Source organism: Populus alba, chromosome 19, assembly GCF_005239225.2.
Source record: "Populus alba chromosome 19, ASM523922v2, whole genome shotgun sequence".
Classification (NCBI taxonomy): domain Eukaryota; kingdom Viridiplantae; phylum Streptophyta; class Magnoliopsida; order Malpighiales; family Salicaceae; genus Populus; species Populus alba.
Genome location: NC_133302.1, coordinates 10,952,712 through 11,016,429, shown reverse-complemented (window position 1 = coordinate 11,016,429; position 63,718 = coordinate 10,952,712). Strand labels below are relative to the sequence as shown.

At 30.9% G+C, this 63,718-nt stretch overlaps 4 protein-coding genes across 8 annotated transcripts; all 4 read left to right on the top strand.

Annotated features, from left to right (window-relative positions):
• Positions 1–16,893: 16,893 nt before the first annotated feature.
• LOC118027809 (uncharacterized) lies at positions 16,894–18,339 on the top strand. Its single transcript, XM_035031301.1, has 3 exons — positions 16,894–17,509; positions 17,951–18,079; positions 18,176–18,339. The coding sequence occupies exons 1-3, from the start codon at positions 16,894–16,896 to the stop codon at positions 18,337–18,339; spliced, it is 909 nt and encodes a 302-aa protein (XP_034887192.1).
• A 5,103-nt stretch (positions 18,340–23,442) lies between these two features.
• Positions 23,443–24,763, top strand: LOC118027783 (RING-H2 finger protein ATL52-like). The gene is given in 3 exon segments (XM_035031267.1): positions 23,443–24,336; positions 24,339–24,537; positions 24,540–24,763. Coding segments are annotated over 3 exon segments (963 nt in total). The 5' UTR covers positions 23,443–23,637; the 3' UTR covers positions 24,605–24,763.
• Positions 24,764–35,928: 11,165 nt separating this feature from the next.
• Positions 35,929–51,858, top strand: LOC118027784 (putative acyl-activating enzyme 19). 5 transcript variants are annotated; one of them, XM_035031268.2, is made up of 17 exons: positions 35,929–36,390; positions 36,498–36,947; positions 38,017–38,213; positions 39,286–39,489; positions 39,778–40,500; positions 41,737–42,428; positions 43,610–43,685; positions 43,780–43,866; positions 44,581–44,624; positions 46,166–46,274; positions 47,020–47,079; positions 47,327–47,411; positions 47,528–47,592; positions 48,546–48,605; positions 49,710–49,754; positions 50,914–51,023; positions 51,130–51,858. In XM_035031268.2, the coding sequence occupies exons 1-17, from the start codon at positions 36,036–36,038 to the stop codon at positions 51,356–51,358; spliced, it is 3,591 nt and encodes a 1,196-aa protein (XP_034887159.1). In that variant the 5' UTR covers positions 35,929–36,035; the 3' UTR covers positions 51,359–51,858. The 5 variants fall into 5 exon arrangements, 4 of the variants coding, with proteins under 4 accessions (XP_034887159.1, XP_073262921.1, XP_034887162.1 ...); XM_073406820.1 differs by lacking the exons at positions 50,914–51,023; positions 51,130–51,858 and adding an exon at positions 49,992–50,903; XM_035031273.2 differs by lacking the exons at positions 35,929–36,390; positions 36,498–36,947 and adding an exon at positions 37,828–37,890.
• Positions 51,859–62,385: 10,527 nt separating this feature from the next.
• Positions 62,386–62,892, top strand: LOC118027785 (uncharacterized). The gene has a single exon (XM_035031274.1). It carries the CDS (start codon positions 62,386–62,388, stop codon positions 62,890–62,892), a length of 507 nt encoding a protein of 168 aa, XP_034887165.1.
• Positions 62,893–63,718: the final 826 nt, after the last annotated feature.

The window sequence follows — 63,718 nt, the reverse complement described above, 5'->3', positions numbered from 1 at the left end:
GTTCTTATCTTTAAAAGTTTCATTGCACATTAATTCAACCATTTGCCTATTTTTAGGTGTTAACCCTTTATAAAATTGTGAAACCAATATCCATGTTTCAAAACCATGACGAGGAAAAGTATTAAACAAGTCTCGATACCTATCCCAACATTGGTAAAATATTTCACCTGGTTTTTTAAGTGAAAAGTAGTGATTTGTCTTTTGAAAAGAGTTTGTTTTGTGAGATAGAAAAAACTTCTTTAAAAATTATTGTTGTATTTCATCCTAAGCACGAATGGATCCTGACTGAAGATTTCATACTACAATTTAAGTCATTATAAGTGTTACAAACTTCTTCAAATTCTCTCAAATGCAAATATGATTTTTTTTAAAATCTAAAGCCATAAAAAGAAGGTAAAAAGTTGAATAATGTCTGACTTAAAATTAAAATGAGATGCATCAGGAGTAAAAACTATGCATGAAGGTGCAATTGTTCTTGTAGGATTCATGTAGTCTTTAAGTGTTTTAACACGGTTATTCTCATTATGAAGTGATTAGTTATCTTCTTTGACCATATTTTCTGAAAATAATAAGGATACCCTACAAAGTCTACCACTTAATTATACTCGACCAAACACTCATGCATGTGTTAGAAAAAGAATAAAAGGAAGAAGAAAACAAAACATTAGAAACAAAAGTTAGATATAAGAAAAGTGAAAAGAGAAAATAAAATAAATATTATAATTTATACACAAACAGGTAGTAGTAGTAGTAATATAATAATAATAATAATAATAATAATAATAATAATAGTAAAGAAAAAGAAGAAGAAGAAGAAGAAGAAATTGATGAGAATTTTGAGATGGAAGATCAATGTGAGAATTAAACAATGATAAAAACAAGTGTCAAGGTTACAGGATCCACTAATGGTATTTCAAACAAGTATAATATAAACTCTGATTACTTAACTGAAAACTACACACAAAAAAGGTTTCAATTGGATTATAAATTGTTAACATGATTACATTAGTTATCTTATTCGAATAGTGCTAATAGTTGTAAATATTATTAGGTATTCATGATTATAACTTGTATTAACAACAAATCAATTTCCTTTCATAGCAAAGGTGTAGGTTATATACTATACAGTTGGGCTATGAAAGTGTCAAACATTTATTGTACCAAGTGTTATACAACATAAATCTAAATTAATCATTTAACAAGCAAAGTATTAAGAGTGAACAAAATAACAAATACAAAACATGTTAGTATCAAACATTAAAGTCCATGTTGAGTTTACACTATACTTATTCATACACCATTAGTGTAATCTTTTCACCCTGATATAATAAACTTAGCTAAACATAATGAAAGAGAGAAACATAAATAAACAAGATAAGAAAATAAAAAATATACAAGTTAACTAAGTAAAGGAAATGAAATGAAAAGCATAAATAAGATATTAATGAAAGCAAAACTAAAGCATTACAAAAATATAAAGAGAGAGAGCAAGAGTAAGTTCTTTATCTGAACAACCAAGATCCTAAATGCATGGCAAATGCCTCCTTTTATAGGCTAAAATTTAAAACTATTGATTTGATGATTAATTGTTGAGTAGGTGGCCAACTCTTGACTTGGTGAAAATCCTTATCTTTTTATCTGAACAAAACATCATTGCTAACATCATAATTAGAACCAACTGTACTCATAAAAGTTCTGGAAAATTGTCTTATCTTTCCAGGGGAAAAAATTGAGGTCATTTGGACTTTTAGAACTTGAGATATGGGTTGAACACTGAATAGTGTCTGGGCTGCATGACAGATTCAGACTTCTCCATTGTTGCTATAATTTGGACTTGAAACGACCTTTTTAAATCTTGGACTCCTCTTGAAAGTTTTAGGCCTATGTCTTACCTTTCCATCCATATAAAGCAGACCTAAATCCAAGATTTACAGCTCCATATATGACCCAATTATCGAATAGTGTTCCAGTTTGGATTACACCAACATCTCTTTTCTAAGTTTGACCCTCTCTTTGTCCTTTCAATTTCAGTATTTAAACTCATCAATCAATCCTTTTACTTATGTGACAGGCCTGCATTTAAGATGAACATTTATCATAAATTAAATATATCTTATATTATTAGATATGTTATTATAAAACATGCTTTAATTAAGGAGTTATTGATACTTCAAGTACAAAATGATAATATAAAACCTTGATAAAAATGTATTTTTAAGTATTAATCACTACATAATTCTAGCTTCTATTTATATTACAGAGAATACAAAAGTTACATAGAAACTACCCTAATATAAATCTAAACAAATGTGGAGAGTGTTGTCCAAAAACAATAATTGTTGAAAATTATAGCCAACTGCTTATTATTGTAACTTCTCTTGATCAAAACACCTATCAAACCATCAAGCCAATCAATTGAACCCATTATACCAACTTAGTTGTGTTTATGCGCATCTAGGATAACTCACCATCCAAGTCTAAAGTCATGTCGAATATGAATTAGATGCTCATGCACACTTGTAATGCACTGTTATCTAATCTAAAGGTATTGTCATATGTCAAGATCCCAATAGTCCAGCATGCACTCGCACCTCATCAGTATTGATTATTAAATGATCTGTATCGAGTTTTTTCTTCTTTACTTTTTGTGACCTTGCAGTATCTTGGTTCAATACGCAAATTTAGTGACTTTGCTTTGGACAAGGTATTTTCATCCAGTCAAAATCTTTTGTTTTATGATTAAATTTTACATACAACAGTCAAGAAGAGGAAAAAAAATATGGAATGCTTGTTACTCCAACCGGCTCTAGTAAAGGCCATGGATCATGTATAGAATTACCCATGCATTTATCTCTATATAAAGTTAGCCAAAATTAATAAATTTCATATTGTATGGTTTTTCCTCGAGAGAAAATTTCTCAATCACGAAAAATATCCAAAACTAAAGAACTTGTTTATTTTTTGAAAACAAAAATAATAAATACATCAATATTATAACTATTTTTCATAAAAATAAACAAAATCATAATTTATAACAATCATCTTAATATTTTATATTTGTGTTGTAGAGTATTAATTTTATTTCATCAAGATTAAAAAGATTTAATTAAAAATATATATTTTTAACTCAAATTAAACATCTTCATATTAGATTTATCAAAAATTAAATTTATGAAAATAATTAAATATAAAAAAATAAGTTTTAATCTTTTGAATTGCTAGAAAGTACTTTTATAGAAGAGAAAAAAAATGTTTCGTTCATGTTTTTTCATCATTTGAAAAAACAATTATGAAAAATTTGTATTGAAAAACTATGAATAACCTTTTAAAATATATTTTTTAAACTTAGTATAAAGTTTGCAAACAAAAAAAAAAACTAGTTTTTTAAATAAATAAAAAATATTGTATTTGAACGGAGAAGTTTCATTTTTTTTACTCAAGTTTTTTAAACAGAATAAAATATTATTTTATTTATGACTAACCTAATCTCACTTTTGCGACAAAAGAAAGCCAAGCAATAAATGTTCATATAAATGGTTCGGCTAGAAAAAATTCTTAATGAAAAAGAAAGGACATCAACTCCTCTGTTACAAGATATATTTATATAAAATCCCCCACTTCCCCCTCTTCTTCGTTTCTTAACTTTGAAACAATTTTTCTTCCATGAAATCCTTCCCGAATTATAAGAAAACGAGGAAGAATGAGTTCCCTGATACTCTCAATGAAACGGTGTTGCCAGGCCTACCCGACCACCTTTTTCAAAACTGTCTCATGACTTCTCTCCCACCTTCCATTCTTTTCTCGGTATCCCATGCATGGCGGCGACTTCTCTATTCTTCATTATTCGCAACATTCTTCTCCCTTTACGCCCTTCGCTCTGCATCATCATCGTATCCTACCACAAAAGACAATCAAGTGGATTGAATCAGTTCACTTGAGCTCATGTCATTTGACCCTATATCATCATTATGGCGATCAGTCCCTAGTATTCCGAAAGATCCCCCACTCCACCTCCTCCACCGCCACCCATCCTTTTTATCAAGAACGCTCTCAGTACAATCCCTAACAGTCTCTAACCATGTTGTTCTTATATCTGGCACCACTCAGCAGTTTGTCCCAGCACTGTCTAGGCCATTAGTCTTCCATCCAGAGTCTAACAAGTGGTTCTTTGGTCCTCCGTTCACTAGCCCTCGGCGTTGGTGTGCCACTGGTTCTGTGCATGGAAGGGTTTATGTGGCGAGTGGGGTTAATTGGTCCACGGTACAGTGGAGAAGTAGCTAGATCAATGGAACAATGGGACTTCAGGCAACAAAGTAACCATTGGAGATGGGAAAACATGGCACCACTGAAAAGATGGTAGGTTTAGCAGGGAACCTATTGGGGCAATAGGATACAAAGGCAAGCTTTACATGGTCAACGTTAAAGGCAATGCACCGAAAGAAGGTTTGGTTTATGATGTAGAAGAAAACCAATGGAATGATATGCCTAGAGGGATGCTGGCTGGATGGAATCGACCAGCAGCTACAATGAATGAAGATGCTATCTATGTGGTGAATGAAGTAACAGGAGCTTTGAGCGAGTATGATTGTAAAAAAGATTGTTGGAAGAAGGTCATTGAATTGCCAGAGCTTAAACTCGCTGAGCAGATCGCCGCAGGAAGAGGGAGAGTTTGTGTGGTTTGCGCGAATGGGGAGACGATTGTTGTAGTGGATGTGGTGGCGAGGCCTGCACGGTTTTGGGTGGTGGAGCCACCGCAGGGACAGCAAGTAGCTGGACTGCATATATTGCCCAGGATGAGTAGCTAGCAGCTACTAGCGTGTTTATAAGCATTAATGACAAGCTTTGTAAGGTTGTCCACTTAGATGTTTGGTTGATTTTAAAGCATAGTTTCCCTGCAGGATGAAAACTCCATTTTAAATTTGCAGCTTCATAAGGAATTGTGATCATCTGAATGCTTCAAGGAATCAAAGAATGTTTGTCTTGCTAGGGAATGGCAGAAGAGCAGGAATGTTTTGTCTTGCCTGTGTATTTACTTCCTGTACAGTTCTTTCCTTCTGTGTGTAATCAACAGGGTAAGAATTATAGTCTCATACTAGCCTATGCTCTTAAAAAATATATAAAAAGGTATCAAAGAAAAATAGAAACCCTATAACCGAAATACCAAGGGTGTGTGTTTATTAACAGATCGAAAATTATTTTCCTTTTCTATTTTAATTTTTTTTATTTCCTAATTTTCTTTTTCAATTGAAAACGGGTTTCAGTTGTTCAAAATAAAAATGATTTTTCCAATGAAAAGAAATAAGAAAATACATTAAAATTATAACTATTTTCATATAAAAATTAAAACTATAATTTATAATATTCATATTAATATTTTTTATTTCTAACAATCCAATTGTAGAATATTTATTTCATTTTATTCAAATTAAAAATTATCATAAAAGACATTTGTTGCCAATTCAAAAAAAATCTTTATATTAGATTTATATATAATTAAAATTAAATTTATAACACTAACTAAATACGAAAAAATATATAAAAAAAATCATAAATTAAATGACTCCCTTCAATTGAAATCATGAAATCACGGTTCACTATCAAATTTAGTAGTTTTTGGTTTGTTAGTTTGTCTTTAATAAAAACAATTACCAATGATTTTACAAACGGATTATGCGTGTCAAAAAACAATTACCTGCTTCCCTCCATCAGTAATTTTGTCAGTGAGTTGCATTGATATTTGCAGTAATTCTTGTCCAACTCTCTAGAATAATTCGAAGGGCGTATTCCATCAATAATTTAATAGTTATAGTTACATTTTTAGTAATTTTTTTTCAACTTCCTGAAATATACCTACGAAATAATTTTGTCGGTGATTTAACAACTGTTGTGGTATTTGTAGTAATTCTTTTTACAACTCTCTAGAATATACCGATGAAATAAGTTCATTGGTAACCATGTCAGTAATAATTTAAATATATTTTTTAAAAAAAATCTATTGAACAGAAATAGAAAATAATTAAAAATATAAATTTGTATAAAAGTTATTAAGTATTTAAAAATCAATTATCTTAATATAAAAACCAAATATTTATTTCAAATTTATACATTCAAACACAATGAAATTAGAACAAAGACAACGCTAGAGAAGGAGGTTGGTCATCCCCTAGACCGTAAGGCTAATAAGATGTTGCACATTTACCACCCATATGTGATTTAATATTTATGACCATTTAGCGGAGTTCTTCATAATCCATAAAGAGTCATTCATATTTTTTTTTTATTGAGATGGGTCATATTTTCTTGCACTCCTTGATCCAACAAGACCATGAATTTCAGAGACTGAGTGCTTGGGATTGATTGCGAGCACTTAACGATTGAAACACTATAGGTCGTCCGCAAGTTCTTGGCTATAGTATTAGATAGTCCGTACACCTAATTTCTATCGGATCCGCCGGATGATCCGGCCTCCAACCAAAAATCCGAATTAAAATCTGGGTGAGTTAAAGGATCGTTTCTATATTTTTCCTTCAACCAATTGTTATATGTCTTCTGGAAATAAAAAATGAAATCATAAAATTCAAGAAAATAATAACTTAATAAAAAAATGGCTGGAAACCAATGTACCACAAAGCATTGAGTTCGGTTGTAGACAAATTGTCGCATTCTTTTTTTACAGTCATCACTTTGCATATGTGTTTCCATAAAAAAACTCTATTAGACTTGGTTCATGTTCAAAAGTCATAGCTTGTAAGATAAAAATATTGTCAATTAAATATATTTATAAATAACAACAAATTAAAATAAATATAATTAAAATAAATCTTACTATTTGGTTCGCATGCAAAAAGAACGGAATGGAGTCGCTGATATGGGTGGTAACCAAACCGTGAATTTGTCGGCTTCGGTTCCCTGCACCAAACTTTGACCATCTTGTGAAACACTCGGACATTACATGCTGAATGTATTCCAACCAAATAGTCTCTGGGATATATGGCGACCTAAAATTCTTCTAAACTATCACATCATTCTAGCCTGGTAGAGTGCTTTCTTTGGCATATGTTTTAGATTTCTTTTGCGCCTTATACCAAAAATCATGAAACCTATATGATACAAACATATTATCTTTAAGTAAAAAATTATTCTTTGGTAGCGTGATTCTTTCAAATCTTTATCGCAACATTATCATTTGCTCTATCCCACTCAGATTTAGAATTGCAGTAAAACTTTATAAAAATAAAATTTTCAATAATTTTAATAAAATAAACAAATTAACATAATAAATAGTAAAAAATTTAAGTTAATACTAATATTAAATCTTGAAAACCATGCATCAACATATGGTTTCATTTCAGGATGTTTGGAAACATGGCTTCATTGAAATAAAGAAATTTTCATCGATGATTTAATATTGATGTTATTATTTGGGCAACCTCAATGTTTATAAACCTGAAAATTAATAAATTTAATGAAATATTATTTATTCATAAATTGTTAAACATAAACCAACTCAAAGCACAACAAACTTCTATTGAAAGGTCATCCTTCTACTGTATCTTGTATTTACAAGTGAATGGATCCCATTATGAAGGGGCCTCCCCTGTACTACAGCATTAACACAAGAGAAGGTCCATTCTGATTTCACTTAAGACTAAGGGAGAGCTAAAAATTAATATCACATTAAATTATTTGTTAACGTTAACCAATGAAGGTCCATTCTTGTGTCAATGTGTAACGGTGTAACTTTCAATGTGTAACGATGAAATGGACCTTCTCATTTTCACCATTCCACATTGACATAAGAGACTTAAGTCTCCCTATCACATTGAATTCAACCCCATCATTTTCTTTACCAATGATAAAATGAGAAGGTCCATTTCAATTTCAATTGTTTGTCATCCCTTGGTCTTTTACTAGATAATTGTTTGTGATTTGCTATGAGTCATATAAAAAAAAAATATAAAATATATAAGTATTGTTAATGTGTTTTCTAGCAGCAAGAATAATTTTAATCGCGGATTCATAATTTGATGTATACATTTAATAAAATAAATTGAGAATTATATTTACCAATAAATATTCAAAAGATTGTTAATGTTAACCAAGGACTAAGTAGTCAAGTTGAGAAACATATACAAATTAAGATATTCAATCTTGGCCCATCACTTATTTTATTTAATTACATGAAATTATTTTTTTTATAAAAAAAAGTAATTATTTGAATTTCATTGAAACAAACAATTTTAATAGTAAACTTTTTCTTCTCTTATTGATATTTTTTAATTTCAACAAAAAAAAAATTTTTTGTTCCATGTCATTTATTTAATAAAAAAGCAATTAAAATACATACCCAAAAGTTTTTTATCAGTATATTAATTTTTTGGGCAACATCTTATTATTATCCTAAAAACAAGTCTGCCTTATAAAAAAACAACATTTTGATAATCTAGGTGTACACATTAAAAAACACAAGAAAAAAAATAACATTCACATGTTCTCGCAGGGAACTCTTTGATAATGTTATTAAACCTACCCTAACTATTAACTCGGAAATCGCTCAACGCAACTCCTTGTTTGGCCCCGAGTTTAATAAAAATTATATAGGAGTTGACCTCATGTAATTCAATTGACTTAATAGGTCTAAAGATAGCTTGGATGACTAGTGAAAACTCCATTTGACTTAAAACAAAATTTCATGATGCCATCTTTTTTTAATATTTAGACGATGACATCTTGGATCAATAATGGTCAACCTAGATTAATATGTCATACTTATGATCCAAGTCATAACCAGGATAGCCTAGCATGGTTAGGCCTTTAACAATAAGCTTGGGCTCGTGGGTCAACGCCTTTTTTCAAGTTAGGCTAACAATATTTAACAAAAAAAAACAAAGAAATAGATCACACGTTGTCTGCATGCCTAGTTACCCGATACTATAGTAATGGTTGAAAAATCAAGTTAGGTATTTTTATTTTATTTTTTACCTAAAACCCCAATTTTAACTATTTTTTACATAAAAACACATAAAAAACCCTTATAACCTTAAAAAAAAAATCCCCATTTGAAAAAACCCTAAATCAATTATAAAAAAAACACAAAATCAACTAAAAAAACCCTTGTCAACCCCCTCAAATTTGCTTTGTCAAGCAATATGGAAGCCATAAAACACTTAAATGACACTCCCCTTTATCAATAGTGACACTTTGACATCAGATTTGATTATTTTTTCAATGAAAACTGACCAATCGATCTCTTACTCTCCACAACTATTTTTAGGCGTCTAACTCTCTCATCTCAAACTCGGGGATTGAAATGTGAACAAAATAAGATTTTGGACTAAAACGTATAATTATCAAACTAAAATGACAAAATAGGAAATTGAAAAAATCTTAAGGCTAAATCTTTCTAAAAAAAGTGCAAACACTTTTGTCTTTTTTGAAGAACGAGTTACCATTTTTCTTTCTTTTCAATTCTAGTCCTTTAATTCTCAATCTCATGCAAACAATAAAGTTATATGTTTTTTTGTAAAATCAAGTATCAACTCAAACTCATAATATTTTTTTTTAATTATGATAAATTTATAGAAATTAAATTAAAACAAAGTATAAAATTTAATTTCAATAATATAACGTCAAAGGCTCACATCAAAGAAAAAATAAATGATAAAAAAATTAAAAGATAAAAACAAAGTCAAATTGCAAATCCATGATTTGTGTATGTATATATAAATAAAGATTTCATGAGCTACTTTAGATTACTTCTTAATTATTCATGAATTAGTAATTAATCTTAATTAATAATCCTAGTGTAATGAAAAGATACAATACAACAAGGAAAATAGCCTTAATGACCCACCCTTGGCTTTTATTAACAAACGCCCTTGTATCTCTCCTTTCTTTAGAATTTCAATCTAGTTTTTATTTTAAAAAAAAATTATGTTAAATTAATTTTTTAAAATAATTTTGATATGTTAATTTTTAAAAATAAAAAAAAATATTATTTTTAATGAAAAAAATATTATTAAAGAAAGTGTAATCTAAAGCAGCTCATGTTGGAAAACAAATCTCATGTTGGAATAAGAGATCCTCTTATACTTAAGTTAGCAAGTGTAAATGCAATTTAGTGTCTATATAAATAAATGCAAGAGAAATTTATGTATGAAGAGAAAACAATTTATGACCTATAACTTGAATGGTGTTTGTTGGCTTTTATACCATAGAATGGTATGGTTTGCTATGACAGGCTTTTATGACTTGTTTTCATAGCCTATAATATAAGTGTATGTTTCCAAGTTTTGTTTTCAATGGCTAAGTGGAGTTTTGACCAAGGATGGAATCCTCGTTTCTGTGTATTTATACACTCAAATTTTGAATTTTTTTTTATAGAAAAAAAAGAATGTATCATTGGTAGAGAAATTAGTGTATTGCCATTGGCTAGCCATGATGGTCATTGATAATTGCGTCATGTTATTATTGTTGTTCCATGCCTATTATTGATGGAAATGTTAGTGACGAGCATTTTTTTTAGTGTAGAAAATGGTGCCTACTCTACATAGAAACAATCTTGTATGTGTAGAAAAAGTTATGTGCATGGAAGTGTACGTCAGGGTAGGGTTAAATAGATCAAATCAGTATTGAGTGTTAGGCTGAAAATCATAGTCCTCTAAACTGGGATTTTGGGATGGAATTCCATTTGTTTGGGCCAAGCCTATGAGAGAGAGAGAGAGAGAGAGAGAGAGAGAGAGAGAGAGAGAGAGAGAGAGAGTTATTTTAATTTCTTGTTAGCATTTCTATAAAAGAGATGAGATCTTATCAAGTTCTAGTAAAGAACATTTTTTTTTATATAAAATATTTTTTTTTTGTAATCATAAAAACATTATGTAAGGAGAAATTATATAGAGATGTAGAGATTTTAATAGAGTTCTTGATGGAGATTTTACACGGAGTCATAAAGATTTTAATGGAGGCATGAAGGTCTTTTCATAAAGATTTTTCATGAAGATATGTTAGGAGATTTGAAGAATTTAATGAAGATATTGAGATTTCACTAAAGAGAATCTCATAAAAAAAAAAACTACTATTTTTATTGAAAAATCCAAAAGATGGAGGTACAATTTCTAAAGATAATCCAGTGATTATATGATCTCAGGTAACTTATCTTGGAATATGCAAACTTACTTCTTTTCTTGTTTTAGTTGTCTTTCTTTCTTTATAAAATGTTGAAGATATGCCCTGACATTTAATCTTTCTATTTCTTTTTTCAAGGCATGGCATTCATTGGTGTCATGCCTATAGTCATAGTAAAAGCGATAAAAAATTTTAGAGCTCTTTGTGTTTGAATCATTTTTTATGGGAGGTGGGTAATGCACAAAGTATTTTTCCTCGATGGAATTCAATATCTCATCATGTGTGGTGGTGAAATGAGTGGTCAAGAGCTTGAATAATGTTAGATGATCATAAATGTGCCCCTTTGTGTTTTTCTCTTATGCTCGAGTGAGAAACTGATAGCATTATAGAGATTCTGCTATTTAAAAATAAGGGTGTCCATATCTAGTGACACTTGCTTCTTCTACTCAAATATGATTCTTCATTACCTGTTTAAATTGAGAAAAACCCTTGTTGGGGAGTGTATATATATGTTCGTATAATGAGTAGTTATAAACTCCATTGATCAGGGTCTTAATAGTAATTGTTTCAAGTAGATATTTTATGTTCATCATTTTATCTTTGAATCTCTAAAGATAAAATTTGATGTTTTAGTCTTCTTGCTAGGTGATGGAAAAAGCTGAGTCATGCTATATTTACTTGAAATACTAGTGCTAAAATGAGATATTAGCTTAATATAAAAGTCATGAAGCCCAAGATGAAGTCAGGTTCAAGGTTGTGATAGCACACCGTAGTAAATCCATAAAAAAGTTGCGAGGACATTCTTACACATAAGATTACTCTTTTCTGTTAAGAGTTTTATGGTGAATTTAGCATTTTTTATTTTCTTCCTAGGATTTGTAAAATTATCTTAGTTGTTTAAATTGGCCTAAGAAGATGGGTGTGTAACACTCTATAATAAAAATAAAATATTTTTTCATCAAGGAGCATGCGAGAAAGAGTAAAACAAGGATTGACTGAGATAGTCATACCTATGGCTAAGACCTGTGGATGAGTTCTCTTCCCAATAAGAGTGACTCTTGCAAAAAAATAGGAGTATTATACATACTTTACGCATCATTTTATCATGTTTTTTTTATGGAAATGGAGTTGCCTTTATGTATCTTGTGCATGTAATGAAGTTATGTTGGATTTTTTATTGATGGAATGGAAGAGTGCAAAGTTATTTCTTGTATAGCTAGAACTTGCACCTGATGAGTAAGTTGATAGAGAACAAAAGCAGTTAGAGTTTCTATAGTGAGGAGATCAATTATTCTTCTTTGCCTTGGAGTTTTATTAAGAATGAAAAATAATTTTGATATGAAATGAAAGGAACTAGCCCTTTATTCTGATTCTCATAGATGACACCACTAATGAAATTAAAAAAAAAATATAGAAATAAGGTTTCCATGGTTACATCCTATGTTGTAGGTGTTGTTAGACTTGATCGTGAGTCTATAAGCTTTCTTGTATAACAAGTTTCTTGTTGGAACAAGAGACCCTCTGATGTTTAAGTAAATAAGTAACAGAAGTATAATATTTATGGAAGGAAAGGCAAGAGAAATAAATGTATGAAGAAAAATCGTTTAGGGCCTTTGGCATGGCCAATTCTTATATCTTATAATGGTAATGATGTGAACCTGGAGGTTAAGAGCTATAGAACTTACATTCAAGTTTGAGAACAACTTAAGAAAGGTAAAGGTAAAATCAAGTGAAAAATACTCGACCCAATAATTATCAGAACAAAAACAAGTGTAGTTATTAAATCAAAAATCTGACTCATTGATTATAACAAACCAATAATCAAAGTTATGAAGATTGGATAACAAAAAAAAAAATCTTTGATAGGTTCTGAATATTTCAATGAAAAACTAAGAGCAAGGGAAATCATCTTCAATATTATTTTTAAAAATCAATAAATTGCCCTAACTTACAAAACAAAGAAATTATTTATAGTTCAACAAAATAAAACCTACTAGCATGTTGGGCTAAAATTAAACCCAAATATAAACTAGTTTAAGAATAATTTTAAAATAAAATAAAAATGCCAAAGTCTTAATAAATAAAGCTCAATCTGCATAGAAATTTTTAGGTCATATTAAAAGGTCTTTTTAGTTTTTTATTGCTATATTATTTCAACCATATAAAAAATAAGGCCTTTAAAACCTTCTAAAGAAATTGTAGATCAAGCTAACAATTGGTAAAAATTATGACCATTAATATAAAGCTTTATAGTAAAGTTCTAGCACATATTAATGAACCTCGTCTCTTACTTGGATCACATTGATCAACTTGATCTTTTTTTAACTCAACTTTATGCTTGAATCACCTTAGAAGGAATTCTCAAAGCTTAATTAGTATAAATGTCATGAATTAGTCTATTAAATGCTCTTTTATTCTTTTTTATTGTCGCACTTGTAATTGGCCCAATGAGAACATATAATGGATCTTATGATGTTGCTTGTTGATTTTTATCATTCCTCCTCTTCTAAAAAGGATTTGATCTTCAATCTTTACTTGCATAAAAAGAAAAAGATATATATATATATATATATATATATATATATATATATATATATATATATATATTGAATATATCATTAACATTATACTCACCTAAAAGATATAACTTATATGCATCATTTTTAACCCATTCACTAATTTTAAATGGGTTGTCCCCTTTAAACTGCAACTTAGATCGCATATAAGGTGGAAATCTTTTCTTTTTTATATGCACTTAAACCCAATCACTAGGTTCAAATATAACATTACACTCTTTGTTAGCTTTAGATGTATATTGTTCGTTTTTCATTTTTATTTTCTATCAAACACTTTTATGGAGTTGCTTCACCATTTCTATATCTTTTTTCTCTAACATAGCCAAGAAAAACAACTTTATCCATGCAAAATGTATGCTTCTTTAAGTACACAACGCAAATGGTTAATACGATCATCTAAGATTTTGTTGTATACCAAGGTATCATTAAAATAAAATACAATAAATTTGCCTATAAATGCATGCAATATATGATTTATCAATATAATAAATATGCTTGGTGCATTAATACACATGCAATACATGATTTATCAATATAATAAATATGCTTGGCACATTAATACAACGAAACAACATAACTAACCAATAATACAAATTATACTTAGTTTTAAAATTAGTTTTCTATTCATCACCTTTTTTTCATTCTAATATGATGATGTTCATTTTTCAAATCAATCTTTGTAAAAACACAAGAACCATGTAATTCATCTAGTATGTCATCTAGCCTAGAAATTGAAAGTCTATACTTTACCATCAACTCCTTAACTTGCCCTTGAAGCTCTTCTGTCTTTTTAGGAATACTTGTATAAGCTAGATGGTTAGGAATTACAATTCTAGATATGAGATCAATTTGACGTTTTATTCCTCTTATTGGCAATAAACCACTAGAAAAATCTTTAGGAAACACATCCATAAATTCCTACAATAAATAAATGACAATACTAAGAATATAATAATCAATATTATTAGTATTAAAACATCTTTTTTATACAAAAGTATAAACATAATCTAGTTGGTATAAAAAAAAACACTCTTAACCTCACTCCCTTTTGTATAAAAACTCATTTGCCACTTTATTTTTCCCTCTAAACTCTCTTTTCATTTCTTCTCATATGGTCCCTTTTTGTCTCTCTCCTATTAGCCTCCTCTTTTTTTCCCACTCCTCTAGGCCATTTTTTCCTTTTCTCTCCTCTCAACCTTACTCTCTCTTTTTAATTTGTATTGTTCTTCATACACATGTTTTGGGGTTAATAGTATATGATTATGAAATTTCTACATTTACAAATGAATACCTATTCTAGAACCCATCATGGACAGTGGCGGAGTCATAGTGGGTCAAAAGGGAGCAATTGCCCCCTTAGTTTTTTTTTTTCTTTTTTTTTAAAAAAATATTAATAGATTAGTGGGTTTTTTTAAAAAAAATATTAACAGATTAGTGGGTGTGAAACTGTGAATTATTGCTACAGCCTACAGGTAAGGAAAGTTGTTATACAATAGTTATTGCTACAAGGAAAGTGTGTGTGTGTGTGTGTGTGTGTGTGTGTAATTACAGCTCCCCAATTTTCCCCATTTTCCCTTTTGTTTCTTTATCTTCCCATCTTTCCCTGTAGGGTTTTTTTTTCCAGCAGCCGTTCCTACCTCTCCTAGTCTCCTATATGCAAATTTATCATCAATTAAGTTGTTGCTTTACACTTTAGGTAAATTTTCTTAATCTTTTATATTTGTTTTATTGTTTAATTTTAGTTTTATTCTTTTATAATTAGTTATTAAAAATATTAGGGTTTATGATAATTTATGGGTTTTGTTATGAATATGTTCACCATAAATGTTTAAATCTAGTAATTTAATCAATTAAGTGTTTCTTTTCTTATTATAAAAAAATAAATTAATACTCATGCAAGACCATTATTCTTGACATCTCTTGCATTGATAGAGTAGTTTATTAAAATTTAATATTTTCACATGATTTATTTGTAAGTAAAATATCAAGTAGAAAGCACGTTTTTCAAGTATTGTTCCTCTTACACATACATTGAGCATTGTTCCTTAATTAAATGTCTAGAAATAATTAAGTATAATTTAATCAATATACTTATTATATGCATATAGATATGAATTGAAATAGGTTTTGATTTTGATAAATTGACATGTATTTTGCCATTAATTTCATATGGAAGATTTAGAATTATTGTGTAACTTAATTGACTTTTGTTTAATAATGAATTATTGTGTACTTGTGTTAATTATTATGTAGACACTAATGATGATAAAAAATCCAATAGGTTCATATTTAATTAACATGTCACTAGACAAGTATTTCAAGCGTAAATCCCTTGAGGATGAGGAGTCAATCAAAGCTTGAAGTCATGTAACTCAATCAAGTTCAAAGAAAAGTCATATTGAAATCAACCCCGACACTCTCCTTGCTGACCCTGGCTTAAGAAGACCAATTTATGAGTATCATATAAATGATAGGGATGCAATCCGAAGAGCTTATCTACAAAAAGGTCCTTATCAACCTTCACACTATGATTTTCCTCATAAACAATTTAGGAATATATCAACACTACGACGCTTTAATCCGGCTTGGTTTGGTGCATACCCAATATGGTTAGAGTACAGTATAGCCAAAGATGCTGCCTTTTGCTTGAATTGTTACCTTTTCAAGTCAAAAGGGGGTGTTGATTCGTTTGTGGGTGATGGGTTTTCAAATTAAAAAAAAAAAAAGGGAAAGATTTGATCTTCATATTGGAAAGTCTAATAGTAGTCACAATGCAGCTCGGATAAAATGTGAGAATTTGATGAATGAAAAACAAAGTATCATGACTTTGTTGTCTGAGCAGACAATAAAGAGTCAAAGTGATTATCGAACTTGATTGAATGCTTCAATAGAGTGTGCTCGTTTTTTGCTGCACCAAGGACTTCCATTTCGTGGCCATGATGAATGTGAATATTCAAGCAACCAAGGAAATTATCTAGAGCTCTTGCATTTCCTTTCCAAAAATAATAAAGCTATTAAAAGAGTTACTTTCAATGAAGCTCCTAAACATAACAAATTGACTTCTCCATATATTCAAAAAGTCATTACTCAAGCTGCTGCAGAGGAGATTACAAATGTGATTATCAAAGATCTAGGTGACTCTTTATTTCTAATTTTAATTGATAAGTCATGTGACATATCAATTAAGGAACAAATGGCAGTTGTTATACGATATGTAGACAACAATGGACATATAATTGAATGTTTTCTTGGCATTCAACATGTGTCAAATACAACTGCTAGTTCACTAAAGGCAGTTATTAAAGCTTTATTTTCTAAACATGGGCTAAGTATATCAAGATTGCGTGGTCAGGGATATGATGGAGCTAGTAACATGCGAGGTGAATTCAATGGCTTGAAAGCACTTATTCTAAATAACAATCCAAGTGCATATTATGTACATTGTTTTGCTCATAGACTTCAATTGACTCTTGTGGCTGTTACAAAGAAGCATAATGAAGTTAGAGATGTCTTTAATTTTATTTCTAGCATTATAAACATAGTTGGAGCATCATGTAATAGGATGGAGGTGATTAGAGAAAAACAATATGCTAGAATTATTGAAGGACTTGAAAATGGGGAAATTTCTAGTGGACAAGACTTGAATCAAGAAACTTCTCTTAGAAGGTATGGTGATACTCGTTGGGGCTCCCACTATATTACAATTATTCGTTTACTTGCAATGTTTTCATCAGTTCTTGATGTGCTTGAGATTATAAGGGAGGATGGGATGAACTCAGAACAGAGAATGGAAGCGATCGTTTTAACAGGTATTATGGAATCATTTAATTTTGTGTTCATGCTTCATTGTTTGAGAAGGATACTAGCAGTTACTAATGAGTTATCACAAGCATTACAAAGAAAAGATCAAGACATAGAAAATGCTATGAGTTTATTGAAAACATCAAAGGAACGATTCAAATTGATGAGAGAGAATGATTGGGAATCTTTACTGGAAGAAGTGTTATCATTTTGCATCAAACATGATATTGATATTCTAAACATGGATGATAAGTAAAAGCTTCGTGGGCGTTCAAGGCGAAAATCTCAAGGGATTACAAACTTACACCATTTTCGTTATGAATTGTTTAACAATATCATTGACATACAACTTACTAAATTGGATGATCGCTTTACCGAGACGAGTATGGAGTTACTTCTTTGTGTGGCATGTTTAAGCCCAAATGACTCTTTCTCTAATTTCAACGAAGAAAAGCTTATTTGTCTTGCTCTTTTTTATCCTAGTGAATTCTCTATAATGGACCTTATGGTACTTGGTGACCAACTTGATACGTATATTATTGATCTACGTGGTGATGATGAGTTGTCTGGTATTAAAGGTATTGCTAGTCTTGTAGAGAAAATGGTAAAAACAAAGAAGAATTTGATATTTTCATTAGTATATATGCTTATCAAATTGTCATTACTTTTACCAGTTACAACTGCTACAGTGGAGAGAGTTTTTTCTTCTATGCATATTGTCAAGAGTAGATTGCGGAACATGATGGGAGATAAGTGGATGAATGATAGTTTGGTTGTATACACTGAGAAAGATATCTTCAATAAGATTGATAATGAAGCTATTATGAAGCGGTTTTAAAATATAAAAACTCGAAGAGAACAATTATAATTTAAGTTTTTTCATTTTAAAAGTATTTTTATATTAATTTTACTTGATATGAATGAATATATATGTTTTGAATTGATATGAATTAATATATATGTTTTGAATTGATTTTTAATACATGTCTATATAATATAGTATTTGTTAATAATTTGCCCCCTCATTTAAAAAACTCTGGCTCCGCCACTGATCATGGATAACCTTCCTATCAAACTCCCATAACCTAACCAATAGTATGTGACACGAATGCATATGAATAACATCAAAAAACACCTTATCATTATATCTCTCAATTGAAAAAATAAACTAAAACATGTTTATTCACCTTCATTTCCCCCATATTTATTCAACCACTAAAGCTTATAAGAACTATGATATGTTGTAGTCTTCAAATTCAACTTCTCAATAAGTGTAAATATTAGCTACAATAGCACAACTTTCACCATTTATAATTATACTACATACTTTATTAGTGATGTGGCATCTCATATGAAAAATATTCTTTTTTTTTTGTTACTCTAAATCATCCTATTTGACTTAAATATTTAATACACTTCTAACAACAAGTGACTCACCCTCAATCAAATACTTTACCTCGTAATCACAAGCATTCTCAAGTGATGACATCTTGTAATCATCATTGTCACTTTTGGTTTCCACAGCCCTATAGTTAGACAAGATCATAACTCTATTTTTTTTAGATATTGAAAAGTTATGTGACTTATTCCAAAACAACTGAAATATTTGATATCATGATTACGAGGTGATAGAGAATCAGATTTACCTATAATATCAATGGAGACTTCTTTTTTGACATTAGTTATCTTAGTTTTACTACTTATATTTGGCTTAGTTTGGGCATCCCCATCATTCTTCTAATTCAGCTTTGATGATGAAAAAAAACTTAGATTTTAAACTTACCATGAATAACCCTTTCTCTTAAGTTGTTGTTTTATATTTGTAGCGATATACACAATGTCTTTTAACTCTTTATAATGTTGTAACTTTATAACATTTGTCATCTCATAGTTCAAACCATTCAACAATCTAGTCATGGTAGCTTTTTTTTCCTCCTTTATATTCACCCAATCATAATCACCTTCATCTTTTTATGGTAGCCCTCTACACTTTTAGAACTTTAAGTGAAGCTTTACAATTTTTGATACAAATCCTACTAATAATGACTAGAAACAAATCTCCTCCTCATGATTGCTTTTATCTCATCTCAATTATTAAAAGGCACCTCATGATTCCTTCTCTAACTTAAAACAAGTTGATCCCACTAAATAATAGCATAATTAGTAAATTCAACCACTAGTGATTTTACCTTTTTCTTATCCGAATAGTTATGACAATAAAAAATCAACTTTTCTTTTTTATCTCACTACAAGTAAGTTTATGGATCATTGCATTATTTCTTTATTGGAAACCATGAATCTTAATCTTAATACTTTTAAATTTCTATCCAAACCATCATGAAACCCAATATCTCTCCTAAATACTCTATAGCTGAAATCCTCATGATGCCAAAATCCACTATCACTAAATGTACCATGTTACTAAATTCTACCTCATTGGCTGAATAAAGCTTGAGCAAGTTCATTCAAATAATTATCTCCATTCTTATTAATAAACTCATTTACAAGTATGGTAGCACATCTTTCCATTCTTTTAGCATTAGGAACCCTTTAGGATGGCTCCTCACACAAACTAACAATCATGACATCATGTCTATCCATTTAATTCTTTACCTTGCCAAACAATGCATTTATCCTTTCAAATTATTGTTGGATAGCCTATGAAATAAAGAAATTGTTCTTCCTCTTCCTTCTCAGGTGATGATTTGCCTTTAAAAGACAAATATTTTAAAGAAAATGTGAAATATAAAAAAGTGTTTCACTTGTAATTTGGCTTTCACAATAATATTTTCACATTGTTTTTACTTTTTACCATTATTAGCTCAACTCTTCAGTTGTTTAATGAGCTAAACAAAATCAGTAAGAAATTTTAGATTATAACATTCAACCAATGGTTTCAAAAAGACATAATGATAGTGATTGAAAAAAAGGATAAGGAAACTATAAAAAATGATAATTCAACAAACAAACTCAAATTAATACCAAAACCTGAATTCAATAAGAACCCAAATTCAATTTAGATTTAAACTAAACAAACCAATTTCCAATTGAAAAGAACTCAAAAACTAGAAATCAATATAGATTCAATTAAACTAAAATCAATTTGGCTATTTCAATTAAAACCAATCTCAATTCTATAATCCTAACAACAAATCGATTTCAATCAACTATGATTTGTGATTTCTTTCTTCTTTTTTTTTAATAATTTCAATAAAACTAAATAAAAAATATTTTTTTTCATATATATATATATATATATATATATATTAGTTTGATAAATAACTTTTTTTTTTAATCAATGAAACCCAAAACTATAAAATAAGGATAAAAACCAAATTCAAAAACACACAAAAAAACACTATAAATTAAGGTAAAGCTAAATCAAGAACACAGAAAACTAGGAGATATAATAAAGCCGAAATCAAGAAAACTAGGATTTGATAATTTTGAGAGAAATTAAACCTAACAATGAAAAACAAGACTCAGAACATAAAAAGAACTAAATTTAAAGATGGATAGATATATAAAATATGATTTTAGTGCCTAGATGATACCAAATGATGCAAACATGGAAGATAAAAACCTTAGAACCCATAGTCAAGAATGAACACAACATATGAAAGCTAAAATCAAGTTGAAAAAAACTGGACCTAGTGATTATTTGAACCAAAAAAATATAGTTGTTAGATGAATATTCTGATCAATTGATTATAGCAAACCAAGAATTTAAGTTATAAAGATTATGACACTATAAAGAAGGAATCTTTGATAATTTTGAATAATTCAATAAAAAACCAATAGCAAGAAAAATAATCTCCAATATTATTTTCAAAAATCAATAAGTTGCCCAATCTTACAAACCAAAGAAAATATTTATAGTTCAACAAAATAAACTCTAATGAAATATTGAGTTGGAATTAAAAGTCAAATATAAACTAATTTAAGAGTACTTTTAAAATAAAATAAAAATATCGAATTATTACTAAATGAAGCTCAATTCATACGGTAACTTTTAGGCCTTCGGAAGACTTTTCTAATTTCTTATCATTATGTCATTTTAATCCAATACAAAACAAGGACTTTAAAATCTTATAGAAAAAATTCAGTCCGACCCAACAGTTAAATTAAAAGTTATGACCATTAACATAAGATATGTAGCCAAGCTCTAATACATGTTCAGCAACCTCATTTCTTGCTTGAATTATATTGATTAAGGCTTGATCCTCTTCTGAACTCAATTTCATGTTTGACGCCACCTTAGAAGGGATTCTCGAATCATATTCGGCCTAAATGTCATGAATTATTCCATTGAATGCTTTTTTTTATCCTTTTGGATGTTGCCCTTGTAATTAGGCTAGTCAGAACATACAATTGGTCTCTTGATGTTGCTTGTTGATTCTCATAAGACATGATCAATTTTGGTTGGCTTTTATGGCTTAGAATGTAAGTGTTTGTTGTGAGACCTAGTTTTCAATGGCTAAGTAGAGCTCCGGCTAAGAATATGATCCTCATTTTCCCCCCTTAACTAGGTATATTTATACACCAAGTTATTGAAATTTCTCTATAGAGAAAGAGAATGTATTATTAGTGGAGAAATTGATGTGTTGCCATTGGCTAGCCATGATGTTTGTTGTTTATTATATCAAGTCATGGTTGTTATGTTGTGCGTGCTATTGGTTGGTGGAAATGTTGGTGATGAACAATGTCATTGGTGCAAAAAATAATGTATATTCTACATAGAAAAACTTGTGTATGCATGAAAAAAATTATATGCATGAAAAGTTTGTGTATCATTAGAAATCTAAAAAAATACATTGAATGATGTATCAGGACAGGATTGGATAGACCGGGTCATTCTTGGTCTATTGGCTAAAAATTCTAACTACCCAAACAACTAAAAAAAAATTATTATTATTATTATTATTATTATTATTAGAAAAAAAAAAACCATGCGTTATCACGTGCTGGGAAATTATTTTAATTCCAATTGCAAGTTTAAATACTTGACTATGATTAACTTGGATGTAATTTAATTTAGTTACCATACTTTATATATTTAATTCAACAAATTAAATCTAAACTAAACAATTACAACCTATAAAATCTCCAACATTAAGTATCAGGCATCCGACCAAAGATATTTTAAAATGGGAATTTCAAGGACTGCCTTGTGTTGATGGTCAAATCGATCTCATTAACACATTGAACGAAGCTTTAACTTGTCTGATACATCCAAAAGCTTATATGTTATGCTTTCATAGCATATTTACATCTCCGAGGCAAAGACTTCCAAATTCATATAAAATCCACAGAAAAATCATTGGCCGCTATTCACACATTCCCTTGCATCTCTTTCCCAAAAGGCCCTATTTATTCCCCCAGTCCTCCGAGTTTCAATTTTTGTCTTAACCACTTTCTAAAATCTTGAAATGCAATTTAGGTCCCTGTGGTCTTCCAATTTAGGGCCGCACATACTTCTTCTCATCCAATTTAAGTGTCAACATTAATGAATACACTCTGTATTTATGAAGGCACCAAATGTGACACGGAACTGGAAAAAGAGTGAGGGTCTCCGAGCCCAAAATTAAGTGAAGATGACCAAATAATGTGACTAATCTCCTTCCCATACGTGGCATGATACTAGCGGTCCAGTTGCATATGTGGAAATGCATATTAGAGTCCCACTTCACCTATGCTTTACCAACCAATTAAGCTTGCCCACGTGTCTTTGTTTTTCTCTTTATTAAAACTGCCATTAATAAAATATTAAATTGTTTTTTTTATGGTTTTAATATATTAAAATTAAAAAAATTAAAAACTATTTTAATTAAAAAATACTCTTAAGAAAACCACATTACTAAAAGCAAGGCGAAATAAATAAATAAAGAAAATTAAAGGAAGAGAGAATAAACTCATAAAGTACACTGAGAGAGAGGAGGACTCGGGGGAGAGAGACACATCGACTTCCCGTCTCCTGTTACTTTGCTTACCCTTCCTTTTGCTGCTCGCTTTTTCTAACACCGCTTGCTTTCCCCTCCCTCCCCCTCTCGTCTTTCTCTTTTTCTAGCAGAAACATTCTGATGAAAGCATATCATCCAAAAACTGTTGCAGATTTAGAGGTGTATCAAGATTAAAAATGGGTTCTTATACTGCTGGCAACCAAGATCCTTGGGCACCGTATAGCACCTATAAAGATTGTTCACAAGGAATTTGTAGCGTCTATTGTCCACAATGGTGTTACATCATTTTCCCTCCTCCGCCTCCTTTTTCAGTCGGTGATGATGCTTCTAATACTGATTTATCCCCTCTTACTATAGCATTCATCGGCATCCTGGCAAGTGCTTTCATCTTGGTAACCTACCACACTCTCGTTTCCAAGTACTGTAGTCGGCGAGGTCATGGCAATGGTACCATTGAATTGGATGACAATCAAGATCAGATGAGAAATGAAGCATCGCAAGGTATCCCAGGTGGACTAGATGAGGCAGTTTTAAAGTCTATCACAATTTGCAAGTACAAGAAAGGTGATGGTTTCGTCGAAGGCACAGATTGCTCGGTCTGTCTTGGTGAATTTCAAGAAAACGAGAGCTTAAGGCGTTTGCCAAAGTGTAGCCATGCATTTCATCTCCTTTGCATTGATACATGGCTCAAATCTCATGCAAGTTGTCCTCTATGCCGTGCCAATATTGCTGATCCCGCTAGTGTCTTGCCTAGTGCTCGGGAAAATCTGCCAAGCACTGATGTTTCAACACTTCAAGACCAACGCAGGACTAATGATGCTGTTTTAGTGATTCAAGATTTAGAAGGGAGTGTTGGGCAAGAGGGTAGTGATGATCTACACCCAGGACTCCAGTTAATCAAGATCTTGAAAGTGTTATGGAAGCAAATGATCCGATCCAACCAATTAGAAGGTCAGTTTCACTGAGTTTTTCCCTCTGTCAAAACCAGATTTCCATTGCTGATATATCACGGATTAGTGAAGATGATGAGGATGGCGATGGAGTTGGCATATTCTTGAATTTAGTTACCAGTCCATTTCTACAGGAAGATTTATGTTCACAAGGTATGACAAAGGTAGGAAGAGTTCTTTGATTTCAAATTGATGAGCATATAGATATTTCCTCGCGTTCAATTTCATCTCTTTTTTGTAACTAATATATTAAAGCTCCCCAATATAGAGATCTGGCATTCAAAACTCGACACTACTGTTTAGTTGAATTTGCGCTTCGATCATTTATTTATTATTATTATTATTTTATCAATTCATGGAGTATGTGTTGCTATTGAAATGGATAACTATTTGTGTATGTTGGCCACACCCTAATCACTCCATTTTTTAGTTTCCCACGACAGATGGCAGCCCTATGCTGCGAGGCAGGCTAATCTTTCTTTTTTATTTTTAGTTTTATGTTGCATAAATATTTTTCTTACAATGTAATAAAGATATTCATGCAATATAAAGCAAGAAACATCTATAATTCAGATAATTGAAAAAATTACTAGAATGATGACCCAAAAAATGAACAAAATACCATAAAAACAAGTATTTGATGTTTATATTTAATTAATTGATTTAATCTAATTCATAAGCAAAAGTTCTTATAAAAAAACTAAATTTAACAAAGATTGGGATAAAAAAGCTTCAAGTCACTTGGTTTTTTTCAAAAACAAATGAAAAATTTTTATAGGAAGCACCAGGTGGGGCTGTGAAGCAAGAAAACTTTTGAAGATGAAACTGAAGAAAATGAACTTAAAAGGAGAGAAACAAATAACCAAGCATATTTCAGGTGAGCTTTCTAAACCTAAGTGAATTTCTCAAAGTCACAACTCGTTAAATTCCATATACGAGGTCCGCAAATAAGCTTGGTATCAAACAAATTTAATGTTTAAAGATGAGATAAATTCATTAAATTTAATTAAAAAACAGTTTCCTTTTAATAAAAGCAAGATCTAACAAAAACTAAAAAAACCTTTTGGCGATAACAAACCAATTTAATGTTGAAGGGTGAAATAAATTAATTTAATCTAATTAAAAAAATCCTTTTAAAAAATCTAGATCTGGCAAAGAAAAAAAATAAGATAAGTACTCGTGTTACTCTCAAAATGTCTAAAAAATCCCATAAAAATAGAAAAAATATCAGATAATTATACAAAAAAAAATATGTTAAAAAAAAGGAAAGAATAAAAACAAAGTAAACCCAGGTGAACCTTTGAATCTCATATTAATACCTCAAACTCACAACCTATTAGCTCTAGACCCGGGTTCAATAAAGAAGCTCAACTTCTGACAAATTTAATATTTAAAGGATGAAATCGTAAAAAAATCAAACTAAAAAAAATTAAAGGTAAAAAAATAGTAAATAAAAAAATCGATGATCAAATTTGATAGGAAGAAAACTTAAAAAGGTTGCAAATTAAAAATATAAATATATATATATAAAACCATTTTAAATAAAATAAGTAGTAATTAAAAGAATAGGTACCAAATTTGATAATAAAAAAAATCCATGAGAGATTAAATTGAAAACAAATTTAATTTTATAAATTATTTCAAATAAAATAAATATTAATAAAAAGATTAGGAATCTTTCTCAAGACCAGTTTAGATAGCCAACTACCTTTAAATGCATTGGCTAGAAATATCCCTTAGGGTATCTCCATGTATTATCATAATGGGTGAATCAATTATTTTCTCTTATCTCTTTGTATATTTATATTTACTTAGGTTATGTTTTTGCTTTTATAGAAAATGAGAAACAAATCACATTTTAAAGTTTAATTTTTCTCAAGAGCCTATATTAGACCAAGCCACTAAAAAAAAAAAAAAAAGGTGTCTTCTTGAATAAAACCACTAAAGTGAGATAAAATCAATAAAAAGTGAGATAGTTAGGCTTGTTTACTTGCTTTAATAAAGTTACCAGATAATGTTATGTAGAAAAGCGCTCTCCATCAAAGAGAACATTTTAGATATACACACTCTTCAATACATTCCCATAATGATTAGACCGTTATATGTAGGGCCTGATTTACACTTTCATATGATAGGAACTACTTTACATGAGAATATGGTCCCTATTACATTTAATCTAGAATCCTCAAGAGTAATATTTCATAATATTTCATGTTTACCTCCTAAATGTTGTTTAACTTTTTGTTTTGGTGTCATTCTGATAACAATAAAGTTGAGTTGCCCCCACTTTTTCCTAGCTGAAATAATCTTTTACCCTTTTTTTGCTTATCCCAAATCACTAAACATCCACCATCATCTCCATTGAAACCCTTCTAATTCCTCACCTCTTTTTTACTATGTTGTTCCATAATAACCATAGTAATGGCAACATTGTTAATCTCTCTCCATTTCTCACCAATGGATGAAAACAACACAATAAATTCAACATTAATAGTAATGAAAAAGGCATGGAATTAAGAAAATAAAAGAAAAAATCAAAATATCTCTCAACCCCATCTTACTCCTCGGATGGCAATACATCTTACCACCAACATAAAAAGGACAAGGAGAATAAGGTGCTCCTAATTTCCCATGAGAAGTACCCCAATAATCGTAGAGCATGGTTTCACATGTCGACAGTGGCAATGTGTAAATCTCACATGCCTCTAATGTTGCACCCAAATCCAACAGCTTTCAAAGGATTTATTTTTTAGCCTTTTAACATGTTTTATTTCTTAATATAAATAGTTTTTAATATGTTATCGATTTTTATACATATTGTGATGAAATATTTAAGTGTTAGGTCTGGGCCATTGCATGGAAAACTTAAGGATCTTAAGCCGCAATGGATTTACTTCTTAAGGTAGAATTAGGTTGATGATCAATATCAATTACTAGGTTGGGAGGACAAGAATAAAATGGTTTAACTAAGACATTACATTTTGTTCTTAGTATGATAAATATATGTTTGTTTATTTTATGCCCTTGTTATTTTTTAAAATTTTATGTAACTTCTATTTTCCTCGGACACTCTAAATTGTTCTAGAAATTATAAACACTAATTTGGTTGTTCCTAAAATATCACATTAAGGGTAAGCAAGTTAGGTATGTGTATAAAAAATAGTATTGGTAATTTATATTTGTATTTTTTTTTTTATCTTTGATGGTTTGTATTTTCTCGCACTCAAAATCGGTTCATAAATTGTAAATCTTAATTTGTTGCTTCTTATCTGTCAAATGCAGGGTAAGAGTTGGGTTTGTATATAAACATTGGTGTTAGTAATTTAATCTTCATTTTCTTTGATTTGTAATGGTTTGTCTTTTCCTTGTAATTTGTTTTTTTTTGCATATTAATTGTCTTTATTTTCCATGATCAACTTAGGATAAATAAATCATTAGTGAGCATTGTTAATTGATATTGCTAAGTTGATAATAAAATTGATTAATACATTATTTTATTGTATTCAAAATATTTTCAAAGACTTCATATCTTTCCTCATAAGTTACTTATGTATTAATTGTATTTATTATTTATAAGTCAAATCATGAATAATGAATTGTCACTTGGAATTGTCCTAGGATGTTGCTTGATGAATAATAGATGCAATTAATACCCGACTCCTTTTCAAGAATAATAATATAATAAAATGTGAAAATAATATTTTATTTTATTTGAATTTTATCATTATATGTTCACGTTGATACATGTAAATGTATGCAACACCATCATCTCCGATCCAATACTTGTATTTTTAAAAGAGAGGATCAAGTCCTATTATTGAGTTCAAGTCTCACTGCCTAAATCTTAATAGTCTCTTATTTTCAACAACAAATACACATATATTAATTTAGGTAAACTCTTAGCATGTAAACACAATATGTATCCTTTATCATTAAAAATAAGCACAAAGCAACATACATTATAAATGATACTTTAGAGTGATTTTCATCTTCCTTTTAATATAATCAGTCCTTGTCTAGAATCTATAAATATCAGTTGAGTTTCTAGTTACCATAAAACTAGTTAACAATCTTTTTTTTTTATTTTATTGTATCATTTTTAATCATCTCATTGAGATGTCCATTATGATAAAATGGCTAGTGGAGACTTATTTTATGGCCTAGCATTAGTGATTTGTTTCTCTTATAAAAATATTCTTATTTTGCTTTGACATATGGTTGTGATATCTTTGTTATTCTTGTTTGCCTCAATTGATTACTTTGTGTTTATTGTTTGATTTGATGTCTTTGTTTGCATTTATGTTTATACAATTTTTTTTATGTGTTTGCATTTCATATATCTTCTGGTTCTTTGATTTTTCTTGATTGGATATGAATTTATGGTTAGTTATAATAAATTGTCTAAGGTTTACTCGTATTTTTCATTTTATCTTCATCGTTTCAAAAATTTCACTTTACATCCTATAATTTGTAAGTTAATAATATTATACATCCTTACTTTGGCATGCCAAACAAATCAACAACAAAAATGTCACATTATTGATAAGATTATCATTATATTCAATTTAATGAAAAAAACCCTATTGAATGAAAAATAATGAAGGCAAGGTGAAAAAATATTATCAACTTATTGACTCCAAGATGTAAAGTGTAATTTTTGCAAAAATGAAGGTAAAGTGAAAAAAATAAGTAAATGTGATAAGGTTTAATGTAATTAACTATAAAACACTTTATTTTGCACATATATTGCTTTAGGATAGCATAAGCAATTAGTGGTGTTTTGATAGACTTCTACCTATATAACACTAGTGAAACAAATAAATTCTTATAAATAGTCTACTTAGTTATGATTAGTTGTCGATAAGCTTTGCGCTTGTCTATAATAGACCTTATTCAACCTAAGATTTGTTAACTAAGCAATGAAATACCCTTTTATAACAATTCAGTTAGTGAACCTACCCTTCCATGTAATGGCTATAACCTTTCTTTAAGATGCATCTTTGGGGGATCACATACAATCAATTATTTTTCTATATGAATATTTATCTTTACATAAGTTATTTTAAGTTTTTCTTAGAAAAAAAAAGGGGGGGGGGAACAAATGTGATAACCCATTTTTTTACCCCTAAAACATTCAAAACAAAACAAAATAAAAGTGGAAAATCACAAAATATTTGTTTAAATTAGAACGTCAAAATTTATCACGGTTTTAATTAAATAAAACATTGTTTTTAATTGAAGAAAGATTAGTTGTAATTAAAGGAATTAAAGGATTAAAAACTAAATTTTATACTTTGCATCATTTAGGAGGTCCTATTAATTCAATTAGGATCTTAATTGAATAAATTTATGTTTTTATAACTAATTTGACTTCAATTGAAGGTTTTTCATATCTAAGGACTATTTTAAAAAGACAGAGAAGTTAAAGGTTTTGTTTAAATGTGGTTAAGGACCCAATTGAAAATTTTTATAAATTTAAGCCTTGTGATCCCATGATTTTGTGTTTGTCAAGTCCTATTTGATCACGCTTCTCCTCTTTATACAGACCTAGTCTTAGGGTTTTAAAGGAGACTTATTGAATAATAAGAGTAATAAAAAGGTGAAAAGAAGAAAGATTAAGAGAGTAACTAACAATAGTCAAGAAAGATATTGAGAATTCAAAAATTTTGGTTTTTTGGTTTTTATAGGTTTGTTCTTGAGTGTTAGTGTTCAAGTCCCGATGCTAAGTTTAGGGTTTATGAAACCCTAGGTGGATAAACCCCTCCTCAATTTAGTCCAATCTGATTCATCCTTACCTTAAAATTGAGGTACCTCTCTTCTTTATATTTATTATTGTATTCTTTGTTATTTCATACTTTCTTTAATGTTTTAGCTTTTATAATTTGTAATAATATATGTTATGATGTGAGGAATGTTTATATCAATTATTAGTACTTTATTTACATGTGTTATGAGAAGTCATATGTTACTACCTTGATATAAACAATAGTCAGTGTTAGAACCAACCCTTCATGCATAAACTAAAATGTAGGTTTTTTTGGTTGAATTTTGATCTGGGTTGTTGGTTATGTTTACCTTATTTTTAAAAAAGTAAAATCTTTAAGTTTTTTAGTTGTCGGTAATGATGTTTACTTAGTGTGAATAAATATTAATTATGTTCCTTAAGATGTTCTTTTAGTGTTCTACATAATAATTTTATGTTAGTTTTCTTTTTCGTTGAGTCACTCGGCCCTAAACCACCCAAAGTAGATCTTTTAAAAGACATATCCATTCCTTTTTTTTTTTGTCTTTAAAATATGTACATCTTTCAATTATATTGTATATAGCCAAGACTCATTTTCAATCTTATCTAAAGTTTAACATGTTCTTGACCATATTTTGCATTATTATGGTTTAATTGCATTCTATTTAAACTCCATTATTGAAATTTCTTAAGTATAAATGCATCTTCCTTTTTATTTTTAACAAAAATAACGAAAACCATTCACACATAAACTTTCGGCCTTTGAAATAAGTTTGTAAGACCCAATGGGTTTTCATCCCATATTAAAAGGATTGTTTGGTCCGACATTGTAATATTTCAAAACAAGCCCCTTTCCTTTTAAAAATTATTTTAGAAAATAAATTTTTTTTATTCACACTTAGTGTTAAGAGTAAATGGACTCAATATGGACCATTATCTTAGACACTAATGTAGAGTCATTTTTTTTTTATATAAAAAAAACCCTTTTCCGTCTAAAACAAAAAATATAATATGCAAAACTTTTTGAAAGTATAATATTCCTCAATAGCCTAAATCAGACCAAGCTATGGTAGATGAAAAGAAAGATCATACTGAGTAGAATCACCAATATAAGATTAACTTTTTAGAGGAAGAAAAGACTTAACTAACTCAATTCTTAAAGAAAATTATTCACTCTAAACAGCTTGATGGAAGACCTTAGAAAACCATTACCATAAAGCTCTTCATGGTGATGTCGTCCTCTTACTCTTCTACATTAGTCAAAGCAATAATCCAATAATTCTTCCACTCCGTTCTCTCATTCATTCTTATTAGACATGTAATTTGAACGGCTACCCAACTAATCAAGGCTTATTATTTATTACTTTAAGTACTTCATGGTCATTAAAAGTTCTTGATGTCACTATAAAATCCATAATAAACTGTTACTAGTGCATCTTTTTCAATCTTATGATATTTTGCACTCTTTTCTAAAAGTCAAGTACAATAAACACCTTCATCTTTATTTCAACTTAGTCCAAACCATAAACAAATGCCATAAATCTTTTTTTTTTTTTCATTCCCTCTCGTCAACATCTATCAACACTTTATGAATACATTTTAAAATGGTATAAAAGTGCTAAGTGTAAATAAAATACAATAATTATAGTATATTTTATTGATCATTATCGAGGTTTAAGGAAGCAGATTAACAAGTTGATTTAGAGGGTGTTTGGGAGTGTAGTTGTTGTTGCTTTTCAAAATGCTTTTTATTCAGAAAATCATATCTAAAGAAAAGAAATAAATTACAAAGCCCAATATCCAATTAAATCAAATGTGAAATGATGAAATTAAAAAACATGAGTTTAAAAAAGAAAAAAAAAACAACAAATAAACTTAGACAAATCTCTTAAACCTAAATTAGTCTCTCAAATTCATAACCTGTTAAATCCTAGACATGGGATCAATTAAGAAGCTGAATTTGTTATTGAAGGATAAAATAAAAAAAAATCAATTTAAAAAACTTGTCAAAATTAAAAAATAGCAATCAAAAGAATGAGAATAATATTTAATATGTAAATATAATGAAGAAGGAAGAAATTGTAAAAAAAAAAAAAAAAAACCAATTCTAGAAACATTCTCAAATAAAATAAAATAACAATTAAAAGAAGAAGGACAAAATTTGAAATGAAAAAAAAATTGATAAAGGATGAAATCGAAAAACAAACTCAATTTTATAAACTAATTCAAAAGTTAAAGATTTGCCGTGAAATTTTGCAAGGGCAAGCACGGAGCCAAAAAGAAGGAGAAAAAAAGCAAGTCAATCCCGCCAAACTATTAGGAGTTAAGCCACACGTGTTGCCTGAAAAGGTAGCCCCCACCATTCAGAAACAAAACCATCAAGAAAGCTGGTTTTTCTATGTTGTGAACCACCACATACGCTGTCAGAAGACAAAAGAGGTGGCTCACTTGCATAGAACATGCCAACAAATGTTTCATTTTTATTTGTTTATTAAGTAAATAACCAAATCACCCTTGAGACCACATGATAATTACTCAAAAACCAAAGTGAAACGACTAATAAGCCCTTGAAACCAAGCCTAATATATATATTATATATATATATATATATATATATATATATATATATATATATATATATATATATATATATATATATATATATATATATTAGCCCCTGAAACAAATCACCTTGAGACCACATGATAATTACTCAAAAACCAAAGTGAAACCAAGCCTTATGTATATATATAGTCGTTTCAGGCTTATTAGTCGTTTCACTTTGGTTTTTGAGTAATTATCATGTAGTCTCAAGGGTGATTTGGTTTCAGAGGCTAATATATAGCTTATTATATATATATAATTTCAAGGGCAATGGAGTAGTTAGCCTGTGCATGCTAAAATGAGATATCAAAAAGCCCATAGACCAAAGTTATTATTTTTTTAAGGGTAACCAAGTAATTTAATTATGTAAAAAGTTATAAAAAACTAAATTACCTTGAACAAATCTAAATAACAAATGAACCAATGTTTTTTTTTCCACGTGCCCTATGTTTTGTTAATAATTATAATAATTGTTATTATAATGTCAAATGTTACTGTAATTGTAATTGTAATATAATATAATAATTCATATTTGAGCAACTTTTTTCACGAGATAATTTATTATAGTTAGTTACACATGCCGTTTAAGGATAATACATTCTTATTTGCTAATATTTTATCATTAGTTTTTAAGTTGATTTTTTTATGATATCTATAAATTTATCTTGTCAATATTTTTTTAATGGTACTAAAAATATCTTTATCGAAGCTTCGGTATGTTTTTGATGTTATCATTCATTTATTTATTTTTTTTCTTCCTTGTCTTCTCATGTCATGTCATTTTTTCATTACTATTAAATTATTTTTGTTCATTTTATTATTTTATAAAATAAGAAGGTTGATTTTTGAGATGATGAATTAATTTGTTGGAGAAAAAAAAAAGAGAGAGTTTTGAATATGTTATATTTATATAAATAACACATGTACTTGCACGTATTTACAAACAAAACTAAAAGACACTAACCTTTTACTATACATGAATTACTGTGCACTCTCTCATAATTTACTATGAATTAGAGCAGTGTATTTTTTTTTTATATAATTTTTGCTTTAGTCCTTGAACTTTTATTTTAGACAATTTAGCCCTTTTGAGCCCAAATTAGCCTCCAATTGCATATGTTTTTAGGAAGAAGGGTTGAATTGAAAGCTAAGGGATTGAAGAGAAAATCACAGGTAACATGGGGGGTGAGTTGAAAGTTTCGTTAAAACATTTATTTTAATCCTCCATGTTTTTTAGATATTAGATGATCTGTTCTTTGAATTTGAAGAAAATACATTTTGTATTTAACTGCATTTTTTTTTGTCCTTTTTTATTGGGAGGAGAGAGAGGAAGTTGCCTAATTCCGGCTTAGAAAGAGTGGTCATTAAGAAAGATTCTAGCTACCAAAACAATTGGTTTATATGTCAGAAGGTTCCATATAAAAAAGAAAGGGTTTACATTTAGGTGTTTGTTTACTTTGAAACACCTAACACAACATTATCTAAAATCGGGAATAATTTTTTTTTCTAGGTGGATTTGGGGGGTGGTTTATTGGCTTTTTGGTTGCCATTGATTAGTTTAATAAGGTCTATAGGGTGTTTTCTAGATGTTTTGGATAAAAAATGAGTTGAAAATATGTTTTGGGTGAAAACAACAAAGAAATTTATTTTTTCTAGCCACCACACTAGCCGAATTCTAGGTTAAGAACACGACATATGATTTTTTTTTTGAAATAATTAGGAAGGCCATTAAAATTTTTTAAATAATAAAGGCTCGTGTATGAGCCATTGCTTTATTAGGCTAGGCACTGGGCCTGGCTTACGAGGCCCAGTAACACCTGACCCGGTTCTTTTTTATATTTTTTAAAATTTTTAGTTTTGATCATTATTTGTTTATATTTTTTTCAAATAATTTTTGGGTTTATGTTTTATTTAGATTATGATTATTTTTAAATGATATTGAGTATGTTTAATTTCTAGAGAGGTCAATATGATTATTTGTGAATTTCATTTAAATTTTTTTGTATATATTAAATTTGTTTTTTTAAATATTGATTTTTTTATAAGAGTTTTCACATATGTAGTCTTGCATTATTTTTTTTTAAATTATTGTTCATTAAGTTTTATATGTGTGTCAATTTCTATTACAATTTTTATTATGTTTTTGTGTTACAAATTTATTTTGATAAAGTAATCCATTAAATATAACGAAGTAAATAACTATATTACAATATTAGATATCTTAATCTTTATTTTTAGCTTGGTTTTCTCAATTTCATTTTTGTTTATTGCTGATGATTTCTTTTCATTATTTTAAACAATGGTTATTCGGTTGTTTAATTACATGAATGCATAAATTTTTAATTTACATCTATAAGTTTTTTTTAGTGTAAAAAAACACGTTGAAAAATCTATATATTCAATTTTTTTTTAATTATGTTTAGATATTTATTCTTATGATTTTTTTTTATTTTTTCCTTGAATCTTCTATGAAAATTTCATTATTTTTAAATACACCCTTCAATCCAAGTTTGTAGTGTATTGTTTTTTTTTTTTTTTTTCCTGTCTTTTGTTCTTTTGATTTTTGTCATTTTGTTAATGTTTTTATTCTTTTCAATTTAACTCTCAAAATTTAAAATTTATTGTTGCCTTTGATTTATTTTTATTTCAATTTTAACATTCATTATTTTTAATTGTATATATTTTTTGAATTTTTTTGTTTTGTAATTTTAGCCCCATAATTGTTTCATATATAATGCTTTGCTTTTATAACTCAGGTTATAGTTTTGAAAAGTTAACAATAATTAATTTTTTTCTGTCATATTTTTCTATGTTCATATATTTTTTAATTTTTTTTTTGTAAAATTATCCTATTCTCATTTAATTTTTAATTTTGTTAATAAATATATGTTTTTGGAATGTTATAAAGATATATTTTCATATTGATAAATGTTCATTTTTAATATTAAATTGATTTTATTTTTATTTTTTTTGTTAATATTTTATTTTTTAATAATATTATTAAATTAATAGAGTTTATTAACTCACTTAAATTAATTACTTAAATATTATATATTTTAATATTTTATATATATATATAAAAGAGAAGATATCGTGTGAAACAGTTTACTATTTAACTTCTATAATAAATAGTTGGTGCTAGTTTGAAAAATATTTTATTTGACAGTCTGTGCCGTTCTGGTACTTGAAAAAACTCCGAGTTAGAAGATCCTATCTTCACTCCGCTATAAATAACTTTCAAAACCAAAATTCCATTAGAGGACCTAAAACGAAAACAATGAGACGTTGCAGTGGAAGCTCTAAAAGCCAAGAGAAGCAGCTGCAGCATCATCAGAAGCATAAGCATTGCTGCTTATCACACCTCTTTCTTAAAGCAGCAGCTCAAAACCCCCCAAAAGTCGCTGTCATACATGCTGCACCATCATCATCTTCTTCAGCTGCTGCTTCTAGTGGGCCCCAAACTCAAATCTCTAGAGAATTGATCGCTTCTACTACTCCTCCAATTTATGAAGGCGACCAATGTTTCACTTTCGCTAATGTGTTCAGCTCCGTTGATTCCCTCTCCTCTCGCCTCCGCTCCATTCTTGATGGTGCTGATGATCCTCACCTTATCAAACCCCAATCCCCTCCAGGTAATTATATATATATATTTTGACAGTAAAGAAACTAGAGAATTTAATAGCTAAGCATGGACTTCAAAAAGAATTGACAATTTTTGTTTATTTTAAAATATCTTTAGGTAAAGGCAGCAACAATCCTAGCAAGAATCAAGCTGAGACCGCGAGTGCATATAACCCAAAAATAGTGGGAATATATATGCCACCTTCAGTGGAATACATAATTTCTGTTTTCTCAATTTTGAGGTGTGGAGAAGCGTTCTTGCCTATTGATCCATCGTGGCCGAGAGATAGAGTATTGTCAATTGTTGCTTCAGCCAATGCGGCCCTTATTATTACTTCTCGATCGTCGTTTGGTAAAGGTGGTAATAAGGATATTAATGAAGCAGATTGGCTTGTGGATCGTAGTGGTTGTCGTGTCTTGTGTTTTTCGATGGAAGACAGCGAGTGTAGTGGTGGTCCATCGGAGTTAGCTTGGCCTTGTGAAAATGAGAAAGAGAGATTGTTCTGTTATTTGATGTACACTTCTGGATCGACTGGGAAGCCTAAAGGCGTGTGTGGGACTGAACAAGGTAAGCGGTTAGTTTAGTTTGTTATTTGCCATATAAAAAAGCTGCAGTTTATTGTCTGCATTTGGCTTCACTGGTTGCATTGTGCTATGCATATGGATCAGATGGAAGATTTTACCGTACAAAAGGGGGGGAGGGGGCTCTTTTGATATTATTGTTCATACTCTACTTTTGGATTTTGAAGATATCTATGTTACCGTGGCATGTTTGGTCCAATTAAGTGCATGCCAAACCATGTTAGCAATTCAAGTTTTTCCTCCCCATGAATTGCTTTCAAGAGATCCAAATGCTTTATCATCTCTCTAGTTCATTTATTCATAATCATAGGAGACAAGCTTATGCTTATGCCTATAGCTGCTTGATCTTTCCACTTTGGCTACCTGCAGCTTGGTAGGCCATTAGCATGAGATGAAAACTTTGAAAGTTCTTAAGATTGAAAGCTATTGAGCTTACAGTTTGGTTTTATTTTATTCAATTCATTGGATTTTATGTACTTTATTGATTGATTGATTAATTTTATTTATTTTTTGTGATGCTTTCATTCATTAATGTACTCTCTATATCCTGACTTGATATTTTTCTTCTAGGGAGGCATTAACCTGCATAATTGTGGGGAACATTTTCTTTAATTTTATAGTTGGGACTTTCTTGGTTTAGAAAGCTTCAAGAGGGAAAAGTGCTGGTTAATGATAAACGTTTTCTTTTTTGCTGCTTGAAGATGATTGGACAACTTGCATCTCTCTCTAACAGCTCCTTCCAGTCTTTGCTTGTTTTCTCATGTCTTTGCAAACATTAGAGATTCTATACTTCCCTGTCTCAAAAAATAAGTGAACCACAGCTTCATATCTTTTTCTAGTTCTTTGCTATCCCATCTCTGGGCAGAATAGGGAGCCTCTCTTGCTTAACGTCTCCCAATTGTGAAAAGAATTCCATCCTAGATCACTTGGTAAACTTTACCAGCTATGCTAATGATTATTTGATTTCATTCTGATCTATTGATCACTTCCTTAACCTAGTTTTCATTGTAGTTATATGTGTTTTGATGATGTGATCTCGTTTTATTTCTCTTAAGGCCTCTTAAATCGCTTTTGGTGGATGCAAAAATTGTATCCCCTACATGGAGAGGAAGCTCTATTGTTCAAAACATCAATAAGCTTTATCGATCACCTGCAAGAATTTCTCAGTGCTATGCTTACTACATGTACACTGGTTATACCTCCTTTCCATGAGCTGAAAGAGTATCCATTTTCTCTTGTCAATGTTCTACAGGTACACTACCTTCTTAAGGTTTTAAACATTTCTTTAGTCTTTTCTTTGTTTCTTGAGGTTTCCCAGTTTAAATTACAGTTACTTTTGCGTGGTAATGTTATTAAAAATTTATTTTATTTAAGAGTCGAAATTCATTTTAAATTTAAAGCACATATTTTTTTTTTCCCATTCAGTATTTCTGTCTTATAATTCTCAACACTTGTCTTTCTGCTAGTTCATTAAATATAACTGGAAGTTTTCCTTTTCTTGTTAAATTGAGAATTGCTTTTGCTTCTGGACTACCCTTGTAATTTTCAAAATGTTTCCTCAAAGTGATAGATGTTTTCTTCATCTATGGATTCAACTGGAACAATTAAATTTGCAAATTAATGAAGATTCAATCAGAATTTAGATTTAATTTAAATGCTCAACTTCTTGCATTTAACTATCCCTAGACTATGATATAAAAGAGCATTCTTTCTTCTCTACTAGAAAGAGGCTGTCATTTTATACCTGCAATTATCATCTATATATCTGCTCAAACTTCTTTTTTTTTCTTCTAAAAAATATGAAAGTCTTTATTATTTTATTTTTCTCTAGTTTCAGTAAGTTTAGTCTTATGAGGCTCCACATTTTTGTGCATGTACTGGGCCACCTGAACCAGGTATTCGCTGCAATCTAGTTATTCCCTGATAAAGGTTGTGTTTATGAGGGCACTGTGCCTTTTGTAGGGAATCTGCAGTCATCGCTTGTAGCTATCTATGCAATGCAAGCACTTTAGTATTTTTTTTCTATGTCCATCAGGAAAGTCTAGATTCTGAAGTGTTGGTTTAAGTCACATGCACTCTTACATTTCTACATCCATATGAATAAACACAAGGACTGTTTATTATGAGTAAAACTATTCACTATATGATGAAAATTTCTGTTTTGAAGTTTGTACAGTAGTACATTCTGAATGTTCATTCCATATGTGCCTTCGACTTTCTTTCTTGTTTTTCTTTTTTCTTTCTTTTGTTTTTGGTACTTATTAGTTTTACAGTTACTTATATTCCAATTTAATTTGTGATAAGTATATAAATTATTGCTGTAGGCCTACTCTATAAATAGACTTACAGCTGTCCCTTCACTTATGAGAGCAATCCTTCCTGTTTTGCAAAGGCAACATAGCATGCAGATTCAGACTTCATTGAAATTGCTAGTACTGAGTGGTGAAGTTTTTTCTCTATCCTTATGGGATGCGCTGTCGACTTTGCTACCTAGGACCACAATTTTGAATTTATATGGGACTACCGAGGTAAGCAATCTAGAGTCCACTTTATTTTTTTGTTGTCCAGATCAATAAGTTCACTCATATATATTATCCATGTCTTTTGGTAAATACTTTATACATTCAACAATGGAATTGGAGGTCATTTTCACTTATAAGATGCATTGTGTTTTTATAGGATACTGGCACTGGTTATATTAATGGTTTTGTAATGGTTTATCACTCATGGTTTTGTATGTTTGCAAGTATTGTTTTGTACTCACCCTGAATAAACATTACAGTTGTTTTATACTGCTAATGAACTCTGGAATTTAGGTATCTGGTGACTGTACATATTTTGATTGCAAGAGGTTGCCCACGATTTTGGAGACAGAGGCACTAACAAGCATTCCAATTGGTTTGCCTATTTCTAACTGTGATGTGGCACTAATTTGTGAATCCGATACATCTAATAAGGGAGAGATATATGTCGGTGGTCTCTGTGTTTCTAATGGTTACTATTCTGAGTCCACTGTTACATCCTTTATCTCTGCAAAACCACACATGGACAACATCTGTAATAGCTCTGTAGATAACTGGGGATGCCAAGGTTATTATAGAACTGGTGATTTTGCACAAAGGCTTCAGAATGGTGACTTGGTATTCTTAGGAAGAACAGATCGGACTGTAAAAATCAATGGTCAGCGCATTGTTCTAGAGGAGATTGAAAATACACTCAGGGGACATCCTGATGTTGCTGATGCTGCTGTAATTTCTCGTGAAGGTCCAGGGGAGCTTTTGTTTCTTGATGCGATATTGCTGTTCAAAGAGAGAGAAAAATCTGAGGATTTTTTTGTCAGGTCTTCGATAAGAAAGTGGATGGTTGACAAAGTTCCATTAGCAATGGTTCCTAATCGCTTTGTATTCACAGAATCATTGCCCATGTCTTCCACTGGAAAAGTTGATTATGCTTTATTGGCACGTTCAAAGTTTCTCAACTTGCATGTCCAAGATGAGATTGGCAATGCGACAAGTGATCTCCTGCAAATTATCAAAAAGGTTTGTGCTGAACCTGCACACAGATTTTTAACCTTTCAACATCTCAATATTTCCTAGATAATGGTACTTTGGCCGCTCAAGCATTTTCCAAATTTAGCACGCTGTTTATCTGGTAGTTTGGATTACAGAATCCTTAATGAACTCCAATGCAAAGTTTTTTGAAGCAGAGGGTATAAAACTTAGAAAACAATACTCCCTCTATCTCAAAGAGAGTGTCCTACTTTCATTTCCATCTGTTCCACAACAGATAGCCAGTTTGAAAGGGTTCATTGAACTTTACTTTTCTGACATCACGCTTATATGAAACTGGATTCATTATCCAGTGTAGTTTTGAAAAGTTCTGATGAAATAGATGATTTGGCGCAACATTTACTATCTTAGTAGGAAAAGGCACTATTTTCAACACTTCATCATGCTAATTGGCTGAAGGCATTTTCAGATGACCATCTAATAATGAATTCATGTAACATATGTAAGCTCTGCCTTTGTACATTTCATTAAAAAAATTCGTAATATGTTACTATTTAATGTTGATTGGAATCATGACATACCATGCATTCAGTTTCTCATTTCTCCTGCATCCTCATTTGTTTTTAGGGAAAATGCCTATTACACCTATTTGGGACTAGATAGAATTTTCAGCCATAATCTGTATATATATTATGCCAGATGAGAGCCACTTTTCCTTGTTAACCAAATATCTGGGTACCTCTCATTAATTTTAGGAGCCATCAGAATTTAATTCAGTTTAGTTTTTCTTTAAATCTACATAATATTAATAATTCTCCAATAAAATAAGGCAGGCCTAAATTGGGTTGATGCACAAATTTTAATCCCATGGACCTCTTTGTTTTTGTTCCTCAGAAGCATTACTGCCTGCATAATAGAAAGATAAGGGATTGTCTGGCTTAGGAATTTGATAAGATGCTAAGTCCCCAGCCTTGAACTCCCTTACGCTAGTAAAGGCTGACTATCCTCTTTTAGAATCAAAATCATGATTTTTGGATGCATTGGCAGCATTTGAACCATTCAGATGCCATTAAGCTTAATATTCTTTGACATTTGAAACATTTTGGATAGTAATAATATTAAATAATGTTTTAATGTTTTGGGATGTGCTAATTATTGTAGTGGACTAGTAAACAAATCATCTCTAATTTTTACTTTCGATTATCTTCAGACCTTGTTAATCATGCCCAATGATAATAATGAAACTTGATGAATATGTTCCTACAGGCATTTTGTGATGGTTTGATGGTTGAAGAAGTTTCTTGTGATGATGATTTCTTTGCAATGGGTGGTAATTCCATTTCTGCAGCACATGTTTCTTATAATCTAGGGATCAATATGAGATTGCTTTATAACTTCCCTACTCCCTCTAAGCTTCATGCTGCTCTTCTAGAGAAAAAGGAATCTTATTGCATGGAAGTGAGAGTCGATGCTAATTCACAATTGAAGCCAAAAAAAGATAGCTTGGTTTCAGACATGGCTTATTCTCCTAATCCCACAACTCCTATTGTTCCTGGTCTCAAATCAATGAAGCAGCCATCAAAAAACCCTCATCAAATTAATGATGATCATACTGTTGCATCTAAACGCTTCAAGGAAGATTTGGATAGTAATATTTCTTCTGCATGTGTTAATCCTAGTGATGGACAACCATTGTCTAGTTCAATATCAATGCTATGTTCATTCAGCCGGTGCAACACGGTTATCTATGATGAAAATTGCAGGTCACGAAAATCACATCAAATCAATCGGTTAGCAAAAGTTCCGAGAAATGGAAAAGGTTCTAGTTTGCATGAATTATGGAAGGTTTATATGGAGTCTTGTGTAGATGCATCACCACTGGTTGTGGTTAAACAGCAGGATGTCTATCTCTTCATTGGATCTCATTCGCACAAATTTGTTTGTGTTAATGCCCTAAGGTAAAGACCATTTTCTGGCTCCGAAATGATATGATAATCATATGTATTAGTGATAATTCTCATTACTATTGCTGAAACCATTATGTTTCCATATTTTGAATATTATGATGTATTTTAAATTGATCATGGATTTAAAAAAGCAGTGAAAAAAACTCCTTGGGATTTTGTGTGGCTTTAAAGTCTATTAAAGGTAAGTTTTTGTGGACGGTTATGGTAATGTGATTGGTTTGATTGAATTAACACATGAAAACATGTGTTTGGGCTGTTGCTGATGCCTGATGCAGGTCTAGATCAGTATGCTTAAACACTAATCCAAGATACCAGTCTCTGAATTCTCTCTGGAGACCCTACTTCAATGGGACAACAATGTGATGACCATTTTTTTTTTCCCTTCTAATAAGTCTTACATCATTACATGGAGTCTATAAATAGGCATGGAAGTGAAAAAAGAAAAGACTACTTTTGATTACAATAATCTAGAGGTTGTTTTTCCTGTTGTAGTTTTTAGATACATTCTGAAGTCCAAAAAAACCCATGCATATAAATAAATGCTCGAGCTTGTGGTCTCATTATTACTTTTTATTAGATCAATTATATTTACATATTAAGAAGGCAAGACTTGTACTTCTTTCAGATTGGGTAGGTTCCACCTGTCCAAGTTCAATGAAATTAGGGGAAACTAACAATTGAGTGCCATGAACTTAGAGCATTCTTGGTATGGAAGCTGACCCACTGCTTTGCAACCTCTCTGATCTTTTAATGTTTTCCCAAGTTAACTATTAGCAATGCTTAATGCTTAGCATGTTTGGTGTTGCTGCTTTCTGACTTGCATATAATCATCATCTTCTCTCTCTCCTTCTTTGTGCATGAGTGTGTTCATGTTATGAGAGGGAAATCCTGGAAATATCACTTTTTTACATGCACGATGCAAGAGTTTAGTGGTAGCATGAACTGTCCTTTTTCTGATTCAAGTGTGAAGTTTTTATTTTCTGACTCAAGTGAGGTGTCCTCTTTTCCTTTTTCTTATTTTTTACATCCCCCCCCCCTTCTTTGTGTGTGAGTTTGTTCATGTTATCCTGGAAAACATCATTTTTTACATGCACTATGCAAGAATTCAGTGGTCACATATGAACTGTCCTTTTTCTGACTCAAGTGTTATACCATTACATAATTTGGTGTAGTGGTTCTATCCAGTGGGAAGTCAAGCTAGAGGGACGAATTGAAAGTTCTGCAGCAATTGTAGGCGACTTTTCTCAGGTTGTCCTTACTGTGTATAATTTAAGATGTTGTTTCGTTATCTTCTCCATTGCATGGGCTCTTTTAATCTTTTCAATTTGTCATGTCTTGTCAGGTTGTAGTTGGCTGCTACAGTGGGAAAATATATTTTCTTAATTTTTTTGATGGCAGCATTTGCTGGACTTTCCAAACATGTGGTGAGGTATGATGATATAATGACCATGCTACTTGCTCCCTCCTTCCACTTTGTTAATGGGCATCATTCTTGTTTCGTTTTATTTTTTCATGTAGTCTAGTTATATTTCCTTTTTGTGCTCTCTTCTACTTTAAGAGCTTTTTGAGATGGTTGGCATTAAACAATGCTAAAATTTTAGATGATACCACATGGGTGAACCTTTTGATGGTCTGGAAAATGCTCATCATGGAGTCTCTATAACTATGGTGTTATAACATGGCCTTCCAGCAATGTTAAAAGAAACATTGATGGTTACTAGGACTTAGAAAAAAGTCTCTTAGTAAAACTATCGTGTTGAAAAGTACTGAATGATCGATTATATGTATCCATTTGATAAAAACTTCAATATTAGATTGGGCCAACACACTGCAGAATGTTTTACAATTTCACAATTTTCAATTGCTTTTAAACACATCATCTAAACTTTGGAAGTTCTATTCTAAATTATTTCTGCTGTTTCTTCTTCAACTTAATGATACTCCATAAACAGCTGTTGTTTTAACTACTAAAAAATAAATACTAATATTCCTAAATAATTTAAAAATTTAAAATAATCATAGAACAGAATTTCATAAATTTTCAAACATTTTTTCTACTGTTGTCTTTCTTAATTATTGATCACATAGCATTTTAAAGTTTCTTTGTTTTGCTCTTGATTTTAATTTCTTTCAACATTTGAAGGTGAAGTGCCAGCCAGTTGTTGACATACACAGACAGTTAATCTGGTAAATGGTTTGGGTTCTCATCATCTTTCTGTCAGCAGATTTCATTATTCTTTTTGTTGATTTTATTGTTGGGAGATTGTGTTTTGCATCTCTGGCAATGAATCAACAATTTAAAGTGCTTTTCCTGTGTATTCTTGACAAACCAGCTAGTTCTACATGAGGAGTACCATGTTTCTTCTCAGACATTTTAGTCATATAGGTCGTATCACTGCCGATCATGTCACTATCTCATAGTGTAAGTTAGGCTTGAAATACTGAGCATCCCAGAATATCAAACATCTCCATGCAGCCTCCTGCCTTTTGAGCATGTGAGATTGGTGGGCATGGATATTCTCAAGTCTGATCACATTTTAGCATGGTAATTGTTGACTAGTTCAAAAGAAATATTAGGTCAAGGCACATTATGGTGTTTGGTAGTTAAAGCATCTTTTGTATGCACTGATTAACCACTTTTGATAATATGATTAATGTACCATTGTCATTGCTGTTGGTTAAATCACAGCAGATTTGGAAGTCTGCTTTCTATGGAGAATGAAGGACCTTCTGAAATAAATGACTTTCAACTTTGGGGAATGGATTGAATAATATGAAGATAGAATAATCTTATCATCTAAAAATTGGTTTGCTACGATTGTGTTACCTTGAGCAATTATTTGTACTGAACTGCACCTAAAAAAAAATAATTATAATAGAATGGAGTGTCTCATTATTTGAAGTAATATTCAATTTGATATTTGGTTGGTAGAGTTTGTGGTTGTGGAGATTGTGGCATTGGCAAGAGTCTGCTTTAAGAACGTGGATTCTTCTCTTTAAGGTTTGTTTTCAGAATGATGTTTGGTCCAGGGAGAGGCCTTTGAAATGCTCCTTACGTAATAAATTGAGGGTAAGAATGCTTTCACAAGATCTGTCACTGGAGTTCAGGATTAGTGGTAGGGACAAATTAAAGTGCAAGGAGAGTATCCTAGGACAGTGAGATTGTCTCATGTTGTGAGCCTCATGAATGAAGTATGAAGAACATGACATTTGTGAAAATCTTTTTCTCTAAAGTTGGTGTTTGCTGATATCATTATTCCCCCTCCCCCTCCCCCCCCCTCCTATAAAAGAGTAATGAATGCTTCTCTCTTTTGAAATTCAATTGTTTTCCTCACAGGTCACTAATTTGGTATGGGACTAGCTCATAAGAATTTAGTGCACCTCACATCCTAACTATAATGCTTAGATTTGTTGACTGACTGACTGGAGGATCTGCTCTCATGCTTTGTTTCCCATCCTGAATTTCCGGTCTTCGATTGAAAAACCTTATTAAAATGTTCTGAATGATTGAAAATCTTTCATTGAAGTTCCTGAACTCCTTATATAACTCATGGAAATATGGCCAACAGAATCAATGCAAAGCATGGCACTGCTTCATATGCTGCAAATAAGTTGGATTTGATTTTGTAGTTATTTTTTTTTTCTTGTTAAAAGATATTTGACGGGTAGTAATTTGAAAGACACCATTCTTCAACAAAGAATTGATCTGTGTAACAAAACATTTGCAGGTGTGGCTCTCATGACCATAATTTATATGCGCTTGACTACAGAAATCATTGCTGTATTTATAAGCTCTCATGTGATGGGAGTATATATGGGTCTCCTGCAATTGACGAGGTGAATATTAGTATTAAATTTATTTGTCACGTGTTTCTTATTTGTTTCTGCATGTAGACACTATGTGAAACATAATATAGTATGCACTTGTGTTCATTCTGATTATGGTTGGCTTTATTCAGGTTCTCTTATTGCACATTATGCTTACTATATTCTTATATTCATTTTACTCTGTTTCGCTTTTCTTTTTTTCTTTTTTGTTGGTAGGTATTGTCTTCATCTTTGGTTCTCTTCTTACAACTTTTATGTTCACCAGTTTCTTTATAGTCACATTTTTTACTGAACAGGTATTTGGAACTATAGATCTCATGTCAAAATAAATCTGTATGTATTGACTATGGTTTTTTTTTTCTTTATAAGTTTTTAAGAGTAGTTTTCTTCCATATGCTAGAACTTGAAGAACTCCCAGAGGGCCATCATATTCATCACTATCTTGTGTCACAAGCCATTCTTTATTGCACCAACATAAGATAAAAATAGCAATTTGATTCAAAATACTTCATGCAACAACAGGACTAACTTTTTTCATTACACACCATCTATAAAGTTGGGATCTTGTTCCCTTCCTTTTTTTTTGGTAAGTATTGAATCTAAAGACATGTCCTGATCACAAGCAGAGCTTATGCCTCGTTACACTCCGATGATCATTTATTTCCCATTGTCAAAATATGATATACTTGTATCGGAAATTACTGAAATCATTTTACTCTATCACCTGATTTAATGTCGAATTGCTTTCATGTAGGTGCACAACTCTCTTTATGTGGCATCTACTAGTGGCCATGTGACAGCTATATCAATAAAGGTGTGCAAATTCAATTCTCTCCTTTTAGATTAGTTTTTACTTCCTGAGAAGCCAATCTGTTTTAACTGAACTTCACCTTCTTCAAAAGAGAACTTAGAGATATGTCTATAAGTGGATGTTCAACATATCATAAGTCTTCCTTTTTATTTCTTTAACATGCATGAGGCACTTTTCTGGTTATAAACTAAATTTTATTTGCTTGCTTTCAGTAGGTTAATGGTTACTTGGCTTTGTTTTGTAAATGTAGGCTTTGCCATTTAATACTTTATGGGAGCATGAGCTAAAGGTCCCAGTTTTTGGGTCACTTTCACTTTGTCCTTCAAGTGGAAATGGTGTGTGCATGGTTCATTTGTATATTTCTCTTTGAAGTAATTTTTTTTTGTTTTTTTATTATTAATCACTTCATAAATCATCCTTCTGGTCTGTTTTCCCTTTTCTGTGGGTGCAGTTATTTGTTGTTTAGTGGACGGGAACATTGTTGTATTGGATTTCTGTGGCTCCATCATTTGGAGGGTAGGCATTTTCTCAATTGTGCAGTATTCGATTTTTTTTTTTTTATATAATATTAGTTTGATTCAGCAGCATCACTGTATGCGTGTTCTGATTTATTCATTTTCTTTCCAACACTCGTACATCCTGATTTGCCCCAAATTCTGACCAGCATACTTTTACCTGAAGCATCCAGGGAGCTGCAGTAGTGACCCCAAACAGCCTCTATATCATCATTTAACTCATGATAGATTTATATGTTAACAAATATTCTTTTCTCAAACCGAAGTAAGAAATGTGTGTGTATTTTCCTTTGCCATGGTGGGGTCCTCTTTTTTTCCGTGGAGATAGATAGTTGCCACATTGCTTGTTTTTCCACAGCTCAAATATGGCAAAAAAAACATATCTAATTGCACAGTAAGTGTTGTATTGAAGGATCTGGCCAAATTATTCAGTGACTCATTGAGACTAGCGTAGCTCTTTGGATTTCCACATCTTCATACTTTTTTATTATAGAGTTTTCATTTTAGGCCTTTTATTTTCCTATTTGCATATATGGAAATTCTGTAGTATAGATACCCAAATTATACATGTAATTCATATGTTGTTTAGTTGAATACTTTGAGAGTTTAATATGGCATCATACATAGCAGAACTAGACAATTGTAATTATAACACAAAATTGGGTGCCATCAAATTTTTTAAGTTGCCAAAATATCATCTTGAATTTTCAGGCAGCTACTTCGCAATTGAGGTAAATTTGTAACCTAATAAGTGCTGCAGTCTTGTTTTATATTCCCTGACTAAACAAGTTGTAGCTTTTTTTCTTTCTTTCTTTCTTTGTTATTTAGTATATTAAAATATGTGACATGGATATTTCTCCTCCCTGTCATGGTCTTACCTGAACTCCAATGGTGATGATTGTGCTTCTGGTACGACTACTGATCCATGTTTCTGAAAATGATTTTTTGCTTCAGTGTGGAACTGGTGGTCCTGTTTTTGCTGGAGCCTGTATATCTTGCGTGCTTCCTTCTCAGGTATAGGCAGTATATTGATCTTCATTCCTGTACTCAGAAAAGTTAATCCTCTTTCTGTTTCTGTATCAAGTTCAACTGTTCTCCTTTGCATTTGTTTTGTCATCTTATCATGTAAGGAATAAGCAAACAAAGCTACTTCTACCATTAGCTTTCCTGCTTGTGTATCTGATGCACAAATCAGAGGCTTGAGGATTTAAATGTTCAGGAATTTGGAATTTGCAGTTTAGTTATTTGAAACTTGGAGCTAGGAGGAGAGTAGTTTAGAAGAGGATCATGCAAAGAATAAGAAATCAGAAGCCATAAAGTTATCAACAAAACATTCAATAGTAAAACATTTTATGCCTCTTTTTGTTACCTCTGCATGGACTTGCAACAAAGGAATGATAACGTTCTTTCAGATAAATATTTAATCACATCACTTCACTAAAGTCCAAAATAAAGAAGCCATTAAAGACAACGACAAACTAGCTTCCTGCTAACATAGCCAGATATATAGCCAGATCAGCACCTAACCTGATGCCTGCAGCACCATCACCTACTTTTTTATTTCTTTTTTGACTCTTTAAATAAACAAAATAAAGAAAAAATGGCAGGAAAAGTAACTGCACTCTTTTGTTAAATATCTGGTTTTCTGATGTTTTGTTTTGTCATGTAGATCCTGCTTGTTTTATTTTCTTGTGATTTTTTTTTTGGCACAAGTTTCTTTCAATAATCGATGCAATGATCTTGAATGTTTTCATAGTGGATATTTAGAAAACTTGTAAAACAATTAGATGGTACAGGAGGATACATGGTACAGGAGGATACCCCAACAGCATTCTAGTTATCTTTCCGTCTCTGATCTTTTAAGCTTGTCTAACATATTATTCATATGCCCATGCACATTTCAGGGTAAACATTCAATTAGAACTGCTTGATGTTAATGGTTCCAGAGACCTTAAACTTCTCCCTTGTGTAATAATATCAATTTCGATGAGAATAGTTTTTTCAGGCTATTATCTGTATGGCATATATTAACCCAGGACTTTCCTTGACTTGTGAATTCTCATATACTCATTGGCTATAAAATACATGTTGCTGATTTCAAAGTTCATTCTTCTACAGGTTCTGATATGCTCTAGAAATGGATGTGTATATTCATTTGAAATGGTAAGATCCTGTATTAACATTGTATTTATTGTGAATATTTGCAGAAAAGTTTATGGTTTTGTTGCTGGTTATTTCCAACATTGCTTCTGGGATCAACTCTTGTGTTGCTATTTTAAGACCTCCATCTTTTGAGATCTGACTGCAATCTATAAAGCCTTAGCCTTTTGCTAAAATTACAACCACATTTACCGAGCACTTAAATTTATATTTTCATTTCAACACACCTCACATGTGCAGATCCATGGTGTGCCTTTCGGAGAGGAATGTTGGAAATTAAAAACCAGTACACTTAGAGATGATTGTTGTAGGATATGATAGTTTTCAGTGGAGTGGGTTGCTCTTTTATGGATTTCCATTCACGTTCTTATTTGGGAGGATGTTTTATTCTCCATCAAGCTTTTGTAGCCCTTTTGGCTATTAATACAATTTTCTCTTATCTAATAAAAGAAATTGTAGCATACGTCATATGTGCTTTGTCATTGACAACCTATCAACATGTCATTTTGTTACAGAACTTAATTTTCTGTTTTATAATTTCACAAATTTATCATTTTGATCTCAAAATATTAAATTTAGGCTAAAGTAAAATCTTGACAACATGACATGTATCTATTGCACGACCAGCCTTAATTTACTTCCATCGCAGTGCATTTTCTCTTTCAATGTCTGCAACTTGGAGTTGGGAAGTTTAAGATTTTCAAGTGTGATTGATAAATGCAACTGTAATTACTAGGTTATGTACATGATTTAGTGATGCATCAATCTGAAATTTGTTGTCAATTAGTTCATTACATGAGCATGTGATCTTTAAAAAACTTGGTCTAGTAGTATTAAACCGATCTCACTAGACTTTAGTCTGACTTAATTATATAAAGGGAATTTAGAAATTAGCTCTTGGGCAAGAAGGTGTTATGACAGGAATCAATCCATTGAGGTGAGTTGAAGAGAGGTTGTTTGAAATGGTATGGCCGTGTACAACATGTACATTCAGATATACTAGTGTGAAAGAGTTACTATGTTTAGGCACATGGAGTGAGAAAGGAGAGAGCTAGGCAAAAAGTGACGTGCACTGAAACAGTAACAATGTTTAGTATCATAAATTTATTCACGGCACTTTGCTTTCTTTGCAAACTTTATTTGATTCTTGTGTTCCTTTCAGGAAACGGGAGATTTACTTTGGGAGTATAATGTTGGAGATCCAATTACTGCATCTGCATATGTCGACGAGCACTTGCAGCTGCTATCTGATCCCTGCGTTTTGTCAGACAGGTAAAGAAATTGTACAAATCTGTAAGAAATTTCATATACATATATATATATATATATATATATATATATATTTCAATTAGTTTATTTGTTTGCAACACGTTTCCAGGTTGCTTTGTGTATGTACCAGTTCTGGACGCGTACATCTGCTTCAGATTAACTTGGATGATTCCGGAAAGGAAAGTCAACCTGGTTTAAATATAGTTCAGGAATTTGCAAGTTTGGAGCTCCCCGGAGACATTTTCTCTTCACCTGTGATGATTGGTGGCAGGATTTTTGTTGGATGCCGGGATGATTATGTCCACTGCATTTCTGTTGAAGCTCTAAGTTCGGTGTAAGAAGGTGCTGGTTATTAATTATTCCCTCAATGCAAAGTGTTTGACCAATTTCTGTAATTTCAAAAAGAAAGAGCTCCTCACATCTTGCAATTGGACCTTGCTGCTGAATCACTTCCATTGCTGCCTGGGGAGATGAGATATAACTTCTCAAGAGACATCATAGCACACGAGAAGTTCTATAGTCGTCTCCCAAGAATCATCCAGCAGGACCATCTTGTAGTTCAAAATTCTCTGGAAATCATAGCAGCGAAGCATCTAGCAGGACATAATTGATTAGTCTTCCAAAAACTTCGGAAGTACTTCCAATGGAGTAATGAATTTCTATCTCCTGTTTTTTTTTCCCCCTTTCTTGTAGGTGTAAATAGAAAAATAAACTACTCAATTCAATTGAAGCACATTCAGGGAATTTTTTTCCCTACACGGAAAATTTGTATGTGATTAACAAGGCCTTTACAGAGGAGCTACGAGATTTTGTTAATTAATATAAACATTAACATTAACATTATTAGCATCAACAAATTAACTAAATCCTTGAAATTTTGATTTCTTTTCATTTTGATCATTGAACTTTATTTATTTTCGGTTACAATCTTACAAGTTGTGTTGACGTAGGTTTATGAACAATGTTTTTCCAAGTCAATCCCTCAAGTTTCACTCTCTTCATATTTGATCCCTCTTCTTTGGGAATTTTATGTTTTGGTTTGTAAGTATATATATTTGCATTTTAGTCTTTGAATGTATAGAGAAGAGAGACAGTTGCTTGAAAAAAGAAAAAAAGAAAAAGGAGAGGAGAGTTCTCAGATGATCAAATTTTGACAATTTGCAATTTTGGTTTATTTGGATTCATTTTTAAGAGGATAACTCAATGAAAGTGGTTTTACTAAGGACTTGAAATGATTTTTTAATTTGGTTTGACTAAAATATGTTTTGTGATTACTAATGTAATTTTATTCATCCATATGATGTTTATATATATATATATATATATATATATATATATATATATAAAATAAGATTGAAATTTGGGTTTTAGTGGTTCAAAAACTTGGATCTTGATTTTTCAATTAGTGAAACAAAGTCTGGTCAAAATATATTGTTGGTGAATAACATGTTATTTGTGCTATTTTGAAAATAATATATATAGGAGTGGATGACTTTTTTTTCATATGTTTTTAGTTAAAATAAGATTAAAATTTAGAATTTAGTGGTTCAAAACTTAGATCTTGATTTTTCAGCTAGCGGAACCAAGTCTGGTCAAAACATATTGTTGGTGGATAACATGTTATTTATGCTATTTTGAAAATAACATATATAGGAGTGGATGATTTTTTTTTTCATATGTTTTTAGTTAAAAAAAGATTAAAATTTAGAATTTAGTAGATTAAAAACTTAAATTCTGATTTTTTAACTAGTGGAATTAGGTTTGGTGGTCAAAACATATTACTGGTAAATAACTTGTTATTTGTGTTATTTTAAAAATAAAATATGTAAGAGTAGATGACATGATTTATTTTGAAAAAAAAAAATCATGCTTGCTGTCCTAGCCACCTGAGCTGAAACATGTGGGTCATATAATTTTGGGCCAGACACATGTCAATCTCTCAATTATAGTTGAGTTTGACTTATTTTTTTAAACTATAATTTTTTTTTTCATTTTATAATATTAAAATAATTATCCAAGATATACTTTTCAAATAATATTGGTGCTTTTTATCATAGTATTAATGACTATTTTCTTCATGTGCTTATTTTTTTTTTAAAATTTCCTTAATGAACATTTAATGCAAATATAATATTTATTAATTATTATTTTATTGAAAATCTTTTATAAATATTTTCTCATATTTATATTTTTTGATGTTTTGTATAGAAGTTATTGATATTTTTTATTTAAACTTTCTTTTAAAATTATGATAAGTCTTAATTGAAAAAAAAAAAAAAACCCTTCTTAAACAAAGGCATACTTTCATAAATAAATAAAAAGAGAAAAAAACACATGAATAAAAAAGGAGAGTTTTGATTAGAGAGATATATTTTTTACTCATTTATTTTAATTGCTTTCATTTTTATTCAATAAACCATAATTGTAATAAAAAAATATATGTTTTTTTTTAACAAAACAAATAATAAGAAAAGAGAATTTCAACTAAAAATTACATTTTTTTTCTCCAAATTTAAATAATTTCTTTTCTTACAAATATCCATTTTTATTGCAACATAATTTAATAAAAAAAATTGAAAGTTACCCTCATTAGTTCAAATATGTACATATACATTTATCTTTTAGTTCTTATAATAAACATCAACTTTACAATTTAATCTTTAATTAATGTTAATAACTCTTTTTACTATTTATTAATTTATATATTTCTCAATTTATTTTATAAAACTAAAAAATTATTTTTTTAGTTAAATAAAAATTTATAATATTAAAAAACAAATGTAAAAGTCTTTCTTGTTTTTAGTTTTATATTGCAAACTAACTTATAATATTCCTAAGGTAGCTTTGATACCCTAACTAATATATGCTAATAGTGTGAGCCTCGGCAAATTTCTTGGTTTATTTTCCTTGTCAAAATTGACTAGGTGTATAAAAAATTAAACTCTACTACACACCCTTTGACCTTTCATTATAGAATGGAGTAATATTTTTTTTAATATTTTTATTTTAGTCCCTAAAGTTTTTTTTTCATCGATGGAGTTTTTAAATTGCAAAATTGAAGGACAATAGATTTATATTTATTAATTAGAGGTAAAACTAAAAGGAGGATTATTGTGGAAAATGCATTGAAAATAGGTGGTGGTTTTGAAACTTGGTTCTAAAAGTTTAATTTTTGAAACGATACCTTTGCAGTCCCTTAATTTTTTTAAGTTTAAATTTTAGTACATAATTTTATTTTTGTTATTTCTCAGTCTCTGGTTTAAGGAAAGAGAGAGTTAAGAGAGTGTTAATGTGTTTTATTCGATGAAAGGAGTTTTATTAGGGTATCCTTTACCATGAATATTGTTTGATATTGTAGATCTAAGCTTGAGTTTTTTTTTAGATTCATGTTAATTTTTTAGTTTTTGAACTTTTTTAAAGCTACAAATGGGTTAATCAAGATTTTTAAGGTATTTTGGATAAAAACAAATACATTGAAAATCTAGGTTTTGGGCTAAAAAACCCTACTCATTTTTTAATGATGTGTAATCTACGCTTCTTTATTTTTATTTTTTTAAAAAATCACCTTTTAAATTAGAAAAAAAAAAAACCAAGAGACCTGGCACACGTGCCATGCCATTTATTAATAGGCTAGACATGCAGGCCTCGTCACTTGTCTAACTTTCCCCCCCTTTATTTGACCCTTTAGCCTCTTTGTTGCTTTATTGCTTTATTGTTATTTAATGCATTTTTTATCCCTCAACGTTTTTTTTTTTTTTAAATACAATTCCATCCTTTGTTATCAAAAATCTATTTTCTATTTAATTTAAAATAGAAAAAAAAATGTTTTTATTATCTAGCTTAAAAAAACTAGGCTTGTTTTTGTTACCTCAATCTTACGCGTCTATTTTATTATTGTATAATTAAATAAAAAATAATTCTATGAATAAAAAAAATATTAAATCCAGTGATTTGTGTTGTTACCCATTTTTAACCACGCATAAAAAAATATAAAAAAATAAATAAAATATACAAGAGGATATACATGAAGAAAACCTAAAAGATTGCCTAAGATTGATGGTAGAGGACCAAGATAACAAGTGGAAACGTTAGAGAACTAAAATATATAAGATTGGCAAAATTGGTCGTTTAAGGACTTAATTGTAAATTCCCAAAAATAAGAACCAAACTATAAGTGGCGCACAATTTTGGGGGTAGAAATTGGTGAAATTAGGGGCTAAATTGAAATGAATTGAAATTTTATTAGTCAATTAAGGGTGAAATTAAAAAAACTAAAAATCAAAAACTCGTTTATAAAAGGTGCTGAACTTTGGGGTTGATATTTGAATTTAACAGGGGTGTAATTGCATGCAATTAAAAATTGAGAGACAATCACAAGTGCAATTAAAAAGAATTGGAAGAGCAGGGACCAAATTAAAATTGGCCAAACCCTAAATTAAAAAACCCTAATTTCTAGGGTTTAACCTAGACAACGTGTCGTTCATCCACTATTCATCTTATTCTTTGACAATTTTAGCTAGTTGAGTAAGCATCTTCATGTGAATGAATGTAGCATTTCCAACCACTTTAGGGGTTTTAACCACCACCATCCATTTAAAAGACACCCTTTCTACAACCTCATACCCATGAAATTGGATTTTTACACCTCAATTCTTCTATAGAAGTCTCCAACATCTTGTCTTTGATTAGCTTTTCTTGCATTCTCAAATTCTAAATTAATTGAGTTGGCACATTTGGACGAATGAATGTGAAGCTAAAGACTTTTAATTTGTGCAAGGTTGGATCTAAATAAGAGGTGTGTGCCTCTTTTACCCTACAAACTTCAGATGATCTCATGCAACATTGACATCAGAGTTGTTATGACAAGGCCTCGAAAGTTGTTATCCCAATCAACTATGACTGTGACACCCATTTGAAAAAACCAATGATTTTCTTGTGTGTTCGCACTAAAAAATTTCTTAACAAGTTTTTATCAAGGGTTGACAAAACCACTAAAATCTCCAAAACCAAAATCACCACTACAAAACTAGCCTAGTACAAAGCCCCTAACTGTTTTTTTTGTCCAAACCCCTTCCATTTCGATCAGAGGGCCAATATTGATCAATCAGGATCAATCTTTGATTGAATCCAACAAAAAACCAAGTAAAACCTATAAATAACCACTAAAAATCAGAGCTGAGAATGAGGAAAATATGAAAGAGAGGAGGAGAAAATATTGAGAAAATGCTTTAGTTGTGAGGGTTTACGAGCATAGCATAAATGTTTATTTAGTTTTGAAAAGTGCTAAGTTTGTAGAAGGAAAACTTTACAAAGAAGAGCTAACAAACCAATTGTTGTTCTAGAGTTTCAAAGGTATATTTCTAACCTAAAAATGGAGTCCATGTGGCATGCTTGAGGAGATTTTGGTTGTCATTGGGTCTGCATTTGTGTTTGCAAATAGTGTGATGATTAAAGAGTAAGGGTTGTATTTGTTTTTTTTTTTTATGTGATTTTTTTTAATCAAAATATAAATATTATAGATCAAAAGTAACAAGGTTGGAAACCAACGAGTCAAATATACAAGCATGTACAACCTAATGAACAAAAGGTAACAAGCTTCCAAAATGAACATAAAGGACAATAATTTACAAATAAAGAAGAAACCAAAAGGAACATGCTCCATGAACAAAGATGACAGGCTAAAGACCATATTAGCAATAAAGGTTGACGAAAAACCAACAAAAAAAGAGCATAACTGCCCAACAAACTAGATGAATTCAGTTTCCAATAGTAGGATAGTCAAATGATAGCATCAAATATAACAGATAACAGAGGATACATAGCTGCATGAGGCACTAGTAGGTTCATACTAGCACCACCAATAGCCAAATTTTGATCCACAACAGACATGCAAGAACAGGCAAGCAACAAACACACACACACAAGGACTATAATAGAATATTAGTAGCAAATGGAGCATCAAACATGCTCTCCACCAATAGACCACTCTGTCATTATATCTCATATAATGACAACATCAAATGTAACAAAGAGAAAGCCCTCACCAAAAAAATCTCATCAAGCAAGCTAATAAAGAGAAAATTCAGCAGAAGCAATAACATTCAACAGCACTAGATCACCTAAAAGAATTCCAACGAGGGAGCATCACTAGGAGACAACCTGCATCCACTCATAAACCAAGGACAAATCCTAGCAAACAACAAAAGAGAATAGAAGGACAAAACCACTCCAGCAACAAATAGATGAAGTAGTAAATGCAGCTTTAAGAAGTATAGCAAACATAAAAGTTACAGGCAATCACAACAAGCACCCATAACAGACCTGCAATAACAAGGACAAGCCAACAACAAACAAAATACAGTTAGAATAGAATTACAACAGCAAAATAAAGAATCAACATACACTCCATATGCCCTGAGCATTAAGCTAGATAGAAAAAGCCAACATTTACTATAGACAAGAGCAAGACAAACTACAATCAGCAAACAACAACACGATGAGGCCAAAAACAACATGGTACATTAGAGGGTTATGAGGTTCATTGACAAACCAAAAAGAACACAGTCAAAGGGGGCCTAAGAGACTTGCCCTTTTTCGAATCACTATTGTCAATATGAATGTGCATATTTCTGGTGCCCACACTCAGCTGGGGTCTAACAAACCTCTTGCTTATGGAGACAACATCAACACCAACAATTAAGGCCTTCCCCTTTTGGTTTCCACGAACAACCAGAGGAGTTTCATGAGCAAGCAAGCCCCTACTATGCATCATTTACTGTTTTTGACTCTTGGAAATTTCCCTCCCCTCAACTGAAGCTACAACCTTAGTTTGTAAGGGATCATCTATTACATGCACAATGGTAAAGGGTACAGATGGTACAATATCCTAATCTTTCTTCTCATCAGTAGAGGTAAGTTTGGCCTTTTTTCTCCCACAGATTACAACTTTTCCATCAATCACAGCCTCAACTTTAGCAAATATGAGACCTTGAGATAACTAACCATGAGGCATGTCCCGATGACCTTGTTAGGCATCCACAATAACTATCACAGTAGTAGGACCAAAAATGGAAGGATGATGAACATGACTCCTACTGACCCTCTCAGGAATAGCAGTTGCCTGGAATACTTTCTGCCCTTCGCAGTAACAGCTTTGGAGCATACTGTGCTAGTATGTCCAAACTGCTTACAATGCTTGCAAAACTTTGAGAAAGACTCATAGACAACAAAAGAACTCCATTAGGCAAAATAATGTTGATTGAGTTGGGTAAATCAGCAAACAAGTCCACCTCAATCAGAACCCTAACAAAGAAAAGCTTAAATATGGCATTGGTGAGCGCATTACATTGAAGTGGTTTACCAATAACACTAGCAATCTTAGATAGGCATATTGAAAACCAGTATTCAAGATGAAGATTGGGAAAACAGACCCAAATCAGGGTTGTTGACATATATTCGTAGAGGTAAATTAAAAAAACTCAGGTATAGATTTTAAAATCAACAGCCTCCCAAAGACCAAATAACAAGCTTATCTATTTCTGAATTAAATTTGAAAATTAACCATCCCAAATCATGAATGTTTAAAGATGCATCACACTTCCAGGTGCTAGACATGAATTTGGTCAATGTTGTATAGCTAGGGAACTTGCTAGCAAAATAACTAACAATACACAATTTCCAAATATCCCTATTGCTGCCTAAATCTTCATCTAATAAAGGACAAGATATAGTACTATTGAAAGTAGGAAAATGAACAAGTGTAGGACTCTTAATAGTGGTATACTTCAAAGAGAACATGACCCTCCATTTGTCAATCAAAGGTTTATAGGTACCTGGAGAAGGGATACCAGGAGAGGAAGCTGAGCTTGTTCCATGAAAATTACAATCAGAGGAGATGCCCCATGCAACAGGGTTAGAACCAGCTTCAATGCTAATAGGAGTAGCAGCTGCCACAAGTGATGGTTCAATGTAAGGTGAAACAGCACCAGAAGAAATTGGGACCCAACAGGTCTAAAATCTAAAGGTTGCCTTTCAAAGCTTAAAGCTAGGGAAAAGTTATGACCATATTCAAAGCTGTAGTCCAAATTAGAGTAATCAACTCGTTCATCTTCAAGAATATCATTATTTGAATAGACATCAACCAACACACGATCTTGAGCAGGAGAACCAAAAGTCGCGCCTAGGGAACCATAACCTGCCATAGGCAGGACCCAACAATATCAAGGCAAGGAGGACTAGGAGAGAGAGGAATGAGAGGAGGCACCAACAGGCCAGCAACCCTCTTATCAAGCAGGGTGGGAGATTTCCCTCGATTCAAAGATTGAGTACCTCGAAAGATGGCAAAAGGAGCCTTAGGTGAGAGACAAGGGTTGTCATGTTAAGCAAATCAAAGCAACAAAGTTTTCTTTTTGGATTTAGCCATGAGAAAATAGAAGGCAACAAAAGCACAACAAAAATCAAGAAGACCATCCAACAAATGTGAACATTGAGAGGGAAACACCTTCCGAGGAAGGGATAGTTTCATGTTGCTATGATTTTGATTCTATGGTTTGATGGTTTTTTTAGGGCGTGTTTGATGTTTTTAATGTGACAAAAGCTTTCTAGTTAGGTTAGTTTTGATGAAACAATATTTTTTTTTTTAGTTTCACTAATACATTATGAAACAATATTGTTGATCCTAGCTTTACAAGCATGACCAAATATGTTTAGAAAACTGATTTTGAATCCAAATTGCCTAGATATGTAAGCTGGATAAGATTTGGCATTTTTAGAAATTAAAACTCATGCATGTTATTGTTGATTTGATGTTACTTGTTAGTTATTTATATTTAGCAATGCTTGGTATTGGTAATATGGGTTGTGATGACTAAAAGTAGTGTGTTTAGAGACCTAAAAGACCAAATCTAGGTTTTGGCAGTAGTTCTTTAATTTCTAGAAATTTTCCAGATTTTAGGTTCATGTTCTTTGCATGAACTTTGCCTTAGTCTTTTGTTTTGGAGCTGTTTTGGGTTAAGTCTTGGCACATACATATTAGCATGTTATCTTTAGCAAATAATCCAAGGTTAAAATGCATCAGTAGATCGTATTCATGCATCTAAATTATAAGATTCTTTTGATTGTCCAAACATATATTGATCAAATCATAACTTTTGAGTGTTAATCGAAAAAAAAAATGTTTGATTTTTTTATCTATGCATGATTATAAATAAATCTTTGCCCTTGATTGCATGAAAACTTATCTGGTTTGTGATTTGTGTTTACTGAGTTTCGGTTGAATATTTATTTTTTTCTTCATGTTCTTGGTATTTGATATGTTTTTGTCAAAATACTTTTATGTTTTTATGTTTATATATATATAGTTTTGATATGTTTTTGGTTTAAATGTTTGTTTTGCTCTAGTTTCAAGTCAAAACATAGTTTTCAGTTTGGTTCATGGTTGAGTCAGTGTTTTCGAGTCAACTTAATTGGTTTTGTTTTGGGTCAGGTACTAAGACTTTGTTTGGTTGATTGGTTTTTTTTGTTGAGGAATTTTTGGCGTAAGAGGTTGTTTGACAAACATACCCTTAAACCTATTTTGACAATTTTGACAATTTTGTTTTGAATAAAAATAGTTTTTTGCCAAACAAGCCCTAAATAAATACTTAAAAATTCTAAAAAAAAAATCAATGACCAATTTAAAATTATTTATGGGTCCTACTTATATTTTCCAATAATTTTATTTAATATCGGGGCTGTATACTTACATTGCAAGATTCTGACTTGATAAATAAATCCCTACTTTTCATTGAAAGCTAAAAAAATTCAGTAATTTATGAAAAAAATTCTTATTTCAAAAGTGCAAAAATTAATGTATTGTATTTGGTATGGATTCAACCAAGTCTCTCAAAAGATAGAGAAATAATATTTTGCTTTATATATATATATATATATATATATATATATATATATATATTGTACGATTTAACATTTCATATATATACACAAAAAACTTAAAAAATATCTTTACATGTATTTTTGAATTTAATAACCATTTTATTAAATTCATGAGAACTTGATCAATATTTTAATAACTTCTAAAATTTTTAATTCATGAATATTAATTGTTAACATTAATTTTAGGATAAATATTGGACCTATAAGCAGGCTAATATTTAAATACAAGAGATTAAGTTGAAAATTTTGCAATGTAGCACCGCACCCCAATGTGTAACAATGTGCAAACTTGAGTCACGAGTTTGGTTGATTGACTTAAGTTTATGTAGGCTTTTTTTTAATTAATTGATATTTTTTTTTATCAATTCTGTTATTTGATATTGAGTTAATTGAAAATTGAACTTTCTAATTTGTTTTTTTTAGGATTATCCTGGTATGTTCCTTAGATCAATCTGGGATGACCTCGATGAATTCAATATATTATTATCTCAATTTTAAATAAAAATATCGTTTAATGTGCGTCATATCTAATATGCAGTAGATTTTAAATTCTTGATTAAATTAGATTTTTTAAGAAACATGTTAGCAATGCTTTCCAACATTTTATTTTATGTTTGAGAAAATTATTGATCCGATGTACAACTTAGCGCAGTCTAGTTTTATATTCAATTCCTATATCCCAAAATATAGGATGTAGCATAGTTAATTGCAAAAGAGCTGCTCAACTGTTGTATTCAAGTAATAACAAAATATTGAACAGAAAGCAAAAGACCTGATTTTAAGTGAGCACATTCTGTTCGTTCATATGAATTTATTTGGTTGCCTTCGCTTCTATGAGTTTGTAAAGGAAGCTGTCTTTTCCTGATTCACTAAATTCAAGTTTCTAACTAAAAACAGTATTAATTATATCTGTTAATAATACCATTCTTTTGCTAAGCTGATCCCTTTTCTTTATTTTTGTTGGCACGTACTCCTTTTAGGTAATGACATGTATAGTTTTAAAATCCGATCCTATAGATCAATCTAAAACTCGGCTGGTCTAGGAAGTGGAATAGGATCAGGTTGAAAAAAAAAATAATAATAAATCTAATGTAATTTGATTGATCCAATTGACCTGATCAAAAAGCCGAGTACAACGTATTGAATTTGTTTTTTTTTACTAAAATGTTGTTTTTATCGACCTGTCTCCTATGGAGTATAAGACATGGCTGGTTAACGGTCATGAAAAAAACATCATTATATTAACCCAAAAAAAAAAAAAATTGTCTTAGACGAACAATTCTTCCTGATATCAATGATTTATTAATCCCAGCTTTTAACCTTTCTTCCTTGATGGAGTGCAAAACAATCCCTTCAAAATCCACCGCACAGCATCCCTAAACCAGAAATTAAGAGAAGAAAAAACAAGGGGTGATCATCCATTTTGTCTTCAATGGAGGAAAGGAAAGGAGATCCGAGAATTTACGTCGCCGTAGCTCTATTTTCTGCATGCCTTGTTTCTGGTGGAGCTCTTCTTGCTCTTTACATGTTCCTTCCTATAAGCTACGTAAAATCATGGTATGCCATCGCAGGAATGATTCTTGTCGCCGCGCCATGGGCATTTTGGTTTCTGACCTACATTTACCGATGCCTTAGACCTGTTGACTATACACTTTCTGAACCATGCAAATCCCCTGCAGGATCCCCATTTTCGCTCAAAGAAGGTGCTCCAATGTCACCAAGGAATCCTCCGTTTGATGATGAGCCCCAGAGTCCTTCTTCAGATGGTATACGCCACGTGCATTTTGGTGGGGTGGTGGTTGTGAGCGATGACGTTGATAACAACGGTGGTGACCAAGGTGGACTTACGCTTTCAGAAATCAAGCATAAAGAGGAGAATTCTGTTAATTCCAGGGAAAGTGAGATCCCTCTACCTTTCTTTGTTGTCCCAAAAAAGTGAAAATGGCAAAGGTGCAAGGATGTTCTAATTCATTTTCTCCTGGATTGCTTAATTAGGCCGTTTATTCATGTATCCAATGAAGGCATGTACCATGATAACAATTAGAAACGAGAAATGGCCTGAAAATATGAAAATGCTAGAAAACGTTTTGGTAGGCAAGGAGTGAAGGTATATATATATGACCTAATGTTCATACGCTACAAGACCGAACGAGAAAGAAGACTAGGGGACCTGCAATAAAGTGGCAGGAATATTTTGATTTGATTGTAAGTTTCATCCATTCTTTTTATTATTTTTTTGGCTTTGTATGCAAGAACAATGCATGTAACATTCTGACTATCAGAAATGGGAAGAAAAGGAGAATTTATGGTAAATTCAGCATGTGCTTTGATTCGTCTTTCATTCTAGTGAATGTATGTTGAACTGGTTCCACTACTGTTGATTTTTGATAATTCTAAATGATATTAATTAGAATATTTAAAAGTAGATGACATAAAATCAATAATTATTTAACTTTGAAACTACCAAAAACTTGGAGCATTCTGATCTAGTCTTTATGGTTATGGAAGTCCTTGAAGTTCTCAATAAACCCATTAGGACAGGAATAATCTTCTTTGATCAGAAAGCACATGAAATGAGAACTTTCAATTTAATTTTGTGCTTTCCATTGATAACTATGTTATTTTCTTCTGTTTGTCATGCATGCTAGATGATCGATTAGCTGCATAATATTTTTTTCTTCTTCTTTGGATTGATTCCTCCCCTCCATTGATCAAGATATTCGATCATTTCGATGAACTGAAACAATTTAGCTATCCAATTAAGA

Excerpts from the sequence above, each read along its gene's own strand:
- LOC118027809 (XM_035031301.1), top strand. The coding sequence starts at position 16,894 with ATGGCAGTTGTTATACGATATGTAGACAACAATGGACATATAATTGAA. Across the intron at positions 17,510-17,950 it reads GGAAGCGATCGTTTTAACAG|AAAAGCTTATTTGTCTTGCT; the intron begins GTATTATGGAAT and ends ATTTCAACGAAG. Across the intron at positions 18,080-18,175 it reads TGAGTTGTCTGGTATTAAAG|TTACAACTGCTACAGTGGAG; the intron begins GTATTGCTAGTC and ends TACTTTTACCAG.
- LOC118027785 (XM_035031274.1), top strand. The coding sequence starts at position 62,386 with ATGGAGGAAAGGAAAGGAGATCCGAGAATTTACGTCGCCGTAGCTCTA.
- LOC118027784 (XM_035031268.2), top strand. The coding sequence starts at position 36,036 with ATGAGACGTTGCAGTGGAAGCTCTAAAAGCCAAGAGAAGCAGCTGCAG. Across the intron at positions 39,490-39,777 it reads ATTTATATGGGACTACCGAG|GTATCTGGTGACTGTACATA; the intron begins GTAAGCAATCTA and ends TCTGGAATTTAG. Across the intron at positions 51,024-51,129 it reads CCCTGCGTTTTGTCAGACAG|GTTGCTTTGTGTATGTACCA; the intron begins GTAAAGAAATTG and ends ACACGTTTCCAG.